At 39.1% G+C, this 62,320-nt stretch overlaps 1 protein-coding gene and 1 long non-coding RNA gene across 2 annotated transcripts; both read right to left on the reverse strand.

Moving 5' to 3' along the window:
• Positions 1-31,567: 31,567 nt before the first annotated feature.
• LOC114662272 (uncharacterized) lies at positions 31,568-56,051 on the reverse strand. The gene is made up of 4 exons (XM_051934618.1): positions 55,862-56,051; positions 55,752-55,778; positions 33,435-33,740; positions 31,568-31,890 (listed from the first exon to the last, which is right to left on the reverse strand). The coding sequence occupies exons 1-4, from the start codon at positions 55,890-55,892 to the stop codon at positions 31,568-31,570; spliced, it is 687 nt and encodes a 228-aa protein (XP_051790578.1). The 5' UTR covers positions 55,893-56,051.
• Positions 36,932-38,333, reverse strand: LOC127529801 (uncharacterized). The gene is made up of 2 exons (XR_007936422.1): positions 37,862-38,333; positions 36,932-37,040 (listed from the first exon to the last, which is right to left on the reverse strand). It is a non-coding gene; the product is annotated as an uncharacterized LOC127529801 (long non-coding RNA).
• Positions 56,052-62,320: the final 6,269 nt, after the last annotated feature.

A 62,320-nucleotide genomic window follows, 5' to 3' on the forward strand; every position in this document is an offset into this window, starting at 1 on the left:
GTTTCAAAGGAACAGTATATTGGTAGTGTAGCAGAGAAAATAAATGTGTGGAAATGAGCATAAGGAGTACCACCTAATATGCCATTGCTGATAACACAAGAATATACGGTACGTCTTCAAGTTATCTCACCCTTTACAATCAGACTGAGTGAATTGTTATTTGCATCTTCCAGATACTCCGGACTGTCTTTACCAAAGGCACATGAATATTTCCCAGACTGCTCCACCGTGATGCGTTGCAGAATAAAGGTGACATTTTTCTGACCTCTTACACTGGGCTGGGTCTGAACTTTCTTCCCATTTTTGAATAAATAGAAGGAGTATTCTTGTTGACTCCATTGGTGATGTGAGGCTGAAAAACATTTCAAAGTTACCGTCTCTCCTTCTTCAGCAGTTTCAGTGTCGACTACAAGTATTCCTGAATAGAGTTGCCCTGCATTAACATGGAAAAAGGAAATTATTGAGTCATGTGTGGTTTCCTTGTTCACATGTCATAGAAGATTATAGAACAATAGTAAGGAGTCTGGGTGTCAGAGGTGGGAATTTAGCCAGTCAAGAAGTATCAGAAAAGGGTCCAGCATTAGATTAAGTGAGTTCAATTAAGGACAAGAGCAGAGAAAGAAAATGCCATTTTACTAAAGCTGAAAAGTATCTTGAAGTCGGCCCTAAAAGCAACACTTTCTTTGGTGGGTATGACATTTATTACATCAGAAACATTTATCTATCTGTGATCTTTTTTTGAACCTAACCCTTGCAAAAATGAAACATTTTGCAACATTTACAAAAAAATAAAGACACATGTTTTAGTATGTAAATTTTATATATATATATATATATATATATATATATATATATATGATTATATGGGTGGGGGGGGGGGGGGGGAGAGTAAGCTATATATGATCTGTCCTTTTTATCCCAAAATTGTAAGTGCCAACACAACAATAGGCTTCACAGCCATAACTCCTGGCAATGTTGGAAATTAAGATTTAAGCTACCATATATAATAACATACTACCTTTATTTAAGACTATAAAATGACAACAGAAGTTCAGAAGCACTTTATCTATGACCAAACAGTGAACTTTGTGAGCTGGAATGTCAAAGGTCTCAATCACGAATTAAAGAGGAAGACAGTATTCTCTCACCTCTAAACGCCAAGATAGTATTTTTACAGAACACTCACTTAATTAGCAAGGATCAGTTTTGGTTGCAAAGAGACAGGACTTGCCAAATATTCCACCCAGTTATACAAAGAAAATAGAGGTGTGGGAATCTTAATTCATATAGCAATTTCATTTGCAGTATCAAAGGGCGATGTGTGATGGTGAAATTATTTAATTGTAAAGTGATTTTGATTAATATCTAAACACCCAATATGGATGATAGAGACTTCATCCAAAATGAATTTGCATCCATTCCTAACTTGAACACTCATAAAATTCTAATGGCCGGAGACCTTAATTGTGTTTTATATTCAGATTGGATTGGTCTTCAACTGTAGGGGCGATAACATTTAATACTGCAAAAGTAATCACACTGTTTTTAATTGATCATAACTTACCAGACCCATGGAAATTTCTAAATCCACACTTAAGAGCATATTCCTTCTTTTCATCAGTAAGATTTTATGTGAAATATAATGAATTTCCCTTAATATATTTCCAACTATATTACAAATATGACATGCAATAGAGTGTGTGTCCAAATTCAAGACAGATTGTTCATGTACTACCTTTTCAACTGAAAAAAGCTAAATGCAGTGATTCTAATTTATTTCAAACCCCCTGTAACCCACTAAAATTAGTTCAAGCTTTACAACTTTTTTAGTTTTACAAACTTAATGATAAGCTTATTATTTGTGCTGTGTCACAGTGTGCTTTGATCTAGAATATATCTAAATTTAAAAAACAGCTATTAGATAGTTATTGGATGATATTTTCAATGTCATGTTAATATATATTTTAAAATACATTTCACTACATAATGAAAACAAATATCTATATTAAAATATGTAATCTAAGCGATATTGCACAGCCTTTACAATACATTTAAGAATATACAATAATAGTTTTCTAAGATATATTTTACCTTATAATACTTGCAATATTTTAAATATATTAATGCATATATTTTAGATGCTTTTAAATATATTGCAATATACCAAAATGGCAATAATGTACAATATTTTACAACGTATTTCAGTATTTTAGAAGATAAAGCAATATATTTAGTGTTATAATATTTTTAAACACATTTTAAAATATATTTATATAGAGAGTAAAATGTTTTTTTAAAAATATATTTTACATACATTACATTTTTGTTAGGGAATAAATCTAATATAGTGTAATGGGGAATGGGGAGTCATTTCCAGCATTAAACTGCCCTGTTCACAGAAACATTGAATCCCACAAAATGTTTTCTTGTATATATTGTTATTTTAAAAGTGTAAACTCTACTTTGTTGAAACTATTCCCAGATTATTATATGTCAACAAGCTTCTCCAAAATAATAACTGTAAAATCATCTGAGACAGAACAATGAACGTTGAAAGTTGAACACTTTGAACTTAACTAAAAAATCATCTGTAATATTTGAGAAATCATCGTTCTATTTTTTTTTTATATTTAAGTTTAAATCATTAACTTTGGAACCATTACAGAGTTCTTCCATTATTGTACTATATTTTTATTATATAGATAATTGAGACAAAAAGCATCAAAAACATATACGGGGTACAATTCATACAAATTACCAGACTGAGAGAGCACTTCCTTAACTTTTACAGAATGTACACATGCTAATTCTTGAAAGTAGTGGTATTAATTACATGATGCACTAACAAAATGTATTAGGCAAACATATTCTAATTTAATTTTTTTATATTTGGAAAATTCCTTACAGTTGAAGTGGTTCTTAAATAGCAAAATAAAAAAGGGTAATATTAATCAAAATTATTAATTCATTCAACTATTTCTCCTTTCAGGGTAATAGGGGCCTTGAGACTATGTGAACAGCATTGAGTACAGTGTATGAAACGACCCCGGGGTGAAACCCCAATCCATCACCAGGCTCACACAAACTTACACCACACTCCCTCTTATTGGGCCAGTATAATGTCCACCTAATACATGCATCTTTTGGGATTTGAGAAAAATAAAGCATTAATTCTAAATCTTTAAATAAAGATAAGTTATTTCTATGTCGTTAACTGGTTTTTGTGTATTTAAATAAAAAATAATATACAGTATGAATTCTGTTTATTTAGAAATGATAAGCTCTTATCTGTGAATTATATTATAAGCACCTATAAGATAACAGCAGTTTTCGGCATGTAACAAATATATTTCTTCATAGAACATATATCTCCTAATATTTTAATTAACATTCGGTACCTATCACCTCATCAAAATACATTAAATAGCTGCTAACTGAGCACATACCTGATAAAGCCAGTCGAATCAGTACCACTGCAAGACAAATTTGAATATTATTAGGAATAAAGTATCGTTTTGAAGGCTAGCATTTAATAAAATCACAATGACAAAAGGGCTCACCTATCAGAGAGATGAGGGCTGCCCATTGCATGTTGTATTTTGTGGTCAGTTTCAAGTTTCCACACAACAGTCTCGGTAGCAAAGATGTGTGAGAAACACTAATCTCAAGCTGAACTGTTCTGCAAAGATGAATTGGGTTTCTTTTTATCACCAAAACGTGACCGCCTGTTTAAGTGTCATTGGAGAAAATTGCATGTGACGTGATAGACAGACAGATATTAAACACAGAATGTGAATTCATTGGATTTGATATTTCAAGATGCAATATCAATAAATTGTGCAACACTAGGTCAAGCACAATTACAGATGGAGTGATGTGTTTAGAGTGTGGGACAGATTTTTAACATTAGTGCTCTGCATTCTGTCTTTACTCCAACAATCAATCAGAATTGTGAAAATTTTTACTCGTTGAATCTTAACCTTAAAGTGCAAACCATTACATAACTAAACCCAGAACTGTATGTATAATATGCTCCATTTACATAGGGTTTCCAAAAAATACATTATCCTTCTGCCAGTGTGTCCGTGTGAACTGGGAAAGGTGAAGACGGGCCCAGTAGGAGGAGGTGTTCTGCCGTACATTTCAATGGCTACGTATACAAAAGAGCCCCTGGAGATTGACAAAAGCTGCTATGTGAATATACCTCTAAAGGCCGTGTCACATTATGTGGCATCTAGTTGTTGAGTATATCAGACTTACAAAATGAGGTTGCTGATCACGATGCCAGACCAAGTCAATTTAAATGACTGAAAATAACTGGTCATGTCTCATTTAGTGACTGGCTGCCCACCTCCCAGAAAGTCATGCTCCTTTTTCTAACTGCATTCTAGTGCCTATGGTGAGTTTAGTTGTAATCTTGGTCCTTTTTTTTTCTTTTCTCCAGTTTGTCATGGTATGTAAAACATGAGACATCAGACAGACGAGCTTCTTTTCTATTTGGGAGGTCCAACACATGCAAGTTCCTTAGCCCTCGTCTCTACATTATATGAATTATACTTCTGGATGAGCATTCATTGATTGTCAACTCTCATACACACAGAGGCCGCCAACTATGACTAGAGACAAAATCAAACCTGTTTGAGCCTCCGACTGCCTAAGATTATGTAAATGAAGGCTTCAACTGAAAAATTGCTGGAAAAGTCTCATAATGTGACATGGCCATTAGAGAAAATTGGCTGAATTAGTCATGACGGCCTAAATGTAATGTCATTCTTTCACTGACTTTGTTTACTTTTGGGTGAGTCCTACAATGCAACTGGTCTTCATTATCTTCTACAGCAGTAATATGTGGATTCTCTTATCAGCAGTCACATACAACTTTAATGTTTAAGTTATATTTTTATTAGCTGATTGATGAATTACTTGTTTATTAATCTGTGATAAATGTCCAAGACCTCATCACAGCAAGCCTGATCATACAGCTAATGAGGCAATTGACTGAACCATGCATGTCTAGATGTGAATTTCACGATCAGCAGATCTCCCCAATTAACTGCCTGTAGACCACTCCACCACGCTACAAGATCCACTTACACCCTCCCAAAGCCCAAGTGTCATCATTAAATTATTTATTTAAAATCGCACATCGCCATGAACCTGCTATATCACATGTCGGTACTTTATGTAATATAGTACTGGTTGAGTACTCAATGGCTAACACTAATAATAATAATAAAATAATAATTCTTTTCAATTATATAGCACTCACAAAAAGAAAAGCCTGCTCTTACAAGTAATGACACTCTATGATACAAGTTTGTTTCTGTTGTAGTGAGTGCAACTTACTGTGTCTTGTAAAAGATTGTCTTGTTATTCAGTAAAAATAAATCAAAGAATTTTTCAAAGGCCTGAATACTTTTGCTTAGCTCTGTACATGGTGTCATTCTCCATTTCCTATTCTCAGCCAGCTGCCTTCGTTCCGTGTGAAGTGATTCATAGAATTGTAATCCTTTTTGACTTATCAATGGGTTTCTGTGCACAAGAGAACCAACTACAAGTTGTAACTACTCATACATCCATTATTCAACCCGCTATATCTCAACTACAGGGTCACAGGGGTCTGCTGGAGGCAACACAGGGCACAAGGCAGGAATCAAACCCTGGGCAGGGTGCCAGCCCACCGCAGGGCAAAGTTGTAATTAAGCTCATGATAAACTTTACAGCTTATTTTACGTCACTACTAAATTTGGTTTAATTGTACTCGGGGATGCTTATTTTTAAATCCTAAACAATAAAAAAAAAATAACAACAACAGTATTAACAATTACAACATTAACAATATTAACCTGGAGAAAGCATATGACAGGGTACCTTGAGAAAAGTTGTGGTATTGTATGAGGAAGTCGGGAGTGGCAGAGAAGTTCATAAGAGTTGTACAGGATATGTACAAGGGAAGTGTGACAGTGGTGAGTGTAGCTGTGTTCTTCCGAAATTACCAAAGTTCAGCAGCTCTAACTTAAAAAACGGGATTCAACAAAAGCCTGATGCGCCGAAATGATTCCACAGACAAAATATCTTTGTTTTAGTTAAAATTCAAAGTAAAACAATTCATACAAAAAAGAAAATGAAAATAGCAAAAATAAAAGAAAGTTCTTGTTAAGAAAAGTTTTGTTTAAAGCTTAAGTCTTGTTACATTTCAAATCGTTACAAATCACTTTCTGAACCATTTCACGGTCAGAAAACTGTATCCCTACCCCATTTCCAAGCTGAAAATGGGTCTTTAAAGTCCCTGAGTACTGGGACCATGTTCTAAACAACAACTGACTCAATTATCACACTGGAAAAGACTATATCATTGTCTATGACTAAGGAAGAAATGTATATTTAATTCAAATTAAGCAAATATTAATATGAATTTAATAAATAGCTTTAACTTTCTAAGATTGGCTCTTACAGTGAGGTCTGCGGTAGTAGTGACGGATGCATTCAACGTGGAGGTGGGATTATATCAGGGATCGGCTCTGAGCCCTTTATTATTTGCAGTGGTGATGGACAGATTTAATGTGGTTTAATACGTGAATGGTTCCTTCCTTGATATAGAAACTGATAAAATAGGCTTCAGTTTCTCACGTCCCTATGGACTCTTGAATTAAGTGGGTTGAGAAAAGGTAGCAGTACTGTTTTGTTTTTTTCCCCCTAATTTATCAAATGTGGAGCCTAATATTTGATTTTCAGATAACCTGTTACCTTTTCTGCTTTCAGTCTAATAAACTCTTGATTGATTCCGTATAAAGACAAAAGTGATTTGAATATAACGTGACTAACATGACGTCAGCATATTCGACAGAGAAGGTAAAGCTTGAACAGTTCCAGGATAATGTTGTTAATTTGATGTAATATTCTCAAGTTCACTGAATTGTTAACCTCTCCCAGACACTGCTGGTTTTCCATATGCACATGAGTAGCTCCCAGTGTGATTTAAGGCAATGTTATTTAGTGTGAAGGTAGCGACTCCCAACAGACTTTTTGCCCATCTTTAAATAATTTGAAGAAACCTCTTGTTCATTGTTCAGATAGGCTGTGTTTACCAGACATCTCAAGAGCACCGTCTCTCATCTTCTCTTGTTTCTTTATTGTTCGTTAGTTTTCCAAAGTGTAATTGATCTGTAATATAATAGAGACCTACTGAAATTACACTTTAATTGAATGATTTAAGGTTATTTATCAAAATGCATATCCGGCAAATATTAACTGAGGTCACAGGGGGTGACATTTTCATTAAGTTTCAAAGGATACTCATCAATTAGTACATACACTATACTCATGTGATATTGTACTTTATAGTATGCCTACTCTAAATTCTTAAGAAATCTGCTGTTTTTGTTACATTTTCCTACGATGTGAACAGTTATAAATCAAACAGAATTGAAAGTAAGTTTGTTAGAAAATTATTAATTAGGTTAAACACACTGTCAACATCTATTAACAAAATGCAATTCTGACACTATGGAGTTACATGGGCACTGATGAAACAGAGTGGTTAGGAAACATAATGCAGTGAATTTAGTATGAGGTGAGAAAACATCATGAAAAATTTACATATTAGGAAAGCATTTTTGAATTCTTCAAAATGTTTCAGAGAGGATCCTGAACTATAATATAAGGCAATAATATTGTACAATATGTAACAAAGAAAAAGGTAAGATCGGATGGCCTTAAGGACAGAAAACAAAAACTCCAGTTAGGCTGGAATAAAAAACAAAATCTGCAGGGGTTCCAAGGCCAAAAGACCACACAGCTCTCACTGGCCATCCTACCTAACATAGATGGTCTAAATCAGTTTTCATGGTTTACAGTCTTCAAATGGAAAAATGTGATGATGACAGTCATGTGGACACCTGGGACACCCGCCATTCATTCCATAATCACAGGGGGCAGCACGGTACCTCGATCAGGTGGTGGTGGCACAGAAAAAAAAGATAACTGAAAAAAAACATAGAAAAGCTAGCAGGTTTCTGTTTATTTCCTTAGAATTGTTTCCAACTCATTCATTGCTGGCTGGTTTATATATTTCTTATCAAGATTTTTCAAGAAATTAAAATCCACCCTAGCATTAGGGGTGAGGCGAGACAGCTTCCAGCTATCTTGACAGATTTTATGTGCCTGGTCTATAGCCTGCTAAACCGGACTGGAGCATTTGTAACCATTTTCCATGTTTTGTAAGTTATATTGAATGTTTTGAAGACACTACAAATATGTACAATGCAGTTCAAGTAGATTTTTAATAAAATACAATACAGTCATTAATTAAACTTTCTTATTATTTCCTTAATTCAATAAATTTTGCTCCGAGTCTTTTTTTTTTTGAGTTATGTGCTGATATCATTTTCACTTTAATTTTGCGGTTTCACATTATTCAGATATCTATAGTTTCATTTTCTTGTGAAACATATAATTAAAAAATTAGGTATTGTATGAGGAAGTCGGGAGTGGCAGAGAAGTACGTAAGAGTTGTACAGGATATGTACGAGGAAAGTGTGACAGTGGTGAGTTGTGCGGTAGGAGTGACGGAGGTGGGATTACATCAGGGATCGGCTCTGAGCCCTTTCTTATTTGCAATGGTGATAGACAGGTTGACAGATGAGATTAAACAGGAGTCCCAGTGGACTGTGATGTTTGCTGATGACATTGTGATCTGTAGCGATAGTAGGGAGCAGGTTGAGGAGACCCTGGAGAGGTAGAGATATGAGAGGAGAGGAATGAAGGTCAGTAGGACAACCAAGACAGAATACATGTGTGTGAATGAGAGGGAGGTCAGTGGAATGGTGAGGATGCAAGGAGTAGAGTTGGCAAAGATGGATGAGTTTAAATACTTGGGATCACCAGTACAGAGTAATGGAGAGTGTGGAAGAGAGATGAAAAAGAGAGTGCAGGCAGTGGTGGAATGGGTGGAGAAGAGTGTCAGGAGTGATTTGTGACAGACGGATATCAGCAAGAGTGAAAGGGAAGGTCTACAGGATGGAAGTGAGACCAGCTTTGTTATATGGGTTGGAGACGGTGGCACTGACCAGAAAGCAGGAGACAGAGCTGGAAGTAGCAGAGTTAAAGATGCTAAGATTTGCACTGGGTGTGACAAGGATGGATAGGATTAGAAATGAGGACATTAGAGGGTCAGCTCAAGTTGGACGGTTGGGAGACAAAGTCAGAGAGGCGAGATTGTGTTGGTTTGGACATGTGCAGATGAGAGATGCTGGATATTTTGGGAGAAGGATGCTAAGGATAGAGCTGCCAGGGAAGAGGAAAAGAGGAAGGCCTAAGCGAAGGTTTACAGATGTGGTGAGAGAGGACATGCAGGTGATGGGTGTAACGGAACAAGATGACGAGAACAGAAAGATATGGAAGAAGATGATCCGCTGTGGCAACCCCTAATGGGAGCAGCTGAAAGAAGAAGATATTTCATTTTATTGTGACACCATCTTGTTTTAGTAGGCACCAGCATACTGTGTTTCTGCTGGTCAGATGCAGTCGTCCGTCATCAAAAACACACACCAGAAAGTCGCCTCATATGGCATATCAGTGTGATTTTATCAGCGTGACATTATTGAAGCCAGCGTAACAAGTCAACGATTATCCAAGTTTGTGGGTTCAGTGCAAAAACCTTTCAGTGCTTTGATTCTTTGTTCATGTGTTGGGCTTGTCATATGGAAGTTTTGAGTTTTTGGGTAAAACTTTGTTAGTATTAACATTGTCAACACTCATCGTAGTGTACATTACTTAGTTAACCACCAAATGCTAAAAATGTTCCTGTTTTCTGTGCGTATATTGTTTGACTAGCCATGTGCGCCGAACTACGTTGCGTGTGTTAAAGTTGTCTGTGAATGACTCCCTGTTTAAACGCGGCTGCCAGTCGTGAACTGGGCCCTTCGTCGCACAGCATTATGATTTTTTATAAGGGAAACAAAATTACAAAACAAAACCCTTGGACATTGATTCGATAGGAACAGCCTACTCGGAATCACTGTCCGAATAGTAATTATGTGGTTTTGGAGAAGCATTTCTGCTTCTCTCCGTTCACAGTCCGTCTCGTTTTCATGATGCTGTTGTTTCCTGTCACGATCTCTTCTCAACCTTTCTCCAATCTCGCAGGTTGTTTTGTGGCAATCCAAAGAGTAAGGAAGAACCAATGCTTCTTTCTTGAACTCCAAACGCTGACTGATGGAAAATCACAGAAGTGTGTCCAACTTATATACTCTGACTGCCGACTCCAAGAAGTGGGTGAACATTCGATTTGGACGAAGTGCTGCCAACGACGGTCGATAGAAACACAAAAAAACACAGTCTCAACAACGAAGCAGGTGTCGATGCCAGATCTAAACACAAAGCACGGTGTCGACGCCAGATCTAAACACAAAGAGTGGTATCGACAGTGTTTGTAAAGAAAAGTTAACAACCAAGGTGTTGTGTATTCAGCCAGTACAAACTGCACGTAGTCTCCTTTAGTTCAATCCTCTTTAATCACCACACTCCAACCTCATCCAACGATCCTCCCCCTCACTTCCTCTACCATCACTACTTCCCTCTACTGAACACAGCAGGAACACCACACAAGGCAGTGAATTCACGGACAAACAAAGATCAAGATCCAAATGAAGATTATATATAAAGATTGTCACTTTTGAAATTTATCGCAGTATTTCAGAGTGTGAGAAAGCATTGTATGTGCAGATGTACAAGTTTTGCCAGCTCCCAGCTCCGACATCCAACTTCCGAGGTAAATGGAATGCAGCAATAATTCTCCAGTTTTTTTTTTTTGAGTTTTTGCCATTTATCAGAGTTTTCTTTTGTCTCTGCCATATTACTCTTTTCTGGTGACTTGACATTGTAAGTTTTTGATTGTTTTCTTTGTGTTATGGTTCATCTAACATTTTGTTTCTGATTCAAGTAAAGTTTTCTTTAATGTAATATTTTTGCTGTATTTTGGATATTTTTGTTCTTGTGGCACTTGTTTGTTTGATCCCAATAAAATCTCCCCATGTGACAATATAAAGACTTCAGCCCTCTTATTTTCCTCAACATGTACTTTTAACCATCAGTCCTTTTTATCTGAGGCTACATTCCATCTATTGTTAGCGCATTTAGCCACATCACACTGAGGCTGGTGGTCCTCTTGTTATTTGCACATTGTTATTAACTAAGAGCTGGTTAAGAATAACAGACACAATTAAAAGCTCAGAATATCAAATAAGGGTTATACATCTTAATAAGTGGCAGAACCAAAAGTAAGTACCACCAATCAGCCATTACTTACGAAATCAGCTGTAAATAAATCTTGCAGCCACTCAGGCCCCCTAGGCTGAGCTTGACACCCTTGACTTAAAAGGACCGAGCGACCAACGTTCCCAACATTGCATAATATAACATAATCACTTCTTATGTGTCGACTCACATAATTGCGCTGTGTTCCATTTGAACTGGGAAGTTGGAATTTCTGAGTTCCCAATAGGATGTTGCAACTGGAACAACACCACAAGTCCGATTTCCTACTCAGAAACTTGGAAGAGCCTCACCAGCACTGACCTCAGAATCAAAGATGGCTGCACCACACATCAACAGAAGTGAAGTCAGCAGTATTAAACTGTTTATTAACACTTCTGTCAATTTATGTCACATTAAATCAGTCGTACACACAGTGTTATCCAAAATCTATCTGTGGACATGTTGCTACGGTGTTTGTATGTGCAAGATACTGCGTAATGCTTCATTCAGTAGTTGGGTGTGTTCTGAAACAGCCAGTACAACAATGGTTTTCTTGAAACCATCTGTATTGGTTGTAATGAAACGCAGTCAACTAAGGTGTAACGTCATTCCCAGCTCCAACATCTGACTTCTGAGGTAAATGGAATGCAGCGATAGCTCTTCAATTTTTTTTTTGTTTTTTGAGTATTTATCAAAGTTTGATTTTTGTCTCAGTCATATTATTTACTTACTTAGTGACATGTTAGTTAATTGAATTTATAGGTTTATTTGTTTTCTTTGTGTTACAGTTTATCCAGTGTTTTGTTCCTGGCTCAAGTGAAGTTTTCATTAATGAAATATGTTTGCAGTATTTTGTATTTATAGCATATAATGTTTATATTAATAATGTGTTTATTTATCTCTGTACTCTGTATTATGTTAATGATGGATTCTTTCACTTTAATTATCCACCCTGCTTTCCTGAAGTGGATGCCAAAGAGGCGGGGCCACCTGATGATGCAGCTGGTGGGTGTGGCCACAGCTGTATAAATGTAGAAGCTTTCAGTTTTTTGCTTTTCCTGGATTTTGATCCCCTGTTCTTGTTTAAGGTGCTCTCTTTGTTTTGTGATGCTGGGTTTGTTTCCTACAGTTTTTGCCTAAAAGGTAAACCTATATTTTTTTGCTCCTTCTTTTTTGCCTTGCTGTTCCTTTTACATTTCCCTTTTCTATTATTAATGTGTAATCTTTGTCAGAATGCCTCAAATCTCACAGACTTACCACTGTTTATAAGGTGTTGTACCATATAACTTCTCCCCACCTTCCCTTCTACATCTATAACCTCAGGCAATTAGGTGTAGTAAAAGACAAGCAGGAGTTAAGTTACACATAAAATAATGTATTATTGATAATATTCATAAATAATAGCAATATGCAAAGTACATTGAATATTGGCAACCATACAACCTGATAAATGCTAATGTGTAGTTTCAGGCAGCACACAGACTTGTTAGTTATTTTAAATGTGTCTAGTTAAGTCCTCATTTTTGGTCAGCTTTCTTCAGAGTGGGCCACATGCATGCCTCAATATGGCTGCTGAGCTGTGTTCTTCATTGTGTTGTCTTTTTTCAGTTCATGGTGTGCGTGATGCTCCTTCATCAGTTGGTAAGAGAGAGTGGGAAGGGTAAAACAAGCAAATTTATAGATTTTCTGTCCAAACCCTACAGCCAATAGGGTGTTGTGGTACTTAAAGGCTTCTGATACAAGCCAATTCCAAACAGCCATACTTCAGACCAATGGGGCACAGAATACCTTCACACCTGTCCCCAAAACCATTTGTTGAGCTGATGTTTGCCAGCTAGACAGGTTGGCCTCCATGTGGGGGTTGACTGAGAGAGTCCTGCAGAGAATCACGGGCCAAACTTGTTTGAGGCAGTACACCCAACCCTGTCATAAAATTACAAAGAGACTCATTCCTAAAAGGGAGTACGGGTATGTAACCATACAAATAAAGACATACAAAATATTTATCAACTTATATGCAAAATTTCACACCACAATACTTGCCTTTTGTTCCAGATGATTTTTGAATTCTTTGTATAAATTTTAAAAATTTTTTTTTGTTATTTTGGGCCCAAGGCTTGATGGTGCTCCTCCTTCCTTTCTTAGTATTCTGCAGTACTTTAATGCGTGAGCCCCACATTGGGCCTGCTTAGTCTAGTCTGCTGATTTTTAATTGGCATTGTCTGTGGTGAGGCATTCCTGGGGTAGTCAGTAAAGGGTTGGTTTGGCTTGTGGGTTTTTTTCATTCCTACACCCATTTTTGTACTTTATTGTGACAGGGAATCATTACACTTTTGATTTCCACATTTTACATTCATTACACGTATTTGCTGCACAGAGGTGCATGTATGCGCCATCTAGTGGCTGTGGTTGAACGTGAGCCGAGCAGACTGCACCATACAAACAAACACACACACACAGGTCTTTTGTTTATATATGTCTAATAGTTCAAGATGAATAGGTGTAAATGGAGACACGTTAAATGGAGAACTGCTGGTTTCTTTGTCATTTGTGTCTTATGGCTAATAAGGAACAGTAAAACAGGATGCAGTTTTTTAAAACTAAAATAAGCAATTAAGGGTGAGAAACGTTAGCAAACGAGATGACTTAAATGAAGCAGAAGAAATGTCACTTGAGCAGTAAGTGGTTTAACAGCAACAATTAACTTTGCGTTAAGAAACTGGATTGAAATAATAACCTGCAGGCACTGTGACCCACCAGGACCAACGGTGCTCACCCCATTCTTAAATGTTCATGTTTAAGTGTATTTGGAGGAGGAAAAAATCAATAACTACATCTGAAGAATGTAGAACTTTCTGTTAGACTTTCCCTGCCTCCCATGACCCTGTATTGAATTTAGCACTTTTGAGACTTTAAATTTATTCTGTAATGCTTCAGCAGTAAAACAGAAGAGTTTGGCACACACCATGCAGATAGATAGATAGATAGATAGATAGATAGATAGATAGATAGATAGATAGATAGATAGATAGATAGATAGATAGATAGATAGATAGATAGATGTATGTGAAGGGCACTATGTAGTAGATAGTCTCAATACCAAATATTTGTGGAATCGGACAATAGCACTTGAGTAGGGTGCTATTCTATGCGACTAGGTTATTGTATGCCTATAATCTGGTTATTATTTTGCTAAACAGTATCTTACTGATTTGGGTAGGTGTATATTTGTGGCATTTATTCTACGTTCGTGCGTGTAATTTCAGTTCTTTTTTTATGTCCTAGCCAAAAAAAAGCATGTTGGGTCATATTGAACATCAAGGCAATGGCGATTTGCGTTTTTTGACGTTGACAGATTGATTAACATAAGAGTTTGCCCCCCATGAACACACTGTTAATCAATAATATTACACTGAACTGCTGAGGCATCCACAGAGAAGCATCAAGAAAATAATGTCCGGAGCAGTGACACATGCAAAATTGAATTTTAAACCAGGACGATATACCTGAACACACCGTTACACCAGGACAGCTATTTCTTTATATTGCATTGTCACTCAAGGGGTTTTTGGACCAAGACAATGTGGTTGTGTGAGAGCTAGCCCAAACACCATTAGACTGACACCAGCATTTCTATAAAACACCCATTTATTTACAGTTTTGCACACACACAGTGCCCCACGCCAATTACCCTTACTCGGGCCTTTCAATGTCCGAGGGCCGCCCTTCTTCCCTCTGTCACTGGAGCTTCTTCCTCCTCCAGCACCCGACTCTCGCTCTCCGACTTTAGGAAGGCGGCCCCTTTTATAATCCCCTGGATGTACTCCAGGTGCTCACCGATGTCCTTCCGGCGGCAGTTCCTGGTGTGGCGGAAGTGCCACATGAGCACCCAGAAGTACTCCGGGCGTCCCTAGAAGGTCCATCCTCTACCTTCCCAGGTGTGGCGGAAGTGCAGATCTTTTGGGCTTTATGAGACTTGGCGCGCCCCCTGGCATTAGCCAAGGGCCCCACCGGTTTTGAGCCTCCCTGCTACTTCCCCATTGTCCCCTTGGTATCCAGCGTGGTTGCCCCCTTGTGGCCTGGGGGACGTATGGATCGCCTCCCGATCCTTCCAGGCATCCCGGCTGGGTCTGGCCCCCTTTTCTCCTGCCACAGGTTGTTGCTTTGAACCAACACACCACCACAATGAATTTACTCATTAACTTTAACTTTGTTTTGTTCCCAAATTTAAAACTGAGACTGAAGGCAAGGAGATCTGCTACAATGAAAGAAATCAAGGAAAAATTCTCATTAGGTTCTAGACATGATAACAAAAGATGAGTACAGGAAATGCTTCCTGGGACAAGTGTATTGTAACTCATGTTGTAGTGTTTTGTCAGTGAGTAAAATGGAATTGCTTTAAGTTGTATAATGGTTTGTGTTTCTTTTAACAATTCCATGATTTTTGGGTTCCCACTCATGGATCGATAAATTGAACTTTATTTGTCCCAAAGGGAAACACCATTTACAGAAGCTCAAGAAATATTATGACAAAAAACAACAACCCCCTTAAATACACTAAAAAATTATAAAAAAAGAAGAAAACTTTTGACATAGCTAAAAATGTGAGAGCTGGCCGAGTGAGGTATCATGAAGGAGCCGCAGTAGTGTTTCTTGACACATTTCTGCTGAATAATTTGTTAGCTGAAAGTCCTCAGTGCTAGTGTGTCACAGAGAGGATCTGCAGTATTGTTCATAATGACACTCATTTTTGTCTTCATGCTGTGTTCCGGTACCACCTCCAGCAAGGCCAGGGAGCGTCCCATAACTGAGCCTGTTTTCTTACTCAGCTTGTTGAGTCTGTAGGCCTCTTTTGAAGTGATGTTGACCCTAGTAGTGTTTTCTGATAAAATTATTGTCAAATAATTTTTATCTAGAAGCCCTCAATGCTGATGTGTCACAGAGAGGATGTGCATCATTGGTCATAGCGGCCATCAATTTTGTTCTGTTTTACACAAGTCCTAGGTTCAAATAAAATGTTTTTATAATAAATTACCTTAACAAAAGGTTTCTTCTTAATAATAACCACAGCACAAGCACAACTTTCTTCTTCCCTTTTCCTTCAATCCAAGCAGGCAGTGGATGAAGCATAGTAAATTCCTTTATACTGGACCCAGGAGTACTTCCAGTGTTACCACATTGCACTTCCGGATTAGTCAGAACCTCAGTGTGACAAGAGAGCCTGCCTCTAGTAGCCCCATTAGTGGCAGCTAAGGACCCCAACAGGACTGCCCACCAAAATGTGAGTGTCTGAACAGGAAGCATACCAGAAGGATATCACCAACTAATGTACTATGGGAGCACATTGCCCTGGGAAGCTGTTTCCCCCTGTCCATGAATTATAACAGCCTCCCGACCAGGAAAGGTACCACTCACCAACCTGGGCAGGATACCCAACCACCCACATCCTTAATTAAAAAGACCTCCTGGCCAGGTAAAGAACTCTCCTGGATGTCAGCCAACCTATGTTGTCTATTATAAAACCTTCAAAGCCGGTGTGTCACAGACAGGATGTAAACCATTGGTCATAGTGGCCAATAGTTTTGTCTTCATGCTCTGCTCCAGTACTACCTCCAGCCGGGCCCGGGAGCATCCCAGGAATGAGCCTACCTTCTTACTCAGCTTATTGATTCAGTAGTCCTCTTTTGAAGTGATGTTGACCTCAGTAGCATTTTCTGACACACTTATTGTACATTAAATAATTTGTTAGCTAGAAGCCCTCATTGCGGGTTGTTACAAAGAGGAAACGCATCATTGGACATAGTGGCCATTAGTTTGTCTCCTTGCTCTGCCCCACTATAGCCTCCAGCAGGACCTGGGAGCAACCCATAACTGAGCCTGCCTTCTTACTCATCTTGTTGATTTGGTGAAACTTTCTTGAGCTAATGTTGTGAACTGGTCATGTGAACTGATGATTCTTTTCTACTAACATAACATTCTCAAAACTGCTTAATCCAGTTCAGGGTTCTGGGGGATTGGAGTCCATGTTGGCAGCATTAAGTAAAATGCAAAAACCAGCACTTGGCAAAGTTCACATAGGAGCCCAAGAATCAGCTAACATGCATGGGTTTCAGAAAGTGGGAAGAAAGCTGGAGTACTCAGAAAAAATGGCCACATAAATATGGACTAGACATGCAAACTACCAGCGGATAATGACCAGATGCAGAATTTGAAAACAGGATGGAGAAATCTGCAAGGCAGTAGTGATAAGCAGTGTGCCACCATGCCATTTTTGTGATATTGGGCATTTTGTAATTATTAGCTGCACTGTAATGAAGACAAAATAGAGTTTCTTTTTTTAATCAAGCTGTGTACTAGTTTATATATTTGCTTTTCATTCACTAAAAAAATATGACTTTATATAAGTATAGCTTTTCTTAGGGAGTGCTCACATTTAAATTAATAATTTCAGCAGCTCTTCCTCCCCCAACGACTGTCATTCTGAGAAGACTCACATCATTCTAACCACATTCAGTGCATCTGCAAGTTTCTCTGCAAAGGAAAAATTAGCTTCTGATAGAATTAGACGAGGTGAGCAACATGCAGTGGGTGACAAGGCTGCTTCTATTTTTACATCCAGACGTCTGCCAAACACCTCGTCACTCTTACGTTCCGTTGCAATGCGGCCAGTATGCTTCACTGTTTGATGCAAAAAACAAAAGAGAAAAGATAAAAAGTCCAAAGCAAGCAAACAAAGGAGGGCAATTCTAACAGATCAGGCAGCTCTGGAGGTGTTAGGACTTCAGCACACCACCTAATTGTTAGAGGCCCAAATATACACTCTGCTTATTGATTAAGCTTTATTTTTGCATTTCCATTTTTTTCAGCAATAGCTTTAACAATATAAGAAAAATCAACAATTTGTTTTGTTTACATTCTTTTTCAAATTATATCTAATTTCACCAAATAAAAGACAAGGTCACAAGACATAAGGTACACTCTGCAGGACCAAAGTCAACCTCACTGTGTGCTCTTTATTTTTATCCCATTCCTATCTAAGAGGGTCCTCCATCTTTTACTTTGCAAATTTTTTTTTTTAATTGTATTTAGATTCAATCATGGCTCTGAATAGCAAACTCGGAGAGGGGGGGGACAACCTAACATTTAATAAAGCCCTGGAAAAAAGCGGAGACAAGTTAAGCTGAAGGGTACTTCATTGTCTTGTGATTTCAGCATACTGCGAGTGGAGTGGCATGTTACACGTCCGGGATTTGCGTGTAATCTGAGAGTACACCACTGGGTCAGGCCGGTTCGTGGGAGAGATGCTGGTGTCACGTGCCTTGTGCTGCACTTCTGAGTAGTGGAGCGTTGAGTCAGCATTCTAAGGAGAGCCATAATGAAAGAGTCAAAGAGGATGGCTAACATTGATAACATTCTTTCTTTAATCACAAATTGACTGACTGACTGGCTAACATTTTAAATAGAAGCAAATACAATCAATATTAGGGTGGCACAGTAGAGCAGAGGTTAGGACTGCTGTCTCACAGCTCCAGGAAAGTAGGTTCAAATCTCAGCCTGGTCACTATACATGTGGAGTGTGCACAATCTATACATTTCCATATGGTTCTTCAGTTTCTTCCCACATTCCAAATACATGCGTGTTCGGTTAAGTGGTGTCTATACACACATGAGTGTGTCCTGTGATGGACTGGCATCTGGGAGAAAAATGAGCATGAATTGTTAAAATTAGAAGCAAGAGGTTGGGTCACATAAGGGGTCACTTTGGTGCCTGTTAGTCTCAACACCTTCCTCATCATCAGTGCATTCAGGGCTGGATTTTGCTGTACACCAGATTTTAATAACTAGATTGCTGAATAACTTATAATTAAAAAAATAATAACAATTGAATGAATGTAACTCTTTCCATATTCAATCCATCCATTTTTAAAAATCTGCTTAATTCAGTTTTCACAGTCCTGACAGCACTGGACACAAGAAGTGAACCGACATGAGATTGTGTGCCAGTCCATCACACGGCTCACTCAGGTCCACTTATAACAGGGATCTTCACTCATGAAAGCAATGACAAGCTATATAGCTAAGTACCAAACTTCATAATCAGCAAGGACAATCTTGTAATTAGGAAATTTGTTAGAATGAAAACCTGCAGCCACTGCGGCCCTCCGTGACCGTGAGAGAATACCCCTGATTTAGAGTCTCCAATTAAACTAACATACATATTTTTACATGTGAATGGAACACCAGATTTTCCCAATCCTTTATATATATGGGAATTACAAGCAGACTCCACATGGACAGCCACCAGGCTAGGATTTGAAGCCAGGTCTCTGATGCCAACCACCGTCTCACCATACTAACCCTTTAAAAACTCTGTGAATGTTACGAGATGAACAGACTTCAGCGCTTACCTGAGCTGTAGAGGATGGATCCATTTGTTCCTCTGCATTTGAAACTGCCAAGTAAAAACATAAATCATTTTTAACAACTGAATTGGCTGTTTGGATTGAGTAAGCAACAGGTGACATCCATCCATCCATCCATTTTCCAACCCGCTGAATCCGAACACAGGGTCACGGGGGTCTGCTGGAGCCAATCCCAGCCAACACAGGGCACAAGGCAGGGAACCAATCCCGGGCAGGGTGCCAACCCACCGCAGGACACACACAAACACACCCACACACCAAGCACACACTAGGGCCAATTTAGAATCGCCAATCCACCTAACCTGCATGTCTTTGGACTGTGGGAGGAAACCGGAGCGCCCGGAGGAAACCCACGCAGACACGGGGAGAACATGCAAACTCCACACAGGGAGGACCCGGGAAGCGAACCCAGGTCCCCAGATCTCCCAACTGCGAGGCAGCAGCGCTACCCACTGCGCCACCGTGCCGCCCACAGGTGACATTGTTTTTTTTATTATCTCAGAACAAATGCAAGCAATAAGAGAGCGAGAGAGAGGTTAGGAGCACACGCTGATAAAGCGCATTTCCGCACCCACCACACGACAAACCAACTCAGGATCCCAGATTAGGACCCGAGTGCAGCCATGCGACGGGTGACACCTCACTAGTTCAGAAGGAGTGCAGCCAGTGTGAGTTTTTATATGGTGACTGGAGTGCCAATTCTGCCACCAACCCCCAGGTTTTTCCCTACAGGTTGGAGGACCTACTTGCAGGGCTGGATGCAGATTAACGTCATACCCATCTTGCATGTCTGACATTGTGGTCAGCAACACAGGAGTGCCACAAGGGACTGTACTTTCTCCGGTCCTGTTTAGCCTATATACATCGGACTTCCAATACAACTCGGAGTCCTGCCATGTGCAAAAGTTCGCTGATGACACTGCTATTGTGGGCTGCATCAGGAATGGGCTGGAGGAGGAGTATAGGGACCTAATCAATGACTTTGTTAAATGGTGCGACTCAAACCACCTACACCTGAACACCAGCAAAATCCAAGGAGCTGGTGGTGGATTTTAGGAGGCCTAGACCCCTCATAGACCCAGTGATCATCAAAGGTGACTGTGTGCAGATGGTGCAGACCTATAAATACCTGGGAGTGCAGCTGGATGATAAATTAGACTGGACTGCCAATACTGATGTGCTGTGCAAGAAAGGACAGAGCCGGTTATACTTCCTTAGAAGGCTGGCGTCCTTCAACATCTGCAATAAGATGCTGCAGATGTTCTATCAGACAGTTGTGGCAAGCGCCCTCTTCTACGTAGTGGTGTGCTGGGGAGGCAGCATTAAGAGGAAAGACGCCTGGACAAACTGGTGAGGAAGGCAAGCTCTATTGTTGGCATGGAGCTGGACAGTTTAACATCTGTGGCAGAGCGAAGGGCGCTCAGCAGGCTCCTATCAATTATGGAGAATCCACTGCATCCACTTAATAGTATCATCTCCAGACAGAGGAGCAGCTTCAGCGACAGACTGCTGTCACCGTCCTGCTCCACTGACAGATTGAGGAGATCGTTCCTCCTCCAAACTATGCGACTCTTTAATTCCACCCGGGGGGGTAAACGTTAACATTTAACATTATACATAGTTATTGTCTGTTTTTCACCTGCATTATTATCATTCTTTAATTTAATATTATTTATTTTATCAGTATGCTGCTGCTGAAGAATATGAATTTCCCATTGGGATTAATAAAGTATCTATCTATCTATCTATCTATCTACCCAGGATGGAGCAATTGCAGGTTAAGAGCCTTGCTGAAGGGCCCAACAGAGCAGAATCCCTTTTGGTATTTACAGGATTCGAACAGGCAACCTTCTGATTGCCAGTGCAGATCCTTAATCTCAGAGCCACCACTCTGCCGACAAGCAATAAGATACGCAGTTAAATCTCGTTTTAGAATCATTACATTAAGGTTCACTTTAAGAAATCCTGAGAACATCAGAACAGTTTGGACAAGAACAGGCCATTCTGCCCAAGAAGCTCGTCCATCCAGTTCACCAGGATTGTCTAAAACAATGGACCCTCTGTGGCTGCAGGCTTTTGTTCCAACCAGATTCACAGTAAGTGATAATAATTGTTAATAACTGATATTATTTAGTTATCTGGTTGTTTTCTCTCACTTATCTTATTTTCCATTCAGAAAGGCACAGCAATATGATTTTTACATTATACGACATTTAGAAATATTTCTATTTGCTGCTATAGCTTTAAATGCTAAAGGCTGCAACTGCTTCAGCATCAGAACCACTAATTAGTCAATAATGGAAAGGCAGAATGGAAATTAGGATGAACATACAGTAAATAAAAAGTAAAAACAAATAAAATAAAATTCAATATCCACATTTAACTGCTTAATTTTTATTAAAATGTATTAACACACTGTATTTTTGTAATTTCTTCATTGACCACAAAACACAGAAACTGGTAAATAACAGCTCACTTAATTAGGCTGGGAGTCCAAACAAAAACCTGCAGCCCCCAGGGGATCCCCAGGACCGAGTTTGGGAACCACTGCTGTAAAATAACTCCAAGTCGATATTTGAAGGTCCCTAAAGTCCTGCTCTTTTCCACACTACTTGGTCATTTACTCCATTGGTCTGTGGTTCTCAGTGTGATTAAAGTTTACGCTCCTAATAGGGTTATCAATGGACTAATTGTCCTTTGTGGCCAGTAGGGGCACCACTGAGTTCCAAACCACACACACAGTCCTGGGTCAATAAAAGGCTTTTCATTTACACAAATAGTGCACCTTTTACAGGCGTCCCTTTCCAATTGCCCAGAACAAGCAGAACTTTTCTTCGTGTTTTCCTCCACTCCTCCCAGTTGAGTGTCGCCTGTCCTCTCTCCCGGCCCTGACTATCTGGGTCAAGTGGAGGGCTCTCTTTTAAAGTCTGACCCAAGAGTACTCAGTTTTTGCCCACTGGGTCAGACAGGACCACAACGATCCTTGCACATTTGGATATCAGCTATGGATCTGCACATGCCATAGTACCTGATGTCCATTAAATATGCTCAAGATGTCTACTCAAACAGCTTACTGATCTGCATGAGTCAACATCCTCTGGGGACTTTCAGCAGGTTTCACTCCTGCTGCCCAAAGGAATTTCACAATGGTGCAGTCCCACAGTAGAGTCTCCATGTTCATTTGACCTTGGCTTCAACTAGACTAACGGCACAATTTTTGAACTACCCATAAGTCATTGCAAGCATGTGGTGTCACATTAGCTTCTATCTGCTGCAGTTACTGCATAACTTTCATATTGTCTTTACTCTCTGACTTTCCCTCGTATATGTCTGTAGTCTGATGGACCAAGAGACAGAGATTGAGTGGTAACCCTAATACTACACAGGAAAACTACAATAGTGTCTACTGAAATAAAACCACCCTGGTTACTTTGTACTTTTAAAAAGAAAATAAACGGAACATGGAAAAGTTCTTCAGCTGTTTTTCTGTTGTCATTTTCTGAATCTTTATCAGCCTATGTTTATTACAGTTATTTATTTTAAGGAAATTACTTGGTTTTTTGCATACCTCTTGGGGTCAGAGTGCAGGGTCAGCCATTGTACAGCGCCCCTGGAGCAATTGACGGTTAAGGGCCTTGCTCAAGGGCCCAGCAGAGTAGGATCTCTTTTGGCAGTGATGGGGAGTTAGCATCCACTTTTAATAGTACGAGTTAGAATTTGAAGCTGTGTTTTAATCAGTGTATTTCATCGTGTCAGTGATTCAATCTGTAATTGAATTAAGGTATAGCCTGGGGTCAGTATTTCAACATTCTAGATTCAATTTTTCATCTGTCTAAGACAGCAAACCTTCGTGTAAGGATGTGTGTGTTATTTAATTTCTATGTAGTATCCGATGCTGCCACAATAGGCACCAGTCAAGTGCAAAACATAAATTGTATTAAGAAGGCAATGCAAATGGACAGGTGGGTATTCATAGTTTGTAAAAGGAAAGAAATGACATATTCTCCTATCCATCCATTTTTTAATCATTTTAAATCATTTCATGGTACAGTAATCCCTCCTCCATCGCGGGGGTTGCGTTCCAGAGCCACCCGCGAAATAAGAAAATCCGCGAAGTAGAAACCATATGTTTATATGGTTATTTTTATATTGTCATGCTTGGGTCACAGATTTGCGCAGAAACACAGGAGGTTGTAGAGAGACAGGAACATTATTCAAACACTGCAAACAAACATTTGTCTCTTTTTCAAAAGTTTAAACTGTGCTCCATGACAAGACAGAGATGACAGTTCTGTCTCACAATTAAAAGAATGCAAACATATCTTCTTCTTCAAAGGAGTGCGCGTCAGGAGCAGTGACTGTCAGAGAGATAGAGAAAAGCAAACAAATCAATAGGGCTGTTTGGCTTAAGTATGCGAAGCACCGCGGCACAAAGCTGTTGAAGGCGGCAGCTCACACCCCCTCCGTCAGGAGCAGAGAAAGAGAGAGAGAGAGATAGAGAGAGACAGAGTTTGTTTTTCAATCAAAAATCAATACGTGCCCTTCGAGCTTTTAAGTATGCGAAGCACCGTGCAGCATGTTGTTTCAGGAAGCAGCTGCACAAAAGATAGCAACGTGAAGATAATCTTTCAGCATTTTTAGACGAGCGTCCATATCGTCTAGGTGTGCAAACAGCCCCCCTGCTCAATCCCCCTACGTCAGGATCAGAGAAAGTCAGCGCAAGAGAGACAGAAAAGTAAGCTGGGTAGCTTCTCAGCCATCTGCCAATAGCGTCCCTTGTATGAAATCAACTGGGTAAACCAACTGAGGAAGCATGTACCAGAAATTAAAAGACCCATTGTCCGCAGAAACCCGCGAAGCAGCGAAAAATCCGCGATATATATTTAAATATGCTTACATATAAAATCCGCGATGGAGTGAAGCCGCGAAAGGCGAAGCGCGATATAGTGAGGGATTACTGTAAACCAATACTGTATGTCCTCTGTATTCTTTATGAGTTTAAAGTATGTCATTCTTATTGTTACATGCTGTAAGAAACATGCAGTAGAGCTAGTGAATAGTCACTTTAAAGAAAAAAAAAATAATTATTTAGCCACTGAAAAAATGTAAAAGATGTTTAGAGATGCAGAGCTTGTATTTCTAGCCTGAGACACACCTGACTAAGCCAAAATGTTGTGTTGCTAACCCTCTTTTCTATTATCTTCAGAGTGGAAATCGCCTCTACCTATTTTTCATCCAGTAGAGCTGTTTGAAAGATTGATAAGCTCACTTCAGTTGTGAGTCAAGCAAGTTAAGAATGTCTTACACAAATCAGTGAACTTGGAATGAAAGAGATTCTAAACGAGACTTGTGGAAACATAGTAAATAAACAGACCTGGGGTTGAATACTGCGGAAACAAAAAAAGTCAAACATCGAGCGCACCAAACCACAATCAGAGTTAAAGATAACACAGCTGTCTTGGTTTTCTTTTAGAACATAAAAATAATTTGATTTTTTTAAATCCACTTTAACATCAAAACTAGGAAAAAAACTCATACTGCAACAACATGTTTTATACTCCTTACTCATTATGATGATGTCTCTGTCTAGCAATGTACATACTGAACATGGCAACGGGAAACAGTAAGTGTTTGATTCTAAACAAATAATGGCAGTGGCTGTGGCCAAAACAGATGTTCAAAATGGCGGCAGGTGACATCATCATCATTATAACAGTAACAGTTCTAAACTCAGAGAAAAACAAAAGCAACATGGGCCAAAACTGAATATATAATTCCCATAAGGTGAAAAAACCTCTCTGATTTAAGAAATAAAAATGTTAAAAATCATTGTAACTTTATTGCAGTTATTATGTGGCCCACCTGCCAAGTTGTTTTGTCTGCCTAAGGTAAAGTCATCCCTGATGGAGGATCGCAGGAATCGTGGGAAAGAGGGGTCCTTTTATCGGATTGGCTGGGGGGAAGGGGGCAGCTTGATGGATGAGGTCTCCAGGACTCTAAACATATTCAAATCTTATCATGTGGTATCATCTACTGTTTAATTCTGCTCCATACTTCTAAAATTTTTATTTTATACTGTATTGAGGATTACGTCTGTTCTGTGTATTGTATTGTATTGACCCCCCTCTTTTGACACCCACTGCACGCCCAAATTCCTGGAAAGGGGTCTCTCTTTGAACTGCCTTTCCCAAGGTTTCTTCCATTTTTCCCTACAAGGTTTTTTTTGGGGAGTTTTTCCTTGTCTTACTTAGAGAGTCAAGGCTGGGGGGCTTCTTGTATGATTTTGGGCTATACAAAAATTAATTGTATTGTATTATATTATTATTTTGTAAAAAGTTTTTCACTGTTTTCCTTGCAAAATTACTTTTTACAGGGCTTTAATAATGATTATTATTTACATGTATATAGCACTTTTCTCACTACTCAAAGCACTTTACATAGTGAGTCGGGAACCACGTCAACCACCGCTAATGTCCAGCATCCACCTGGGTGATGTGATGGCAGCCATTTTTCTGCCAGTATGCTCTCCACACATTAGATGTTAGGTGGAGAGAGGGTAAGAGAGAGAGCCAATTAGAGACAGGGGATGATTTGGGGGGTAGAATGGATGAAGCTGTGATGGGATATTTAGCTAAGACATTGAAGTACAGTCTATTCTTTTCAGCAAATGCCTAGTGATCTTTAATGACCACAGACAATCAGGACCATCCGAAGTACAGCGCCATTTTTACAACACAGTGTCCCCATTACTGTACTGGGTGCTCATTGGGATCCACAGTCAGACCACAGGGTAAGCGCCCCCTGCTGTCCTCACCAACACTTCTTCCGTCAGAAACCCAAGCTATTCCTAGATGATCTCTCATCCAAGTACTTGCCAGTCCCAAACATAGGTGCTGATGTCTTAATAAATATAAATGAACAAACCTCGTTCTGAAGTCACATAGAATGCAGTTCCTCCTGTCACCACCAGTAGAATCAGCAGAACGACCCCACCAACCACATAGAAAGCTTAAAAAGAAAACCAAAACTTTTAATGAACATTAAAACCCATATGGTATCATCACTTGTAACTCTCACAATTGTTGCTCCTAAACCCGCTAATATAACAGGAGGACATACGGTGTTGGTGTAATCATACAATCAGTGTACTTGTCTCTGCTGTAATTTCAGTCATTTTTTTCACTTCTTTCCCAAACTATAAACTGGAGTGGGGATGCTGAAAAGCATTTCTGCAAACAGTCACAAGCCTGCTTTAAAATGAATCTAATTTACTACAAAAATATCCTTTATAAATGTTAATCTCCATTTTGAAACACCAGCATTACTGGTTGCTTGAGTTACAACCATAGATGTCATCTCAGGGGGTCAAAGAGCAGCTTCCCCCAATCCTAAAGCTGTGCAGGAAATGCACTGCCAGTCTCAGAGAAAGGTTACAATGGTAAAAATGAATTGAAAAGTCCATACTAGATCTATTTGAGTCCATACGTTGCTACAGGCTACTAAGGCTACATTCAGACTGTAGGAAAAAGTGGCTTAAATCCAGTTTTTGGCTTTGTTTGTTTTACTTTTCAAATTAATTTTGTTTATCTGATATGAATGTGTACCAATATCTGCCCTATATTGGCAAAGTTAATAAAAATTAATGAACCAGATAAATGCAACCTAGTAGACAAGGAGGGATACTGGCTACATACATAACTGCAAATTAGCGTATTTACAGTGCAGGACACAATGTGAATTCATCAGCTCACGACAGCCAGCACTCAAATGTATTGAGTGAAAATATCCCTCTCAATCGTCCATGTGGACACGAGGACAACATGCAAACTCTTCACACAGGGCAACCGGGACATGAACGGCAATCTTATTTTAAGAGATGTACTGGCAAAATATTAAATTGGTTTAGTTTTATAACCTGATAAGATTAGAAGATCTTAAATTCACCTACCTGTTGCTTTTGTGTTTTCAGGTTCCTGAGAAATGGATGTTTTGTCTATTAAAATAAAATACACACAAAAAAATTGTACAAATTCTTACAAGCCCCGTTACTACCATACACACAACTTTAAAATACTCTTGTTTAATTTCAGATATCCTTTTTTCACCTTTCTCGTTATTAGTTTCAGTTATTTTCAAAACCCAATTATCTGTTGGTTTCGAGGAGAATCCTTGTGCTAAAGGATTCGGTCTTACTGTAAAAAAAAACGAAACAAAAGAAAACCCATAAATGCCGGCCAATGAACAAAGCAAATATAGGAGAAGCAGCGTAATTTATATTTCTTGAAAGATCGTGACTAGTGCTGTCTGAAATGGCAGGGTTTTGTTTCCTATACAATTTCATTAAATTGCCACCAAAATTTGTTTAACGTGCAATCTTGCATTTGTGACACATTGTGGAAAGTAATTCATATTTTCTTCCTAAGGAACATTCCAAGAATTAAACTGTTGGTCTCTTCTTCAGTCATCCTCTGATACTGCTGCCAACCACCCGTCTTCTGAGGCTCCTTCCATGTGGCTGCACACGCTCGTACCTGTCTCATGAAATGCCTGCCTGCATATTCTGTGCGAATTCTGCCTTCTGCTGCCACTTGGAGTTAACAGTAAAACAACCTGCATCCACTTTCTCCAACTCCTTAAAACAATCCAGGGCATTGTTCTTTTGGTGGCTTACCAGCAGTCATGCCAAACTGCAGAAGAAGAAGAATTACTTCTGAAGTACGTGCTGTGGACCAGAGTAAATTGTGCCACACATTGCGAGAAAATTGGCAGATAAAATGAAAATATTTATGTTATTAATAGGGTCCTTATTTCATTATTTTGTATTTCTGTTTGTCTTATTGTAAGTGTGATGGCTCACTTTGTTTTTTTAGCCTGATTCTGAATCTGACATCACTTTTGTAGTCGGAGCTTTTGTAGCTTTGGTGTTGTTGATATTATTTGGGCTGTTTTCACTGTCGTGCTTATCTGAACTTCTCATTACCTACAAACCAGAGCACACATTGAGATCTCAAGATGTCAGCCTACTTTAGATTCCAAGGATTAATAAAATAACAATGGGAGGTTGAGCTTTTAGTTACTAGTGCCCCAGAGCTGTGGAATGATCTGCCTGCTAATATAAGAGATGCCCCTTCAGTCTCAGCTTTTAAATGCAGGCTGAAGACTCACGACTTTAGTCTGGTATACCCTGACTAGAGTGGCTGATTAACTGTACATACTGCATTTCTGTTTCGTAGTCATTTGTAAAGAAATACAAGTAATACAACATTTATAACCTGTTCCTAACCCTCCTCTGTTCTGTTTCCCTTCTTGGTATCTGGATGTGGCACTTGATGTCAATGTTCTACTGCCAGGCTCCTGTTCTGCTTATGCAAAAGTCATCTCAGATAAGGAGGCATTTGAAGACTCTCTCACCAGACTGTACTGCCAATACAGACTCTAAATATAGAAATCCCAGGAGTGAGTAGGTAGATAGTTAGCTGAGGTCTCTGGGACTCTGACTTTTTATTTTTAACTTCCTCTTGTACAGGCCCGCACCTAGGAAATTCTGGGCCCCAGGCAGCTGACAGAGTTCGGGCCCCTTTCGTGTTTCAAATATGTGCGTATATTTTGAAACGCCACTTAATTTCGAAAACCTGGTTTTTGACGAAGGGTTTTGAAAGTCAATGGTTAACTAGGAATAGTTTATTCTGAAAAACTCATTCTGAATATAAAATATCTCTCCATATTGTGTAAACATCATGGTAATCAGCAGTTACTGGCTGGTGGGTTAATCCCTTAACGCTTTGCTGACCATTTTCTAATTTTAACACGCTAGTTCAATTTATATCATGTCCATGTTGCTGGACTGGTGAACTAAACAAAATTAAATTACAATGCATGTATTGTACAATAGCGCGCGTACCTGTTTCTGACTGCTGAGTGAGTCTGATGACAGCTGCTGTTAAGACCAAAAGTCCAAATACAAAATTAACGCAGATAGGCGCTTCTCTTTACTGTTCACATAATAATGAAATAATGCCAAATTATAAGCTTTTGTAAAGTCTAACTTTAAGCATGCACGGAACAGTAGGCCCTAACTCTTAATACTCACACGACTGAGAGTGCGACTATCCAGCATTGAATGAATAACTTCCGCAATTCGCGAAGGCAAAAGGTGGAGACTAAACATAAACATTGCCGCACCGCCACCGGCACTCATTCCGACTTGCGTATGTTATCTTGATGACGGACACGGGACAGTCTTTATGAGAATGCCGCTGAAGCTCTCGGTCTTGCATTTTCCCACAGTTCGACGGATGACAGAAATGGAGTTCAAACTCAAAGCAGCTAGATCCGAGATCGTACCCACCGGCGACCGCTGTATGACTTCGACGCGCCCCTTCTTGATAATAAAGGACCTTTTGAGAAAAAAAAAAAAACTCGAAAAAGGGCGGGCCCCTGACAAGTGTCATGGATGTCCCCCCCAGGTGCGGGCCTGTCTTGTATGATTTTAATCTTTTCTGTTGTCAGTTGGCCATAATTCATCAATTAATTAATGGACAGCTATTGTTGGTTTCTATATTTGTTTAATCAATTTCTACATTGTTCTCCAAGTGTTTTTTATCAAATCTGTATCTATCTATCTATATAGATAGATAGATAGATAGATCAGTTCTGTATGTAGTAATCGGTATAAACTGAACTTGAGGTTTAACTGAGAATTCGTCACAGTGCTCTGCACCTTAAGTTGTATCGTATTGTATTGTTTTTTAGTTATTTATATTGTGGGGAAAAGAATACAAGGCTGCTGTTTCCGCACTTCCTCACCCAAGTTGTGCAGATTCAAAACACCCTTTTGTCATCTATTTCTGTTCTTCTGAGATGTATTTTCTAGTAGCTTTCTCCTGGTCTCGACTCGTACTTGACTTTTTGACATTCAATATGGCCTTGGTAACACCTGGTTTTTGACTCTTTTTTTTATTTTTTCCCCAGTTATTTTTAAAAATATTCTTCCTAGGGCTTCTAGCACAACAATATGTAGCAATTGTGTGAATTTTGCTAGTTACCAAACACCTTTTATCTTCTTGAACTTTTTTGCAATGCAAAACTCCAAGTTTCAATTTCACGTGAATTGTTTCATTCATCACTAATCATGACAAAACAAACCATTTAAAAAAAAGGAAAGAAATATCACCCTGCTTATAACCTACTGATAAAGATTTATTTGGGCAATCCTACCATATACTGTACTCATGTCTGGTATTATTATAATAGTAAGTTCATCATTAGTTCAAATATTATGGGATGGACTCATGTGCCATTCCAAGTTGGTCTACTTGTACTACAAAACAGGTTTTTGTTCTTTCACCAGAGACCTATAAAACTATTAAAAACAAATGAATCATTACTATTATTGGCATTATTATTATTTAAATCACTGACTATCAAAACTGTTTTGTTTTTTTCTCCATTTAGGCTGATCATTTGCAGATTTCTCTTGGTGTTGTAAATAGTCTCAGGGCTGTCTTTTTATCTTGATCTGTCATTCTGTATGTTACATAGAACACTGGACACAGAACCATCACACCACATACCAGGTCAGTTTAGAACAGCCAGCCTACCAAACCTGCACGTCTTTTAGATGTGGGAAGAAAACTGGAAGAAACAGAGAAGAGCCACCAGAGGATCGTACATACTGCATACTTATAGTGAGCAGGCTACAATTCAACCCAAGTCTATTGGGGCTTTTTTACTCAGTCTCATAAAATGAATGTTGCATAAATTTCTTTGGCGTATATCTGATAAAATATTAATGAAACATCTTTTGATTATAATTAATTTTTAACAATTATGTGACTTCTTCTAGAAGGGTTCTGTAGAGCAGAGTCAATTGTAAAGGACCAGGCATTTTAATTATAAGGTGACATATATGCAGCGGCCTCACCATTGTCTTGGAGTCTCACCGGTGGACTCTTAACTGTGTAAACATCTCCCTTCCTGAACACACACACGTAACTCCCATTGTTGTTCTCACTGGTGTGCTCAATCCTGAATGTGACCTCTGGTGAGGTGTCAGCGGACTGTGAAAGCAGCAACTCTCCATCCCTGCGAAGTTCAAAAGAACCTCCTGAGGTGCTCTTTATCTTGGAGTCTTTAGGAAACGAGCAGGTAAAGATCACCTCCACTCCCGCAGTTAAATTCTGTACTTGAAGAATAAGCAAAACTTGGGATTCTACAAGAAATGAAAACAAAACAAAATGCTGAAGGAGTTCCATAGGCACATCTGTATTCAATGCCATATTCCAGAGACTATGCAAGAGTTAATTTATACCTGATTTATTCCCATTCACTCAGTTTATAAACTGTTTAAAGTTACAGATCCCTCCAAGCCAATACCCTGTTTACAATCATAACTGGTCAAGATTTGATAAAGTGTCAGGTAGGACACAATATGAATTCCATTCATCCATCAACTTAGTGCACTTGCATCATTCAGTTTTAGAGGTAAAGTAGACCAGACCTTATCCAGACAGCACCAGTGGGAAGAATGAAGTCTGGGGGATGGCACCAGTCCATTTAAGTGGAAGCTCAAGGACACACTTGTATTCACTTTAGAGTCACCAATTAACATAAACCAGCTGTCTTTAAGAGGAAAATCAGATGCCATAGAGAAGCTCACGCAAACATGGAGAGTATAACCACCTACCACACAGACAGCCATTCAGTTGGGATTTAATGAAAGTGTTTAATTAAAAACTACAATATGATGTTTTATTATATCGTACCTCCATTGTGCAGAGTACAGGTTAAAGAAGGTTCTACTTAAGTTATATAAGGCACAGATAGATAGATAGATAGATAGATAGATAGATAGATAGATAGATAGATAGATAGATAGATAGATAGATAGATAGATAGATAGATAGATAGATAGATAGATAGATAGATAGATGTTAATTATAGTATAGTTGGCAGGATCACAAATTTGCATAGATAGTTTATCCGTCCCCAAGGGGAAACTGAGAGTTTACAGAAGCTTAAAAAAAATATAAATATAACAAACCCAACCAGGATATATAAGACCACATTTGAAATAAAGTGTGCAGTTTTAGTCTCCATATTACCAGAACATCAGTACAATACCAGAGGAACTCTAAAAACAACATGCTAGACTACCTCACAGCTCCAGGAGACTGTCTTACAATCTCGTGGGATTTACAAGCTCACACCATTACTGCATGGGATTTTATGTCTGTCACCACACCCAAAGTGGGTTTCTGTTGGGACAAACTTTGGCACCCAAATACCCGAACTGGATAATTAGGTTTGTAAAATAAATATGAGTGAAAACAGAGGTTCAGATTTAAATGACTGCTTCAAACTAAATAAATTTTGGGTGCTCCTCATCAATTCATCTTCTTTGTTAATTTGTTATCTGTTTCTGCTTTGTCCAATTCCTATGTAAAAGTTGTTTAATCCTAATATACTCAACCACACATCATCAGTCTGTCCATGAAGACAATGCAGAGCCTTACCCCAAAATACCATATACTGCATACTTATAAAATATTGAGAGTATATGACATGTGGAGGCAGAACCTGATAACCTTCCTTATGATTCATGCCGTGCACCTTTACTATTAAGTTAGGAGCTAATATATGAAAAGCAGTCTATAAAATTTCATGTGACAAAATAAGAATTTTGCACCACCATCTGTTGCACTATAAAGGTACAAAGTAATGTGTAATTAAGGTCATTATATAAACTTGTCTTACCTTTGACTCTGATGTAGACTGAATTATTAGTCTGAAAGTCTCCCAGTCTGTCTGGACTCTCTGTCCCATAAGCACACTCGTATCTCCCAGCTTGTTCTGCTACGATGTGCTCCAGTGTAAACATAGCAGTTCTTTTGCCACCAAAAATGGTCTCACTCTTAATTTTCTTCCCATTATGAAATAAAAAGAAGGAGCCTTCTTGAGGCTGTTCCCAGCGATTTAAGGCCACCATACATCCCAAAGTTAACTTTGACCCTTCGGCTACCGTTTCCTGGTCAGTCACGACTTTTGCTGGAAAGAGCTGTTCTGTCAAAATGTGAAAAATGGACAGATGTGGACAAAGTGTTCAGTGAAAAAAAACTTAAAATGTTTGTGAACATTATATCAGTTCCAGTTGTATCTGTTTTAACAATAATTTAAGTAATTACCTCCAAACATTATTATAGCAAACACTGCAGATTTTTATATTAAGTGCATCTGCAAACAGCTTACCATTATATGCTAAAGCTTCATCAGTGTCTGTTGAATAGTATTTTGTGTTTATAAAAAAGTCACAGTTGGTCCAGGACAGACCTCAGCAACATCTCAGTCAATGCAGGGCAACCAACCCGGGGTGAAGGAGCAGACATTACAGACTACAGTATCTATCTATCTATCTATCTATCTATCTATCTATCTATCTATCTATCTATCTATCTATCTATCTATCTATCTATCTATCTGTTATATTATGCCTTATATGTCTATCTACTGTACCTATCATATATTGCCTTTCCTATCTACCTATCTATCATACAGTGCTTTCCTATTTTTCTGTTTTACTTTTGTTATGTTGTGCATTTGTTGTCTATCTAACTATCTATCTATGGCATATTATTTATAAAATGCAATGTTGGTCTGCTAAACAGTTTGTGATTTTTTTACATTTGAGTTTTAAATTTTACGAGGAAATACTTCTCACGTTCTCTTTTTATTCAAGTCAAGTTTTATACATAATCAAATATGTTGTAGATGGAGTGCATATGTAAAGCTGAACATATTATGTTAAAATTTTTATATAAAGTATAGTTTTAAAAGACCTAGGGAGAAGTCCTGTAAACACAATAAGCTTATAATATATTTATTTTTCTGAAATATAAGTATTTAAACAGGTTTACTTTATTACACTACTATAGAAAAAAATATCTGTACACTCTTTTGGTAAATTTAATTTATGTGTTAAAAAACACAACATGCTGGATTCATCTTTCCCTAGTGCTGCTGTGGTAGGACACATTAACGATAAGCGGTGTAAGATAAGTCCACAAGTGTCCATTATTCATTGGCAATAACTTTTCAGATTGGTGAGTTGGAACAGCTAAAATTCTTGGACCTTAGGAATTCATCATCTCATAGCACTGCTAGTTTTGAGGTGTTGAGGTTTTGTGAAAAGCTGTAAAATTTACTTTAAAACCATTTGCACCATGTCAGCATTTTAGATGTTCAGATATGTGCTTTATATTTTCCTAGCAGGAACAAAGCATCACGTGTATGTTTAAAGAGTTAGAGCTTAGTTTTGTGATATTGTGCATATAATAAAAGTGACCACTGATTTTTTTGTTTAAATATAAGTTACATTTTGAAATCAGAAATAGCATATAACATGTATAACACAATGTATATACAGTATATATATTTTTATATAATTTTTTAATTATATAATTTTATATATATATATATATATATATATATATATATATATATATATATATATATATATCTCAAAAAGTCATTTCTGATTTGAAAATGAGAATATTTACTCTAAAAAAATCAGTGGTCATTTTTTTAAAAACATCCATGAAATCATGAGACTCAGTTGTAGCTTTTCAAACATATCAGTGATGCTTTATATACTGTATGTGTATTTGGTATATGTCTGCACAGTCATCCTGATATGAAATCCACCCTGAACCCTTTGTCCGTCGGCAGTCTGCATGTTCTCCCCGTGCCTGCATGATTTCTCCTCACGATATTTCAGTTCTTCTCCTCCATCTTCAAACTGACAGTTGTAAATGGACTCTAGAAGTGGGAGTCTGGATGCTTGCCCTTTGATGGCCTGGTGTTCTGTCCAGTGTTTGCATGTTGGTTTGCACAAAATCCTGCCAGGGTGGGGTCTTGGCCCCTGCAAGCCTGAATTATCTACATGCGTGTGTGTTTATAGATTTAGTTAAAATTGGAGTGAAATTGAACTTATTAAGAAGAATTCGTATGTATATATGTTCCAAATCCTTTTCAAATGTAAAAGAAACAAAGATGTACAAACCCTACTTTTACATTGTGTGAATCTTTGTATATTTATTAAACAATGTTTCTCAACATCGTTTTTTGTTTGTAACGTTTTAAAGTTATATTGCACTAAACGCACAAGTGAGGGTGCGCTTATTCAGAATAAACTGAGTAAATAAATTTTTTTTAATGTTACCAAAATGTTTACGCATAATTCTATGTACCTATAATGTAAATTAAAATATAAAATGACCTTATAGTATAATGTGTCCAAATATAATTCTTCATATAGTGTATAGCGCATTTAGTTTCATTATTGTTTATTTTATATTTGTAAGAAGAAAAAAATTTTTAAGCAAATTTTAAAATATTCACCGTTCATCTGAACTTAAAAATTCAATATTCATTTTTAAAGATTAAAATCTCCTCCACATGCTTTACTAATTATTTCATCTTTAGAAAGAACAGTTTTTTTCAATGTATATACAGCACATTATTGGTTTTCTGGGGGGGATGAAAATGCTTACCTGCTGGAACCAGATGAATTGTTGCCACTGTAAAAGAAAAATGAGATTAAATCTATAATTACTACAATAACAAATGTGTTTTTTTGTCATGAAGTAGAATAAAAGGATTACCAATCACAGTCATACAGATTGTCCATGGCATGTTCGTCTTCAATTCGGTGTCAGACTGAAAAGTTGGGTGTAGAGATGTAAAAGTCAGTGTGATGTAGAGCGAGATTCTGAACAAAGAAGTGAGACGCGTGTGTCTCAGAAAGTCTACGCTGAAGAGTTGCTAATAGAAGACGAGCACACGACCACCTGAAGTAACTCTGCGTGTATTCTGTTTCATGATGTCTATATATGCTCTGCATGTTCTCTGTGTCGCTCATAATTTGGTTTTGGCTCTGATGATAAGACATTAGCCACAAGTGTCAAGTGTGCCTCCAGATAAAGTGCAAATTCTGTTTGTGATCTCCTCTATTCTACAGTTTGAAATATGTTTGTATTATTTTTGTTAGGCCATGTGATTGTATTTTTTAACAAGCCATGTTTCATTTTTTTTCATTAAGTGGTTTTGTGACTCTTCCTTATTAGTTATTTTTGTTTATACTCTAAGTAGTTACAGGCCTGACAAATTAATTGTTTCCATTTAATGCATTGTAAAGACATCCTTGAGTGATTATTTTGCTGGGGCTCAATTTCAGGCTTTATTATTGATTTATTATGATTATTTATTTTCTTTTTCCTAATAAAATGTTTTTGTGTTTCTATTCTTTCTGTATTTAATTAAATTTCATTAGTTATCATTGTTGTTAATAATTTTGTATTGATTTACCTAGAGCAGGCATGCGCAACCTTTCCGCTATTGACGGCCGCACTACAGACTTTTTACTTTAATAACGGCCGCACTACAGACTTTTTACTTTAATAACGGCCGCCAGTAAGTCCAAGTAAACTTAATAATGTTTTATGATTTATGTAAAAATTTACAGATTACACATTAAAACAGAGTATGATATATCTGACAATATTCAATTTACTGGTCTACATATGTAAAAAAATGTCTACGAAACGTCATATAGGACAAAAAACCTTTACAGCAATTGTTTCAGGAAGTTTGGAAAACATCGCCATTAATGGCTTCCTTGCTCTTGCATGTTTGCAGACAGACTTGCAAAGTCAGGGGACTCGCTGGAGACCATTAGCCGTATTCCAGACTCTAGATTGCTGTCTACCAATCGGGTTCGGTACTTGTTTTTCAGATATTTCATTCTGGAAAACGCTGCTTCGCACATATGATGACCGTTTGCTAATGGCGATAGGCAGTGTATGGACTTAGCCACAAGGCCGTACAGGCGTACACTCCCATTTCCTTCTCAGTTCCATATTGGCTAGCCGCTAGTCACGTGACTTCACATGTACTCCTGGGTGTCAGCCCATTTCAACCGAACTTAATATTCAAGTAAGCAAATCGGCTTTCGGCGTCACCATACCGACCCGGCTGACAAAGATTCCGCGGCGTTGAGACCCCTTACTCGCTGGAGTCCAGAGACCCTACACCTGCACGGCCGCCATTACGTACACTTTAATATACACGTCCACGGCCGCCAAAGTCCTTGCCCGCGGCCGTACGGCCGCAGGTTGCGCACAGCTGACCTAGAGTATCATAATTGTTTTGTTTTAATTCATTTGAAACTCATTCCTCTTTATGTTAAGCCCAAGGAGGTGGGACCCCCAAATATTCAGATGAGCCGCTAACAGACCAGCCACCTGAGTTAGTAAAGTTTAGTGCAGATTGCCATTCTTTGATCTTAAACCTGTGATGTTTTGCATTGCTATGTCTCTTTTGCTTCTTTATTGCATTTTTAATATCTTGGCCCTTTTGTGTTACTAGGTCTCTTGGTGTTATTCTTGTTCTTAATAAAGTTGTGGCCTTTGTAAATCTCTGCTATTGTACAGTATTTTACATTTTTTTGACTTTTGTCTTATTAGTATTTTTTTTTCATTGACTCTTTACTTAGTTATTTTGAAGCACCTCTCATGTCAGGCAAACTTAATTGAGAAAAAATATTACTATTACTACTAATACTGCTACTCACTTCTTTTCCTTGCTCATCCACTGAGGAGATCTATTCTTCTTCTTCTTCTTCTTCTTTTTCTTCTTCTTCTTCCGGCTGCTCCCATTAGGGGTTGCCACAGCGGATCATCTTCTTCCATATCTTCCTGTCCTCGTCATCTTGCTCTGTCACACCCATCACCTGCATGTCCTCTCTCACCACATCCATAAACCTTCTCTTAGGCCTTTCTCTATTCCTCTTCCCTGGCAGCTCTATCCTTAGCATTCTTCTCCCAATATACTCAGCATCTCTCCTCTGCGCATGTCCAGACCAACACAATCTCACCTATCTGACTTTGTCTCCCAACCATCCCACCTGAGCTAACCCTCTAATGTCCTAATTTCTAATCCTGTCCATCCTCGTCACACCCAGTGCAAATCTTAGCATCTTTAACTCTGCCACCTCTAGCTGTGTCTCCTGTTTTCTGGTCAGTGCCATCGTCTCTAAGCCATATAACATAGCTGGTCTCACTACCGTCCTGTAGATCTTCCCTTTCACTCTTGCTCATAACTATCTGTCGCAAATTACTCCTGTCACTCTTCTCCACCCACTCCACCCTGCCTGTACTCTCTTTTTCACCTCTCTTCCATGATCCCAGTTACTCTGTATTGTTGATCACAAGTATTTAAACTCATCCACCTTCACCAACTCTACTCCCTGCATCTTCGTCATTCCACTGACCTCCCTCTCATTTACATACATGTATTCTGTCTTGTTCCTACTGACCTTCATTCCTCTCCTCTCTAGAGCATATCTCCACCTCTCCAGGGTCTTCTCAACCTGCTCCATACTCTTGCTACAAATCACAATGTCATCAGCAAACATCACCGTCCACGGGGACTCCTGTCTAATCTCGTCTGTCAACCTGTCCATCCCCATTGCAAATAAGAAAGGGCTCAGAGTGATCCCTGATGTAATCCCACTTCTACGTTAAATGCATCCGTCACACCTACCGTAGACCTCACCACTGTCACACTTCACTCGTACATATCCTGTACAACTCTTACATACTTCTCTGCCACTCCCGACTTCCTCATACAATACCACAGCTCCTCTTTATTGCATTTTTAATATCTTGGCCCTTATGTGTTACTAGGTCTCTTGGTGTTATTCAAACATTCTAAATACCAGTCCATGCAAGGTATCTTAGTATTGCTTTCCTGGGATTATAAATTGCTTTGTGATTTCTCTGTCAATGTGATAGTAGCCATATTAGATAAAAACAGATGGTTTTGATCAGTGCTGTCCAACTTTGTGGACATGGAGTGTTGAGGTTTTTTGGATCTTTATGATGGAGGGGCAAATAAAATATGAAATTAGCTGTCACATCAGGTAAGTTGGATATTATGTGTACATCATTGATAGTCGATAACAATACATTTTGTTAACTTGTGCTTACACTATCTGTTAAACCCAGGAAATTTGGATGTGCCATTTTTTAATCCATCGTCCTGTTGATGTAGGCAGAGAATAAAGGACATTTAAACTTCTGGGCAGGAGAAGGTAGGGGTGAGAGACGGTCCACTGAGAACACTCGCACAGAGCACAAGGGCTCGTAGGCAGACTCGGGTAATTGGCCGGTATGATGTGAGGCACAAGGATGGCAACACTTACCTCCAGGGAGGAAGAGACAGCTCCACAAGAAGACGGCGGTTGAAGGTCCACAGAGAGAGGGAGGCCGCGTCAAAGAACCAAGCAAAGCTGGCGGACAAGAAGTGAGGCGTGCCGAGGTCGCAGCAACACAAGGAGCCCCGAGTGGAAAAAAAGAATGACGAAGAGACACTGACGGGGATTTATCGATTTGACAGAACTTCTGTTGGGAAACGAGTATCCGATGAACAGAGTGCATCCATGGACAGTTGGACGATTAATTGTTGGGATAACACGGTGCACAAACTGGACTCTGCACCACTGAAGGTTGTATCCTCCACTTCATGTTTTTACAGACTTTTAGAGTGTGGATTGTGTGCTTTCCATTTAAAAAAGGGAATTTTGTTGCTGATATTGTTATATTTTTTTATGTTTGTTTATCTTTTTAATGCACTTTATATTGTCTTGTGTAATAGAAGTTACTGTTGCTTTTCCTGAAATTATTGTTGTGTCTTTCATTGTGTGTTTACTCACCGCCCAATTTAAAGAACCTGTGTGGTGTTATCGTAAAATTTCAAGAGTTCCCAGTTTCTTAATAAAACTGGGTGGTGTAGTCAGATATTTAACGGTGTCTAAGTTATATTACCTGTAAGTGTGACCAGACGCCTGTCACATGATAGAGCTGCCAGGAAAGAGGAGAAGAGGAAGGCCTAAGAGAAGGTTTATGGAAGTGGTGTGGGAGGACATGCAGGTGATGGGTGTGACAGAACAAGATGATGAGGACAGAAAGAGAAAATCCACTGTGGCAACTGTGGACGAAGGTTCGAGGTAAACAGCAGGCAAACACAAATCAATAGCAGAAAGCAATTTCTTGATTCTTGGTGAAAGGAGGCTTGCAGCCCCAGTCAGCTTGTGTCACTGACAGCTAGACCAGGAAGCCTAACCAAGGATGGGAGTTAGTTCAGTTTTATAGTAGTTTGTTTACTAAACAAAAAGAGGAAGTATGGCTGCTCAGTTTGAGGTCAAGCAGATCGTTATAGCTTGTGGTCACACCCTGGATTTGAACATACAGGAGCACACACAGTGTCTTGAACAGTTATGAGTTATTAGCACATTCAGTCTTAAGCAATAGCCCTTGTGAGCATCAACACACACAAGAGCAACTGAAGCCATCTCCCAGCTAACTGTCACAGGATGAGTGCAACCTAAGCAGATTTAGACAATACTCACTTCTTCATTCTTTCTGCACCATCAGGGTTTCAATACTTCAACGGCTATGTGGCAGTTACAATTTAAGAATCTTATTATAGCTTATATTTCGCACATAATGATCATCCCACATAATAATTGGTTATACAATATCAAAAGCTACCTTAAAAGTTAGGTTAGTACATTAGTCATACAGGAATTTACTCTTACAGCTTAGTGTCTGTATTAGCATACATTTGTTCAGTTAGCTTAATACATCCTTATTTATTAATACATAAGTGACACGTTTCTTATAGTTCTATAAGCACCATACTTTATTATTTGGAAAGACGGAAGCACCTTAATTCTAAATATGTCTTCCTCACAACCCTAATGGGAGCAGCCAAAAGAAGAAGATGAATATATTTAAATATGTGTTACAGACTATTTCAAGGATAAGTATATTGCAATATCCTGCCGTATACTGAAATATGCACTTTATTGCCATTTGTACCTGCCTGTACATATTGCACTATACTTTACAAAGAGGATCTGCTGTGGTGACCCCTAACGGGAGCAGCTGAAAGATGATGAAGAAGAAGAAGAAGAGTGCACTTGACTAATTTTATTAATTTTATTGTAATCATTCCATACAAATAGATCAATTTTTACAAAAAATAGGATTGAAAACAAATCAACCCCCACCTCTGAGAAAGACAGCATGGCCAACGGAGTAAAACTTAAAGCTTGTAAAAATAAATAAATTGATGAGTTTAATAGTCGGATAAAGATAAATGGAGAAGAAAGGGAAATGGGAAGAGAATCTACTTCCTCAGTGCTTTATTCTAAAATATTATTGATTAGATCCTGCAAAGTTTTGAAAAAGTTCTGCACAGATCCTCTAACTGAGAATTTGATTTTTTCCAATTTCAAATAATATAAAACATCAGTTACCCACTGACTTAAATGAGGAGAGTTAGGATTCTTCCAGTTTAGCAAAATAAGTCTGCGTGCCAATAGTGTAGTGAAGGCAATCACAGTTTGTTTGTCCTTCTCCACTTTAAGCCCATCTGGAAGAACACCAAACACAGCTGTTAGTGGGTTAGGAGGGATTGGGACACCAAGCCTGTCTGAAAGGCACTTAAATTTTTTTCCCAGAATGATGTTAGTTTGGTGCAGGCCCAAAACATTTGACCCAGTGAGGCTGGAACTTGATTGCAGCGTTCGCAGGTTGAATCTTGTCCTGGAAGCATTTTGGACGAGAGGTGTGCTCGTTATATAATTTTGAGTTGAATAATTGTATGCTTTGTGCATATGGAGCTCGAGTGAATTCTCTGCATTGCTACCTTCCACTCCTTTTCTTATATGTTGAGTGACAGATCCTTTTCCCATTGTCCTCTTGGATCTTTGAAATGGAGGGACTGTAAAATAATTGCATATGTTGCAGAAATGCTGTCTGAGTCCTCGAGACTGATCAATATTTTTTCCAGCATAGAGGACGGTGGGAGATGAGGGAAATCAGGCAGGTTCTGTTTAACAAAGTTTCTAATTTGAAGATAGTGAAAGAAATGTGTTGCTGGAAAGTTACATTTGGAATGTAATTGTTCATAGGATGCAAAGATGTTGTCTATATAAAGATGTCTAAGCAATTTAATCCCAAATGTTTTCCAGATATTAAAAACTGCGTATGTTTGTGAGGGTTGAAAAAGATGGATCTCATGCAGAGGTGCCACAGATAAAAGCTTCTCTATCTTAAAATGCTTTCTACATTGGTTCCATATTCTGAGTGAGTGAAGCACAATTGTGTTGTTAGTATATTGGCAATAACTTACATTTATAGGGGCACAAAGCAGGGAATATAAAGAAGTACTGCAGGATTTTATTTCTATTGCGGACCAAGCCTGTGTATGTTCATCTACTCCATGTCCAGGTTTTTATAGCTTGTAGGTTTGCTGCCCAGTAATAAAACTGAAAGTTAGGTAGAGCCATGCCACCTTCTGCCTAAGGTCTTTGTAGGGTCGCTCTTTGGATACGTGGATGTTTTAAGTTTCAAATAAATGAGGTTATGGTTGAATCTAACTGCTTAAAAAATGATTTATTGATGTATATTGGAATGTTTTGAAAAAGAGAAGCTTAGGAAGGATATTGATCTTAACTTGCAATTGATTTGATGGATTATTTATTTATCGACTATTTAATGATTGGAGCATTGCTTTGTTGAACACTTTTGTTTGTCTGGATTTTAAATTAAACCACTGGGTCTTTTTGAACCAACCTCTTCCTGAATGTGTGTGTCTTCATTTGCCCGACTCATCCTGGCTCATGATTGTCGACAGTTTCGGAGGCTTCAGGAAGTGACAAGTGAGAGTGGAGCCGACCCAAACTGTCACAAAGAGATATTTAGATAGAACTCCTTTTTCATTCCTAATGTTTAATTTTATACCTTATGTTTTTTTTTAGTATTTTTTAAAAAAAAACTTTGAATTGCATTGTATTTTATATTTGGGGCACACTTTGTTGTTCTCTTATGTTTTACCATGTTTTTTATTATTGTTTATTGTTTTTTCTTCATGTTTCAGACTGAGAAGCAGTTTCTGCATTTTCCTAGAAAGTTGCAATCATTTTTATGCAATTCATTCATATCCTACTTTAACTCTCTGAGGAGCTGATTTGGCTCCATAACCAGTACATGAATTTAATATTGGAAAGCTTTTATTTTGCAAACATGTCAGTGGGTCACATTGTAAAATTTGATTTAATACAGAATATTTCCACAGATGACTGTCTTAAGGCACTTTGCACAAGCAGAAGCATACTAAGGCTTCCTTACATGTTAAGGGACCCTTTCAAAGCTATGCAGCAATTCAAATACTGAGATTTTACTTACAGACAAGTGGTTTACAGTCAAACTAGCTAGCCTCAAGATGACACTTCTGGAATATCACATTAGACTTAACATTAAAAGACTTCAAAAAGACATTAAATTCTGGGGTCGTCCCATTCTAAAAGGTCTTTACTGTCACTTTCTTCACTTTTCATAACCTGTAGTCTTCGCCTGTTTCAATGTTCAGAGTTCTGCTTTACTCCTGAGCACACATATCCCGCAGGGTCCTCTTTTGGCCACTACTGATATACTTCATTTAAAATTTGCTTTGGGGAAAAAAATTAAGTCAAAAATTGAAATGTACCTGATCTGCACTAAGGTTTGAAATGCCTCATTTAGACAATTTTATTTGTTCAACACTACAGTAATGTTCAAGTCCTTTTCATCCTGATGCTTCAAATATTCATGCAAATATGTTACAAGATGGTGCACTGAGTAGGAGTAATTATAGAATTGCTGAAACTAATCAAGAAGTGTAACAGTTCAATTTCTGCTCCTTTGTCTTCTTATCTTTTGTTGCCAAAGGCATCACACAAAAAAAAGAGAAGTACTAAACCCAGCATTGCAGATAAAGTCAGTCGGATGACATTAGGTAGAAAATACGTCTCTGAAAGAAAAGCAAAAGCATAAAATTAGTAATAATATCAAACGATGCATCCTGGAAAATGTAATTGTTGCAGAATCCTGGAAAGAATGCCTACAAAATACAGGAAACAGTAACAAGTTAATTCTACAGCACATTTTCATACAAAGAATTTGGCGCAAAATGTTTTACAACTTGTCAATAAAAAGATCCCAGAAAAGAAAAACAAATTAGAAATAGATAAGAATAAGAATGAATAAATGAGATACTAAAAAAAGTGGATTAACCAATGCACACTTACATAACACAGATATACAAGTAATGAATAAAGTCCTAATTTATAAATTTATTTTGAAGTCTCTACTGATCAAATCGAATTTTATTCATCACTTAAAATTAGTGCAATATATAGTGAACCGTGCATTAAAAAAGTACAAAGAAAAATAAAGGACAATAAATAATAACACAACTTTACAAATATCAAAGAAATCACTGTATGAAATGAAAGTAATATTATGAATTACAAAGCATATGACAAAAAAACAGAAATAAAAATAACATCTTAAATAACTCAGTATTAGAGAATCAACAACAGGGTATCGTGTGCTTTTAGACACTTTCCTCATTCAAGCGGTGGATGGTCTGTGGACTGACACTCCTTCTCAGTCTCTCTGCAGTGGTCTTCAGGCTTTGGTACCATTTACTTGACTGCAGCACGGAGAAGAAGCCTTTGTTGGGATGGCTGGGATCACTGATAATGGTCTTTGGGAAAAGTCCCAAAATGAAAATATAATTTTAGCTCAATTGATCAAGTCTAGCGGATATGAATCTCTAGATACAGAGATTAGCGCCTGCTTATAACCAACTGATAAAGATTTATTTGGACAATCCTACCATATACTTGTGTCTGGTATTATTATAATGGTAAGTTCATCACTAATACAACTATTATGGGATGGACTCGTGTGACATTCCAAGTAGGTTTCCTTGTACTACAAATCAGGTTTTTGTTCTTTCACCAGAGACCTAAAAAAGTTATTAAAGAAAACAAATGCATGCATTATTATTATTATTATTATTATTATTATTATTATTACTGTTATTATTATTTAAATCACTGCCTATCAAAACTGTTTTGTTTTTTTCTCCATTTAGGCTGATCATTCGCAGAATTCTCTTGGTGTTGTAAATAGTCTCAGGGCTGTCTTTTTATCTCGATCTGTCGTTCTGTATGTTACATAGAGCACTGGACACAGAACCATCACACCACATACCAGGTCAGTTTAGAACTGCCAGCCTACCAAACTTGCACGTCTTTTAGATGTGGGAAGAAAACTGGAAGAAATGGAGAAGAGCCAGCAGAGGATCGTACATACTCTGTACTTATAGTGAGTAGGCTACAATTCAAGCCAAGTCTATTGGGGCTTTTTACTCAGTCTCATAAAATTAATGAGGCATACATTTCTTTTGCATGTATCTGATAAAATATTAATGAAACATCCATCCATCCATCCATCCATTTTCCAACCCGCTGAATCCGAACACAGGGTCACGGGGGTCTGCTGGAGCCAATCCCAGCCAACACAGGGCACAAGGCAGGAAACAATCCTGGGCAGGGTGCCAACCCACCACAGGACACACACAAACACACCCACACACCAAGCACACACTAGGGCCAATTTAGAATCACCAATCCACCTAACCTGCATGTCTTTGGACTGTGGGAGGAAACCGGAGCGCCCGGAGGAAACCCACGCAGACACGGGGAGAACATGCAAACTCCACGCAGGGAGGACCCGGGAAGTGAACCCAGGTCCCCAGATCACCCAACTGCGAGGCAGCAGAGCTACCCACTGCGCCACCGTGCCGCCCTAATGAAACATCTTTTGATTATAATTCCTTTTTAACAATTATGTGACTTCTTCTGTTGAAGGATTATGTAGAGCAGAGTCAATTGTAAAGGACCATACATTTTAATTATAAGATGACATATATGCAGCGGCCTCACCATTGTCTTGGAGTCTCACCGGCGGACTCTTAACTTTGTAAACATCTCCCTTCCTGAACACACACACATAACTCCCATTGTTGTTCTCACTGGTGTGCTGAATCCTGAATGTGACCTCTGGTGAGGTGTCAGCGGACTGTGAAAGCAGCAACTCTCCATCCCTGCGAAGTTCAAAAGAACCTCCTGAGGTGCTCTTTATCTTGGAGAATTTAGGAAACGAGCAGGTAAAGGTCACCTCCACTCCCTCAATTAAATTCTGTACTTGAAGAATAAGCAAAACTTGGGATTCTACAAGAAATGAAAAGAAAACAAAATGCTGAAGGAGTTCCATAGGCACATCTGTATTCAATGCCATATTTCAGAGACTATGCAAGAGTTAATTTATACCTGATTTATTCCCATTCACTTAGTTTGTAAAGTGTTTAAAGTGACAGATCCCACCGAGCCAATACCCTGTTTACAATCATAACTGGTCAAGATTTGATAAAGTGTCAGGTAGGACACAACATGAATTCCATTCATCCATCAACTTAGTGCACTTGCATCATTCAGTTTTAGAGGTAAAGTAGACCAGACCTTATCCAGACAGCACCAGTGGGAAGAATGAAGTCTGGGGGATGGCACCAGTCCATTTAAGTGGAAGCTCAAGGACACACTTGTATTCACTTTAGAGTCACCAATTAACATAAACCAGCTGTCTTTAAGAGGAAAACCAGACGCTATAGAGAAGCTCACGCAGACATGGAGAGTATAACCACCTACCACACAGACAGCCATTCAGTTGGGATTTAATGAAAGTGCCTAACCTGGGGTACTGAGTTGGTTTGCCATGTGGTGGGTGTGGAAATGTGCTGCTCCTAACCTCCTCACAGTTTAATTAAAAACTAAAATATGATGTTTTATTATATTATACCTCCATTGTGCAGAGTACAGGTTAAAGAAGGTTCTGCTTAAGTTGTATAAGGCACTGATAGATAGATAGATAGATAGATAGATAGATAGATAGATAGATAGATAGATAGATAGATAGATAGATAGATAGATAGATAGATAGATAGATAGATAGATGTTAATTATTGTATAGTTTGCAGGATCACAAATTTGCATTCATAGTTTATCCTTCCCCAAGAGGAACTGAGATTTTACAGATGCTCAAAAAATATAAAAATTATTACAAACCCAATTAGGATATATAAAATCACATTTGCAATAAAGTGTGCATTTTTGGTCACCATGTTACCAGAACAACATTACAATACCAGAGGAACTCTAAGAACAACATGCTAGACTACCTCACAGCTCCAGGAGACTGGCTTACAATCTCGTGGAGTTTATAAGCTCACACCATTACTGCATGGGCTTTTATGTCTGGCACCACACCAAGAGTGGGTTTCTGTTGGCACCCAAATACCAAAACTGGATAAGTAGATTAAAGAAATGAATATGAGTGAAAAAAGAGGTTCAGATTTAAATGACCACTTCAAACTAAATACATTTTATGTGCTCCTCATTAATTGATCTTCTTTGTTCATTTGTTATCTGTATCTGCTTTGTCCAGTTTCTATGTAAAAGTTGTTTAATCCTAATATACTCAACCACACATCATCAGTCTGTCCATGAAGACAATGCAGTGCCTTACCCCAAAATACCGTATACTACATACTTATAAAATATTAAGAGTATATGACATGTGGAGGCAGAACCTGATAACCTTTCTTATGATTCATGCAGTGCACCATTACTATTAAGTTAGGAGCTAAAATATGGCACTCATACATTGTTTTGACCCAACCAGCAGCCTGTAAAATTGCATGCGACCAAATAAGAATTCTGCACCATCATTTAACTGGCATCATGCAGAGGTACCAAGTAATGTGAGATTAATGTCTTTATATAAACTTGTCTTACCTTTGACTCTGATGTAGACTGAATTATTGGTCTGAAAATCTCCCAGTCTGTCTGGACTCTCTGTCCCATAAGCACACTCGTATCTCCCAGCTTGTTCTGCTACAATGTGCTCCAGTGTAAACAAAGCAGTTCTTTTGCCACCAAAAATGGTCTCACTCTTAATTTTCTTCCCATTATGAAATAAAAAGAAGGAGCCTTCTTGAGTCTGTTCCCAGTGATTTAAGGCCACCATACATCCCAAAATTAACGTAGACCCTTCAGCTACTGTTTCCTGGTCAGTCAGGACTTTTGCTGGAAAGAGCTGTTCTGTCAAAATGTGAAAAATGGACAGATGTAGACAAAGTGTTCAGTGAAAAAAAAACTTTAAATGTTTGTGAACATTATATCAGTTCCAGTTGTATTTGGTTTAATAATAATTCAAGCAATTACCTCCAAACATTATTACAGCAAACACTGCAGATTTTTATATTAAGTGCATCTGCAAACAGCTTACCATTATATGCTAAAGCTTCATCAGTGTCTGTAGAATTGTATTTTGTGTTTATGAGAAATGAACAAATAAAATTAGTTAAGATTCATGTTGCTTTGTATAATATCTTTTGGGGGAAATTTAGTATAATGTATTTAGTTTTCTCTCTCACATCTTGATTAAAGTCAAGATCACATTTGATGTAACGTTTTTCACTAGAAATGAATTGGGATGAGATGGTATTTAAAATTAAAATGTAAAAGGAAAACTATTGCAGAACCTGAAAGTGCGCTTTCTATGGGAAACTTCATATGACAAACAGTGTAGAGTTACACAAACTATTAACAGATGAGGAACTTCAAAACTATGGCATTAATGTCGATCCATTGTGTTATCATAACTGCTTAATGGAAGTCACAGTCACAGTTGGACCAGGACAGACCTCAGCAACACCTCAGTCAATGCAGGGCAACCAGCCTGGGGTGAAGGAGCAGACATTACAGGCTACAGTATCTATCTATCTATCTATCTATCTATCTATCTATCTATCTATCTATCTATCTATCTATCTATCTATCTATCTATCTATCTATCTATCTATCTATCTATCTATCTATCTATCTATCTATCTATCTATCTATCCATCCATCCATCCATTGTCTCCCGCTTATCCGAGGTCGGGTCGCGGGGGCAGCAGCTTGAGCAGAGATGCCCAGACTTCCCTCTCCCCGGCCACTTCTTCTAGCTCTTCCGGGAGAATCCCAAGGCGTTCCCAGGCCAGTCGAGAGACATAGTCCCTCCAGCGTGTCCTGGGTCTTCCCCGGGGCCTCCTCCCGGTTAGACGTGCCCGGAACACCTCACCAGGGAGGCGTCCAGGAGGCATCCTGATCAGATGCCCGAGCCACCTCATCTGACTCCTCTCGATGCGGAGGAGCAGCGGCTCTACTCTGAGCCCCTCCCGGATGACTGAGCTTTTCACCCTATCTTTAAGGGAAAGCCCAGACACCCTGCAGAGGAAACTCATTTCAGCCGCTTGTATTCGCAATCTCGTTCTTTCGGTCACTACCCATAGCTCATGACCATAGGTGAGGGTAGGAACATAGATCGACTGGTAAATTGAGAGCTTCGCCTTGCGGCTCAGCTCCTTTTTCACCATGACAGACCGATGCAGCGCCCGCATTACTGCGGATGCCGCACCGATCCGCCTGTCGATCTCACGCTCCATTCTTCCCTCACTCGTGAACAAGACCCCGAGATACTTGAACTCCTCCACTTGGGGCAGGATCTCGCTACCAACCCTGAGAGGACCATGGTCTCGGATTTGGAGGTGCTGATTCTCATCCCAGCCGCTTCACACTCGGCTGCGAACCGATCCAGAGAGAGCTGAAGATCACGGCCTGATGAAGCAAACAGGACAACATCATCTGCAAAAAGCAGTGACCCAATCCTGAGCCCACCAAACCGGACCCTCTCAACGCCCTGGCTGCGCCTAGAAATTCTGTCCATAAAAGTTATGAACAGAATCGGTGACAAAGGGCAGCCCTGGCGGAGTCCAACTCTCACTGGAAATGAGTTCGACTTACTGCCGGCAATGCGGACCAAGCTCTGGCACCGATCGTACAGGGACCGAACAGCCCTTATCAGGGGGGCCGGTACCCCATACTCTCGGAGTACCCCCCACAGGATTCCCCGAGGGACACGGTCGAATGCCTTTTCCAAGTCCACAAAACACATGTAGACTGGTTGGGCAAACTCCCATGCACCCTCCAGGACCCTGCTAAGGGTATAGAGCTGGTCCACTGTTCCGCGACCAGGACGAAAACCACACTGTTCCTCCTGAATCCGAGGCTCGACTATCCGACGGACCCTCCTCTCCAGGACCCCTGAATAGACTTTTCCAGGGAGGCTGAGGAGTGTGATCCCTCTGTAGTTGGAACACACCCTCCGATCCCCCTTCTTAAAGAGGGGGACCACCACCCCGGTCTGCCAATCCAGAGGCACTGTCCCTGATGTCCATGCGATGTTGCAGAGGCGTGTCAGCCAAGACAGTCCTACAACATCCAGAGCCTTGAGGAACTCCGGGCGTATCTCATCCACCCCTGGGGCCCTGCCACCAAGAAGTTTTTTGACCACCTCGGTGACCTCAGTCCCAGAGATGGGGGAGCCCACCTCTGAGTCCCCAGGCTCTGCTTCCTCATTGGAAGGCATGTTAATGGGATTGAGGAGGTCTTCGAAGTATTCCCCCCACCGACCCACAACGTCCCGAGTCGAGGTCAGCAGCGCACCATCCCCACCATATACAGTGTTGACACTGCACTGCTTCCCCTTCCTGAGACGCCGAATGGTGGACCAGAATCTCCTCGAAGCCGTCCGAAAGTCGTTCTCCATGGCCTCCCCAAACTCCTCCCACGCCCGAGTTTTTGCCTCAGCAACCACCAAAGCCGCATTCCGCTTGGCCTGCCGGTACCTATCAGCTGCCTCCGGGGTCCCACAGGACAAAAGGGTCCTGTAGGACTCCTTCTTCAGCTTGACGGCATCCTTCACCGCCGGTGTCCACCAACGGGTTCGGGGATTGCCGCCACGACAGGCACCGACCACCTTACGGCCACAGCTCCGGTCAGCTGCGTCAACAATAGAGGCACGGAACATGGCCCATTCGGACTCAATGTCCCCCACCTCCCTCGGGATGTGGTCGAAGTTCTGCCGGAGGTGGGAGTTGAAGCTACTTCTGACAGGGGGCTCTGCCAGACGTTCCCAGCAGACCCTCACAACACGTTTGGGCCTACCACGCCTGACCGGCATCTTCCCCCACCATCGAAGCCAACTCACCACCAGGTGGTGATCAGTTGACAGCTCCGCCCCTCTCTTCACCCGAGTGTCCAAGACATGTGGCCGCAAGTCCGACGACACGAGCACAAAGTCGATCATCGAACTGAGGCCTAGGGTGTCCTGGTGCCAAGTGCACATATGAACACTCCTATGCTTGAACATGGTTTTCGTTATGGACAATCCGTGACAAGCACAGAAGTCCAATAACAAAACACCGCTCGGGTTCAGATTGGGGGGGCCATTCCTCCCAATCACGCCCTTCCAGGTCTCACTGTCATTGCCCACGTGAGCATTGAAGTCTCCCAGCAGAACGAGGGAGTCCCCAGAAGGTATGCCCTCTAGCACCCCCTCCAGGGACTCCAAAAAGGGTGGGTACTCTGAACTGCTGTTCGGTGCATACGCACAAACAACAGTTAGGACCCGTCCCCCCACCCGAAGGCGAAGGGAGGCTACCCTCTCGTCCACCGGGGTAAACCCCAATGTACAGGCTCCAAGTTGGGGGGCAATAAGTATACCCACACCTGCTCGGCGCCTCTCACCGGGGGCAACTCCAGAGTGGTACAGAGTCCAGCCCCTCTCAAGGAGATTGGTTCCAGAGTCCAAGCTGTGCGTCGAGGTGAGTCCGACTATATCTAGCTGGAACCTCTCAACTTCGCGCACTAGCTCAGGCTCCTTCCCCTTCAGAGAGGTGACATTCCATGTCCCAAGAGCCAGTTTCTGTAGCCGAGGATCGGACCGCCAAGGTCCCCGCCTTCGGCCACCACCCAACTCACACTGCACCCGACCTCCTTGGCCCCTCCCATAGGTGGTGAGCCCATGGGATGGGGGACCCACGTTGCCTCTTCGGGCTGTGCCCGGCCGAGCCCCATGGGTGCAGGCCCGGCCACCAGGCGCTCGCCATCAAGCCCCACCTCCAGGCCTGGCTCCAGAGTGGGGCCCCGGTGACCCGCGTCCGGGCAAGGGAAAACGCCATCCAAAATTGTTTTTCTTCATAGGAGGTTTGTTTAACCGCTCTTTGTCTCATCCCTCACCTAGGACCAGTTTGCCCTGGGTGGCCCTACCAGGGGCATAAAGCCCCGGACAACAGAGCTCCTAGGATCATTGGGACACGCAAACCCCTCCACCACGATAAGGTGACGGTTAAAGGAGGGGTCTATCTATCTATCTATCTATCTATCTATCTATCTATCTATCTATCTATCTATCTATCTATCTATCTATCTATCTATCTATCTATCTATCTACCATATCCAGCGTACTATACTAAATTCATATCTATCTATTATATAGTGCTTTATATGTCTATCTACTCTACCTATCATATACTGTATTGCCTTTCCTATCTACCCATCTTTTCATACAGTGCTTTCCTATTTTTTCTCTTTTACAGTTGTTATGTATTGCATTTCTTGTCTATCTAACTATCTATCTCTAGCATTTGTTACTATAATTTATAAAATTCAAGTTGTTCTGCTAAAGAGTTTGGGATATTTTTACATTTGATTTTTAAATTTTACGAGGAAATATTTGTCAAATTCTATTTTTATACAGGTCAGGTTTTATACAGTGAGTGCATATATAAAGCTGAGCAATCAGTCAGGCAGTCATTCTCCAACCCACTATATCCTAACACAGGGTCACGGGGGTCTACTGGAACCAATCCCAGCTAGCACAGGGCACAAGGCAGGAACAAATCCCAGGCAGGGTGCCAGCCCACCACAGGGCACACACACACACAATTTAGGATCACCAGTGCACCTAACCTGCATGTCTTTGGACTGTGGGAAGAAACCCACGCAGACAACATGCAAACTCCACGCAGGGAGGACCCGGGAAGCAAACCCAGGTCTCCTTACTGCGAGGCAGCTGCACTACCACTGCACCACTGTGCTGCCCAAAGTTGAACATATGGTGTTAAATTTTGTATATAAGTTTTTGAGATTTAAAAAGACCCAGGGAGACATCCTGTAAACAGAATAAGCTTATATTATATTTATTTTTCTGAAATATAAGTATTTAAAGAGGTTCACTTTATTAGACTATCATAGAAAAAAATAACTGTACCCTAAGTGGATCAGTTTAATTTATGTGTTAAAAAACACAACATGCTGGATTCATCTTTCCCTAGTGCTGCTGTGGTAGGACACATTAACGATAAGCGGTGTAAGATAAGTCCACAAGTGTCCATTATTCATTGGTAATAACTTTTCGGATTGGTGAGTTGGAACAGCTAAAATTCTTGGACCTTAGGAATTCATCATCTCATAGCACTGCTAGTTTTGAGGTGTTGGGGTTTTGTGAAAAGCTGTAAATTTTTTACTTTAACCATTTGCAACATGTCAGTATTTTAGATGTTCAGATATGTGCTTTAATTCTTCCAGGCAACAACAAAGTATCGCTTATATGTTTAAAGAGTTAGAGCTCAGTTTTGTGATATTGTGCATATAATACAATAATGCATAACATGTGATATTGTACATTTAATGAAAGTGAGCACAGACTTTTTTGTGTTTAAATTGAATTTACATTTTGAAATCAGAAATAGCATATGTTATAACATATATACTGTATATACATTGTGTTATACATTTTTATACATTTATTATTTCATATATATATATATATATATATATATATATATATATATATAAATACTGTTTATATATCTCCGTATGTAATTTCTGATTTGAAAATATGAATATTTACTCTAATAAATCAGTGGTCATTTTTTTTTAATTTCCATAAAATCATAAAATTCAGTTGTAGCTTTTCAAACATACTGCACATGTGATGCTTTATATACTGTATGTGTATTTGGTATATGTCTGCACAGTCATCATGATATGAAATCCACCCTGAACCCTTTGTCCGTCGACAGTCTGCATGTTCTCCCCGTGAATGCATGATTTCTCCTCATGATATTTCAGTTTTCCTCCTCCATCTCTAGACTGTGAAGTTAACTGACAGTTGCAAATGGACTCTAGAAGTGGGAGTGTGAATGTGTGTGGTGTTCTGTCCAGTGTTTGCATGTTGGTTTGCACCAATTCCTGCCCAGGTGTGGTCTTCTCCCCTGCAACCCTGACTAATGTGTGTGTGTCTGTGTGTGTGTGTATATAGGTTTAGTGAAAATTGGAGTGAAATTGAACTTATTAAGACGATCTTTAATTTATATATACTGCCAGGGTGGGGTCTTGTCCCCTGCAAACCTGAACTATCTACGTGTGTGTGTGTGTGTGTGTGTGTGTGTGTGTGTGTGTATAGGTTTAGTGAAAATTGAAGTGAAACTGAACTTATTAAGAACTTCAATTCTTATATATATATATGTGTATATATATATATATATATATATATATATATATATATATATATATATATACACAGTGAATATATTTTTTGCTCACAATTTTGTTCCAAATCCTTTCCCAATATAAAAGAAACTCTGCTTTTACACTGTGTGAATCTTTGTATATTTATTACAAACCGTTTCTCAAAATTAAGTTTTTTATTCGTAAGTTCTTAAAGTTATATCTATAATTACTGTACAGTGCACTAAACTCACAAGTGGGGGTGCGCTTACTCAGAATAAATTGAAATAAAATTTTTAATATTTCCAAAATGTGTACACATAATTTTATGTACCTATAATGTAAATTTAAATATAAAATGAGCTTACAGTATAATGTGTCCAAATATAAAGTACTTTATAAATTAAATTTGGTTTCTGCATTTACTGTATAGTGTATTCAGTTTCATTATTTTTTTACTTTATATTTGTAGGGAGAAAAAATATTTCAGCATATTTTCAAATATTATTCACTGATCGTCTGAACTTAAAAATTCAATATTCATTTTTAAAGATTAAAATCTCCTCCACATGTTTTACCAATTATTTCAACTTTAGAAAGAACAGTTTTCTTCAATGTATATACAGCACATTATTGGTTTTCTGGAGGGGGGTGAAAATGCTTACCTGCTGGAACCAGATGAATTGTTGCCACTGTAAAAGAAAAATGAGATTAAATCTATAATTACTACAATAACAAATGTGTTTTTTGTCATGAAGTAGAATAAAAGGATTACCAATCACAGTCATACAGATTGTCCATGGCATGTTCGTCTTCAATTCGGTGTCAGGCTGAAAAGTTGACTGTAGAGATGTAAAAGTCAGTGTGATGTCGAGCGAGATTCTGAACAAAGAAGTGAGATGCGTGTGTCTCAGAAAGTCTGCGCTTAAGAGCTGCTAATAGAAGACGAGCACACGACCGCCTGAAGTAGCTCTGCGTGTACATTCTGTTTCATGATGTCTATATCTGCTCTGCATGTTCTCTGTGTCACTCATAATTTGGTTTTGGCTCTGATGATAAGACATTAGCCACAAGTGTCAAGTGTGTCTTAATATAAAATGTAAATTCTGTTTGTGATCTCCTCTATTCTACAGTTATGAATATGTTTGTATTATTTTTGTTAGGCCATGTGATTTTTTTTAACAAGCCATGTTTCAGTTTTTATGCCCTTTGGTGGTTTTGTGATTCTTCCTTATTAGTTATTATTGTTTATACTCTTAAGTAGTTACAGGCCTGTCAAATTATATTTTTCCATTTAATGCATTTTAAAGACATCCTTGAGTGATTATTTTGCTGGGGCTCAATTCCAGGCTTTTTTATCATTGATTATTTATTTTCTTTTTCCTAATAAATTGTTTTTGTTTTTCTGTTGTTTTGCTATTTATTTAAATTTTATTAGTGATTATTGTTGTTGACAATTTTGTATTGATTTACCTAGAGTATCATATTTGTTTTGTTTTAATTCATTTCAAACTCATTCCTCTTTATGTTAAGCCCAAGGAGGTGGGACCCCCAAATGTGCAGGTGTGCTGCTAACAGACCAGACACCTGAGTTAGTAAAGTTTAATGCAGATTGCCATTCTTTGACCTTAAACCTGTGATGTTTTGCATTGCTATGCTAAATCAAAAAACATATCCAAAACATTACAAAATAAATACTGACAATAAATGAAATATGCAATGACTCTCCTTATGAAAAGAAGTACTGACATCACTGATACCAGACATATGTGACAACTCAGGTATTACATATTTGACTTCAGCTATAATTTACACTGTTTACAGGTTGAGTACCTCTAATCCAATATCCGAAATATTCCAGAATCTGAAACATTTTGAGAATCAACATGACACTACAAGTTTCAGAGCAGAAGTCTCTTTTATAAACCTTGGATCTGAGTGTGAAAATATGCATATGCTAAAAAGTGCATGTTAATTACATGGGTGCAGATTGAAAAAGGATTTTTTTTTCAGGAATAAAACATGCCGACAATCAAGGTAACTTTTGGGGGTTGAGGGAAGTCCAATGAAGCATTCCTGATCATAACTTTGTGTTAACTCTCAGAATTGAAATAGTTTTACTAGTAATACAATCAATTTGTTATGAGGTCCACACAAAACACTGTAAAAGGGTTGTAAGCCTTGAAATGCCCTAAACCAGACCACTATGACCCTGGCCTGGGATCCAAAAGCAGGCCTAACTTCAGGCAGCCCGGCTCCAAAATCAAAAGGCAGGTTTGGGCCTAAACAGGCCTAAAATGAGGCGCAGGCTTTTAAAATTAAAAAACATTACACAATTGCTCTCCGTGGAGGATGAGGCGGTAACCTGCCTTACAAAATAATGTATTCAAAGTAGACAGCAGTTTATGTTTTACATTTTAGGTGTATGTCATTTTTTATATATATTTTCACTATACTATGCCATACTCTGTTACACTGCAGTCAATTTGCAGTTTCAAAGAGAAAACCTCCTGCCCATATTACCCCTGTGCTCGTCTTCCCACACTGGCTGCCTGTAAGATTTAGATTTTTGTAAAGATTTTATTAATTACATACAAGTCTTTCCATGATTTAATGGCAGAGTTATTAAGTCTTTCTAAATTCCATAGATCACTTAAATCTCCAGATATGACTTTGATGGATGTTTCTAGATCCAAATTAACATTTAAGGGTGATCGAATGTTTTATTTTTACCCTACTAAACAATGGAATGGCATTGGTTTTAAATACTAGATCATCTAAGTCAGTTCTTGTTTTTAAATGACATCTTAAGAGTCTGATAAGAGGTCCGTGGTGCAGTGCAGTTTTAAAATAAATAATCGGGTCCCAAAGTGTGCATTCTCAGAATGGGTGCAGGTCTGTGCATGACGGTGCCACGGTTGTTTGCGGTGCTTGGATGATCACTTACTCACATGCAAATGTGGGCAGACCAGTTAGGTGTAAGTTCACACCTTAGAGTGGGCAAAGCACCCCACCGGCACCCATTCAAGTAGAATAAAAAGGAGACTGCATAGCAGAGAGGGGAATCAGAACAGAAAAAAACAGAAATGAGATTCAGAGGTTAAAGAGGAAGGAACAAATGAAGGAAGGAAGGATGACAGACATGGCAGGATTGGGTGACGCCATTGAGAAAGCAGAAAAACATTATTAACTGTAATGTTTATAAATATCCATCTATCCATCCATTATCCAACCTGCTATATCCTAACTGCAGGGTTGTGGGGGTCTGCTGGAGCCAATTCCAGCCAACACAGGGCGCAAGGCAGGAAGCAGACCCTGGGCAGGGTGCCAGCCCACCGCAGATGAGTATAAGTATTTAACTCACAAAATACCAATGACTGTATTTTGTATTAATCATGCTGCAGAAAACTACATGATTTTATACTTCTATATGATTTTATCTGCATTTAGGTAGGAAAGGAATTATGTTTATGCACAGAATATGAGACAGATTTAATTCTTCTATGTGAAAGTGCTAACCTCTTGATATTAACAGAACACCCTGTGATATTATAAATCAATGTGATCGTTTCTTTACTCTTGTTTAATATTATAAGAAAACATGTCACTTATGAATTAATAAATAAGGATTATTAATCTAATCAAACAAATATAATCTAGTGAAGATATTAAAATTATAAGAATGTAATCTCTTTGTAACTAATGCAATGAACTTTAAGAAAACTGCTTAAAATGGGTTTGTGTGGTTACTGAGAAGGTTACATTCTTTAAATAATGTAGGCGCCTGGTACTGCTTTGTTTTTCTGTACTCCTATGTCATAAATTAAGATGTCCCCTAATATTTATGGATGACCTCAAATTGAACTGTTATGTTTTTTTTCTGTTCTCTCTTTGGCTAATGAACAAGCTAGGTGATAAAAGGGTGAACAGTTTTTTCTTTTTCGAGTCTGCCCAAAACTCAAATCAGCTAGTTGAGCTGGGGGGGGGGGGGGGAAGTCTCACAATCTCTCACCAATAATAAAGAAATTGCTTATAATTCTAAATTGGTGTTTATCTCGTCGTTTCCCGACTTCAGCACTCACACCATTGTGCACTAGAACAAAGGGAGGCAGCTGCGTAGAGAGCCCTATAAAGGAGTGCGTGGCCGACACTCAACAGGGCTGAAGAAGATCACTTTGGCTGAGCAGTTTGAGGGAGCTGATTTGACCCAATGATCAGGAGGGCTCTTGTGTAAGTTCAAGGAGTGGAGGTGAGAATCAGCGGAGTGAATTCCAGCATGACACCCTGCCGGGAGACTATGACAGCAGCAGGGGCCTAAGCTTTAACTCTTTTAGGGCGGATGTCGACTTTTGTCGACACAAGAGGTTGAGGATGGATATCAAGGGCAGCTGTAAATGCTGATAAAACTCACCGTTACATTATTGGTAGACCCTCTTTGCTCGGAGGACAGTTAGACTCATTGACTTGATGTTGAAACCCTGCGTGTGTGTGAGTAGCGTACAGTAAACAACGTCTAGAATGGCATCGACATCAGGTGAGAGAGCAAAGCAAATGCACAAAGCAAAATACTCTGTGCATATTATTTATTTCTTTATTTTTTGTATATTATTGCTGGATCAGACACTGACTTATCCAACTCCAATTTCTGGAGATCGAAAATGAAAGTCAGGTGCCGTAGTGCTGGACACGCTCGTTCAGCTGATGCGCCAATGAAGACTTTTGACCTGGAAGGACTTCACAGACTGGCAAATAGACTTCATCAAACAACACGGCCTGCTGGTGGACACTACAGATTAGCAGCCCCTCGACTACTTCAAGCCATCTTTTACCAGAAAGTGCCTTTCAGCTTATGAGTGATGGGACAAACACGTATGTAATAAATATGTGAATACGCCTACTGTAGGGGCTCCTGGAGCATAAAACAGAGTGGCATTTGTCATAAATAAGTATTTTATGTTGATTTATGTGTGAAACCATTGCTTTCTATGCTTTTTAGAAAACAGATTTTTGGAAAAATATTTAGCCCTGTGACAAAAGGAAGAAAAAATAATTAGCCCTAAAAGAGTTAAGGTTGGTTGTGTCTGTAGGCAGGACGTATCCTCTGGTACAGGATTTCATCGGGTCAGCAGAGGAGATGTCAAGTTTTTAAAATGACACGCCTGGGGCTGTAAGTTTTTTAGAACTGATTCCTGTCTTGGATTAACCTCGTTTTAATGGACTATAACTTTATGATAATTTAGGGAAATTTTAACCTCCATGTGCACTTGATTTGATGGATTATTTACTTATTAACTATTTAATGATTAGAGCACTGCATTGTTGAACACCTTTGTTTGTTTGGATTTAAAATGAAACCACTAAACCCTTTTGTATGAACCATTTGCTGAATGTGTGTGTCTTCATTTGCCCGACACTAGGGAATCCCGGACATTTTTCATTCCCGCATCCCCGGGAATGACACTGCTGTAATTCCTGGGAAAACAGGAATGGCCAAGCTCGCATATATAGCGTGTAAAAGTGTTAAAATCAATCAAGAAATAACAGAGTTATAGTTGAAAATAATTAAGGTGGTGCCATTGCTGCAGCTTGCACTTCATCAGACAACAGCTTTGAACAGCAACTTGAAATTGCAATGCGTCAGTCTGTTGCATCCGCATTATCTCTGCCAAGAAACTTGCCATCACAGAATGATGACAAGAAACTGGATGCATCAGTAAAAGCTGAAATGGCGGTCTTTCCATGCAACGGCAAGCGCGGGTGTTGTTTAGAATAAGTGTATCAGTATCTGATGACTGTGCCGCCTACTTCAGTGGAAGCAGAGCGTGCTTTCTTAGCGGCTGGCGTACTCTGCATGAAGGTGCGCTCTCGCATGGACAACCGCACGCTGGACACGTTAATAATAATAATTCATTACATTTATATAGCACTTTTCAAAGTACTCAGAGCGCTATCCACACAGGGAGGAACCGTGAAGCGAACCACACTCTTCTTACTGCAAAGCATCAGCACTACCACTGCGCCACCTGGGAGGACATTGTGCTTTCTACACTCTTATTACCACGACTAAAGATACATGAACTTCTATGACAGCATGAACTGCATGTAGATAAGGTTAGGATTAATAAAGTGTCTATCTATCTATCTATCTATCTATCTATCTATCTATCTATCTATCTGTCTATCTATCTATCTTTTATTTATGTCAACATATTGTAGTAGTTTATTAAAAATAAGTGTCGGTCGTTCTAAAACCATTCACATGTGAGATGCCCGTGCACGGTGTCATCCCCAGGAGCCCGGGATTCCCAGGAATGAAATGCGGGATTCCCAAATTCCCGGGAATGGATAAACCCATCCAGGAATGGATTCCCTACCCAACACAGCTCGGTTAATGACTATCGATGGTTTCAGATGTTCCAGGAAGTGACAAGGGAGAGTAGAGCTAACCCGGACCATCACAGAGTGATATTTAGATAGACATTCTGTTTGTGTTCCTAATGATTCATTTTATATCTTATTTTATTTTTTTATTTAGTATTTTAAAAAATTTTACTTCATTGCATGTTACATTTGGGGCACACTTTGTTGTTCTCTTATATTTTACCATGTTTTTTATCATTGTTTTTTGTTCATGTTTCAGACTGAGATGCACTTTCTGCATTTTACTAGAAGGTTGCTATACAAAAGAAGCCCTTATCATTTTTTATGCAATGGATTCATATCCTACTTTAACTCTCTGGTTTGGCTCAATAACCAGTCAATGCATTTAATAATGGAAAGCTATTTTATTTTGCAAACATGTCAGTGAGTCACATTATAAAATTAAATTTAATACAGAACATTTCCACAGATGACTATCTTAAGGCACTTTGCACAAGCAGATCCCTACTATGACTTCTGTATATACTGCATTTTGCAACCAATTTAACAGTCATGCAGCATTTCACATATTGAGATTTAAGTTACAAACATGTGGTTTACAGTCAAACATGTTAGCCTCAGGATGACACTTCTAGTATATCACATTAGAATAACATTAAAGGACTTGAGGCTGCCTCTTAAAATGTGGGGTCGTTCCATTCCAAGAGGTCCTTATCGTCAGCTTCTTCACTTTTCATAACCTTGTGGTCTTCATCTGCTGCAATGCACAGCATTCTGCTTTACTCCTGAGGCCATGTATCCATAGGGTCCTCTGATGGCCTCTGGCCGTTATTGATATACTTCATTTAAAATT

Source organism: Erpetoichthys calabaricus, chromosome 12, assembly GCF_900747795.2.
Source record: "Erpetoichthys calabaricus chromosome 12, fErpCal1.3, whole genome shotgun sequence".
NCBI lineage: Eukaryota > Metazoa > Chordata > Cladistia > Polypteriformes > Polypteridae > Erpetoichthys > Erpetoichthys calabaricus.

Coding starts and splice junctions, on each gene's coding strand:
- LOC114662272 (XM_051934618.1), bottom strand. CDS start 55,892: ATGCCATGGACAATCTGTATGACTGTGATTG. Junction 33,741..55,751: donor AATTCATCTGGTTCCAGCAG/GTAAGCATTTTC, acceptor ACATTTTGACAG/AACAGCTCTTTCCAGCAAAA. Junction 31,891..33,434: donor AGTCTACATCAGAGTCAAAG/GTAAGACAAGTT, acceptor CATTTCTTGTAG/AATCCCAAGTTTTGCTTATT.